At 36.1% G+C, this 72,089-nt stretch overlaps 2 protein-coding genes and 1 non-coding gene across 5 annotated transcripts; all 3 read right to left on the reverse strand.

Moving 5' to 3' along the window:
* Nucleotides 1-1,494: 1,494 nt before the first annotated feature.
* On the reverse strand, nt 1,495-3,653 carry LOC105051137 (tRNA (guanine-N(7)-)-methyltransferase). Its single transcript, XM_010931439.4, has 3 exons — nt 3,462-3,653; nt 2,340-2,802; nt 1,495-2,259 (listed from the first exon to the last, which is right to left on the reverse strand). The coding sequence occupies exons 2-3, from the start codon at nt 2,658-2,660 to the stop codon at nt 1,798-1,800; spliced, it is 783 nt and encodes a 260-aa protein (XP_010929741.1). The 5' UTR covers nt 2,661-2,802; nt 3,462-3,653; the 3' UTR covers nt 1,495-1,797.
* Nucleotides 3,654-18,444: 14,791 nt separating this feature from the next.
* Nucleotides 18,445-55,866, reverse strand: LOC105051139 (O-fucosyltransferase 1). 3 transcript variants are annotated; one of them, XM_019853017.3, is made up of 10 exons: nt 55,677-55,866; nt 55,401-55,569; nt 53,839-53,920; nt 53,637-53,707; nt 27,244-27,332; nt 25,729-25,852; nt 25,344-25,627; nt 22,193-22,322; nt 18,802-19,443; nt 18,507-18,722 (listed from the first exon to the last, which is right to left on the reverse strand). In XM_019853017.3, exons 1-9 carry the CDS (start codon nt 55,682-55,684, stop codon nt 18,817-18,819), a joined length of 1,584 nt encoding a protein of 527 aa, XP_019708576.1. In that variant the 5' UTR covers nt 55,685-55,866; the 3' UTR covers nt 18,507-18,722; nt 18,802-18,816. The 3 variants fall into 3 exon arrangements, with proteins under 3 accessions (XP_010929743.1, XP_019708576.1, XP_010929742.1); XM_010931441.4 differs by having other exon boundaries at nt 18,445-19,443; nt 55,407-55,569; XM_010931440.4 differs by having other exon boundaries at nt 18,507-19,443.
* Nucleotides 55,867-55,950: 84 nt separating this feature from the next.
* On the reverse strand, nt 55,951-56,023 carry TRNAA-AGC (transfer RNA alanine (anticodon AGC)). The gene has a single exon. It is a non-coding gene; the product is annotated as a tRNA-Ala (tRNA).
* Between the last annotated feature and the right edge of the window lie 16,066 nt (nt 56,024-72,089).

Genomic DNA, 72,089 nt, shown 5'->3' on the forward strand with positions numbered 1-72,089 from the left:
CTGGGGAATAGGTTTCTATGAAAATTATAGTGATTAAGCATGTCAATTGAACAATTGGTAGAGGAAGTGAAGGAAATGCAGAAGGGTTTTCACTTTGCCACCTGCTTGCCTGCTTTGTGCAAGTCATTTTGAAGGAAAGTTGCTTGTACGACTGGTTAAGTTTAGCTGCAAGACCAGAAGATCCAAATGGTAAATGAAGAATAAGATCAATTCAACCATTGCAATGTTGTTATGCACTCATAGAAAGTGGAAGAGCTTTTTGCCTCTCTACCAAAAGCATGCAAGTCTTACCTGCTGAATATACTAAAATCCTCTCAATTGTTGTGAATTATTATTTTGTTCTTCTGATTACTCTGACCATTAATTTGAAGAATAAGGTGTCATGTTTTTTGTAGGTTGACATAAAGAGTATTGGTTGCAGAATGAAATCATCCATGCGAAATCATAGCATTCAATTGTTGTGGAAAACATAGTTATGTGTACTAAATGATGTGGCCTCTATCTGAGTTAATGCCATGTTAGTGAAAATTTTAGAAAATTCTTATGGGCAAGCAACCATATGACATTTGATGAGATTTGTATGAAAATTTTCTTTGAGATCAAGGGTGTACATCTTCTAAATGTATATTATAAAGAAGAGCAATAAGAATAATACAGAAAAATAGGCATCAGTTATCCTTACCAAATGTCTGCTTCGACATCAATTGTGGTATCTGTGCTGTGTCCATTGTACATATTCCAGAAAACCCATGGATAAACCTCCCGGCCATTTGCAAAGTCCAAATGATCAAGAAGATGCACACTTCCTTTTCTGGTTCCTAGTGTAACCCATGCCCAAGGAAAATGTCATTACGACCATAAATGAGACAGTTGGGGTGGATGCTCCCTTGCACTGCTCTTTTTAATGTTTAAGCAGAACAAGATTGGATGAACATGCAAGACGGTTTAGTTAGTAGTTTCACCATGTTAGCTTGAGGACAGTAGTTTGTCTGATGACAGGTCGCATGTCATGAATGTATGTTTTATATGCACATAATAATTCCTCTTTAAACAAATTTCAGTTGCTCAATTAAATTATTTTTTTCCTTTTCTGAAACTTTTGTGATGATACTGCATTTACATTTCTGTAGACATAAAATGAAATAAGTTCTTTTATCTTCTAGACAGAGGACAACCATCCTTATTTCCCGTTCCAGATTCTTCACATAGATCTGAAAGGTAGGATATAACAACATATAAGAAATATTTCATTACGTTATCAAATTATTTCAGATAAAATCTTATTAGCAACCTCAATATCTTTCCTTGATTTAGTGTAATCCAATTTACCATGTTTGTATTCATTTACCAGATAGCTACTAATGAAATCTACTACAAATTATAGCCACACTCACCAACATCACTATAATTGATCCATCTCACAGTTTGAGACATACATGGCATGAGAAGTTCTCTAGTTCATTACATTTCTGGGAGAACCCGGAGACTGAATCATTTGGATATCTTCAACTAGCAGCTCAAAATATTCATGCAATATAAACTCAAGGATCCAACAACATTTGATAGACAAAATAATGAAGATCACCTCACAAAAAAAAAAAGCACCTGTCTATGTTTATTAGAAAGCAAGCTTCAGCACATAGCAGTACAGCTGAACTACAGGCTACAAAACCAATCATACCATCAACAATCTAGCACATCTGATTCAGCTCAAGAAGACAGCAAGTCCAGTGGCTCGAATATCATTAGATATGCTTCACTGGCTTCAGTGTCTTGCTCTTTTATAGCAGAAGTAGATCAGCCATCTTCTAACATGATGCGCCTGTACACAGCCCGGAAAGTCTGGCCTCCATTTCTAGCGACCTTCTGACCTTCTTCAGTGGCAGAAGATAACAGCTTGACAACTGGGTCTGCTTCAAGTTCTTCCTCTGGAACAGCTTTAAACATAGGGTGATCCTCCAAGCAAGACCTCATCCAATCTCCAAGCTCCTCCACATCTGTAATTGTATATATGATACCTCCAACCTCCAATGCATATGCGTACTCATCAAGCAGCTGAAGGCTGATCACCCGACGCCGGTGGTTCTTCTCCTTGAAGTGGGGATCCGGGAACAGGAAGAACATCTTCGACAGCTGCCCCTTTTCAAAGTAGTTGGGTATATATTTCATAGAATTGGTGCGGACAACTGAAATATTCTCATACTTGCCTGGATTTGTGGCTCTTAAGGCCAGGATCCGCTCTTTCACATATTCAGTTACCTGTACAAATAATTAAATTTTAACAACGTATCAACCCATTAAACTGATTGTATATACAAAAAGGATGCAACTTTTCTCACCTTATCTCTGAGCTCCATTCCAATCATTAGAATGTCTGGGAAGAGGGGGGAGAGGCCAACAAGCAATCCACCAAACCCACAACCAATGTCGGCAAATCGAACTTTGGTAGGTGGCACGCTACCATTGTCATCATCAGATCTCTCCGAGGGGAAGAAGTGGGGGTAGTGCTGTGAATAGTCCACATCGGCAGGACTGATGGGGATGGGGAAGTGAGAGTCACTGAGAGGATTGCTGTGGGCTCGAGCTCTGTAGAAGCGTTTCCTGGGAAGGCGGGCCGATTGGCCGTTCTGCCGCATGTTACTGTTATTGTTCTTCGACATAGCAATTGTGATCCAATTCTATGTCCTGACGGCGTTACTTGAGCTAAATTCAAGTCAAGGTTCCTATTAGGGTTCACATGAACTTTTAAGCAAACACTTCATATGATTGAATCCAACAATTGGTCGTCAAAGAATGAATGGCCTGCAAAATAAGAGAAATTAGTTCTACAATCCCCAATCAAATTTGCTGTTCCCTGATGATCCTCTTGAACAAGATAAACATCAACCATTTATCATCAAACGAGAACAAGATTTGGGCATTATTCAGAGGTCTAACGGATTAGCTGGAGATGTTAGAGAACATAAATAAGAAGCATTACAGACTCATAATCCAAAAAATTTTCTTAACATTCTATGAACTTCCCCAGAGAAAAAGAGAGAAGAACCATGAGCCAATGAAATTAAGGAAATAGATAAACTACAAAAGTTAAGAAAGAAATAAACTTGAAACAGACATGGGACACATATTATTGACCTCAATGCAAACACAGAACCAGGACATAAAAAATAACTAAATACAGGGAAAAAGGAAGAGAGAAAAGGTGGTAGAACCGAAATGCCTTGAAAAATTGGAATAAGGCGCAGAAAAAGAAATAAGAGGTGATAAAATCAAAATAAGTCAATTCACAAAGTCAAATCCACAAAATATGCAATATAAGCTCTAAAACTTTATAAACAAATAGAATCTAAAGAAACCCTACTCGTGAAAAAGGGGGAGAAAAGATATGATTGACAGACCCGGCATACGATTACAGAGAGGATGATAATCTGAGACCATAAAAAAAAAAAAAAAAAACTGACTTTATTCGATTCAAAGTACTATGATTCGCTTCTTTTTATCTCTCTCCCTGGGTTTAAGCTGCCGCAGATCTTCTAGCTCAAATACCTTCCAATTCCCAACTGCTAGAACCCTAAACCCTCCAATAGATTTGTTAACGCTGCGTCATCTCAGCCCTTGATTCGAAAAGTAAATTTGGACTCGCAAATCCAAGACGCAATACGAGTCCAAACCATCTTTCTGGGGGCTCGGCCCGAGGTGTTAAATTACATGCTCGGGATTGGGCGGCCATAAACACACAATCCAGTCCAACGACATAACATAAGCCTGTCAAGACCAAAGCCTCCGTTTAGTACCCGTTTTTAAAACAGATTCAATAAGATTGGACTGGATTTCCTATAGAAATCGGGTCTATCCGTCTGTCCAACCCTTCTTCTTCTTCTTCTTCTTCTTCTTCTTTGCTGAATGCTCATCCTAGTTTTGCCCTAAACCCCATCATTTTTCCAGATTTCCCTCTCACAGGATTTGGGCTAGAGAAAGGTTGGGTTGATACGATCCTTACTTAAATGAGCTGAGAAATTCTTTGTGCACTGCAGGCAGTACAGAATCATGCACACCATCTGCGGTGATTGATTCACACACGAGATCGAGATACGACATGTGAAAAAAATAAATTCATCGGCCCCACGCGAGAACCAATCATCGTGCGGTACACGCAGTTCTGCACTGTCCATGATGCACAAAGAATTTCACTAAATAGGCTATGCCATCTATGGTCATATTAGAAGATCTAGTCGAATCTAGCCAGATTTTCTAAAAAGCCCCATACTAGGGTAACCAAATACTAATTCTATAAGTTGGAAACTAATTTGTCCATCAAAGTTCAATCAATTATTAGAGCAAAATTATAGAACTAACTGAATTAAATAGCTAGGTCGTTCATATGCCAACCTGGTAATTTGGTCCCTTAAATCACCAATCATCCTAATATCTATTGCGATCAGGGGTTGGATGGCTCGAATAGCTGGATCGATTTTCTCTCCCTTAAAAGGTACCTTGGCGGTGGAGGATGGCGAGCTCGACCTAGCTTAGTCGAAGGTATTATCTACTTTAGCCCGCATCAAATGCCTCATGAATTTATCTCATATTATAGTGGGCGCTTTAAGGGGGGAGAGAAGGTTCCATTCTTTACATAAGCTAAAGTTTTCATTGACTCACAATTAGGGATGGTAATCGGATCAAGTCGAGCCGTAAATGAGTCCGATCAGTTGTGGGTCAGATCAGAAAACATCAAATCTGAACCCAACATATTTATTAAACAGATCAGATTTTCAAATCTGAATCTGACCTATTTAACAAACAAATCATCCGATCCGATCCATTTAATATGTTTATTAAACAGATAACTTGTTTAACCGATCCACCGAATCCATTTAACCTGCTTACTAAATAAATAACATGTTTACCAGATTCAGCCCGATCCGACCTATTTAACCTATTTGTTTAAGAAAATTGATTGTTTTTGACCTAATATCAGATAGCATTCAAATCTAAAACTTGGCACTCTAGAGCCAATGAGTATGAAATGGTTAAGATGCAGAATCCGGTGGAACTAATTTGGGTTGGGCTTAATCCATGGAGATTGTAGGGTTATATCTATGATAGGCCCAAGAGGGGTCCCTTTCATATCCAGCTTTTAAACCTCAATGATCACAAGGGAGGAGGGAGGGAGGAAATCATACTCTTGTTGGAATTAAATCTATCCTACTTTGTAGAGATGTGAAAACAGCTGACTTAAAAAGGTAGCTGGAGAGGAGTAAAGCATTGAATACTATATTCATTCGCAGCAACACAATTTCACAAAACAACCATCATAATAATATCTTTCATAAATAAGTTCATTAGGAAATATGAAAATACTAATGGCAGGACCGTACGATTCTTAAAAAACAAAAAAGGTTCTTTAAAAGATATCTCCAGCCAAATAATGGCTTTTTTTTAAAAAAGTATGATCGTACGGGGAAAAATAAAAAAAAAATAAAATAGATAGATTGACAGAGAGGATCGATAGCAAAGCATATTAAATGAGAGATCGACAGCAAAGCACGTTGAATCTCTCTACAGAAAGCACTGATCTGCATCAAGAAAAATAATTTAAAAATCTTAGATTAAGGATTAAAAAAATAAACTTCAGAAAAGATTAAAGAAACACGGAAGGAAGAATGTAGGAGCTCCAGCCGCCGTTGGAAGGAAGCACCGACCGAAGGAGTGGAGTTGTGAAGGAACAAATGAGGAAACTCTAGATCTAGAAGTTGGGGAGGGAAGACGAAAGACCAAAAGAGATCGAATGGGTTTCACAGAATCACGGCCATGGGTTTTAAGTTTTAAGTTCCCACTTTCCAGCATCCTGCGGGTTTACGGATTATAACCTGACCTGACTCGATCCATCCCAATCCATTTATTAAATGAGTTAAATAGGTTAGACGGGTTAGCTATCTGAAATTTGAACCCAATCCAATTATTAAACAGGTTAAATGGATTGATCTATTTCTAATTCGAATCTGTTTAATCCAAATCCAAAACTATTTATGATGGGTCGAACACAGATCAAATTGGCAGGTCAAGTCATATTTTACCACCCCTGCTAACAACCAATAAAGATGAGAAATGGGCATTGTCTGGCACGGCACGACCCAAGCCCACTGGGCCGAAAGTTTAACGGATCGTGCCAAGCATGGCCCATGTAGTAAACGGGCTGTGCCTGGCATGGCCCTAAGCTCAAGGGTGGCGAGCTGTGCCAGGCATGACCCATTGGCCTCTGCAAGCCTGATAGGCCCGTTAGATACGATCCATAATGACTACTTTTTTTTTTAAATTTTCAATGATCATTTTTTAAATTTTTACAATTTTAACCCTCCTAACAGCTATAAAATGGTTAGTTTTAGAGGTAATTTGAAAAAGTGATATAAATGGATATAAATGGACTGTGCCAAGGTGTGGCCCATCTTAAGAGGGCCGAGCTGGCACGCAGGCTGGGCCGTGCCTGGCCCGTGGGTCGTGCCAGCCCAGGCCCTTATGGGCCGTGTTGGGCTTAGGCCACAGGCCACAAAACCCCTAGCCCAACCCGACCCTTTTATATATGCCATGCTTGGCATGGCCTGTTATTGTAGCAAGTGGGCCGTGCTTTGGCACGGCCCAATTCATATCAGGCCGGGCCATGTAATGTGTGGCCCAGTCTGGTGCCCATGTCTAACAATCAATGTAGGATTAAAAATACTCTCCTTCCATAACAGTGGTCCCCTAGTCAAGAGAACTCTATGTGCGTGGGGCAGATCCTTCCTCTAATGCGATTTTATTACGATCAGAGATCAAATGGCTCGGATGGCTGAGTCGGTCTCCTCTCCCTTAAAAGGCACCTCGATGGTGGAGGATGGTGTGCCCGTCCTAGCTTAGTCGAAGATATTGTCGGTTTTGGCCCGTATTAGATGCCTTACGAATTTGTCCCACATCATGATGGGCACCTTAAGGGGGAGAGAATGTCTCATTTTATATAAACCAGAGTCTCCATTGACTCATAACTGATGTAAGATTAAAGGTACCTTCCTTCGACAACAATATCGATATTACTTTGCGGTTGCAAGTTTGGTATTACTGAACCAAAAAATCAAGCACAAAAATTTAAACTAGCTTTCATTACATTCTGGAATCAAATGCAGACTTCTTATAATAGCTTCACAGCATAGACATGAAAAGTTCAAATTTTGATTTAAAATGGCTAAGAATTTAGAAATCTTAAATTGATAAAAAAATAATTATTCTAAAATATCGAGTGTAATATAAATAAAATTATTTTTTTATAGATCTAGGACAAACAAAGTTGCATATGAATTGGAGCTAACCTTGAATCAGAAGCAAAAAAAACCCTAGCTTTTGGAAAACAATGGAGGGTTGATTGCATCTAGATAGGCCCTTCAGAGGAGATTGAGAATTATGTGCCCATTTGAAAGGTGGCTACTTAGGTCTAGTTGATCCCTCCGCTCCCTAGGCGCCCAACCACCTATGTGGCCGTTCTATGTATACCTACTTGCTGCTTAACATGTGCCCAAACAAAACTCTTAGGCCTCATTCAGTTAGATATGCACCATCTTTTAGATTAGAAATGCTCTTGCTTTCAAATGTCAATTAGTTTTTACTATATTTTGAACCTTTCATCATCCATAGAGTTACTTGTTTGATTGACATACTTGAATCAGCTAGAATTTTTGAATGGTCATGTTACTGTATGAATTGTATGAGGAGTGTTGCAGTGAAGAAAAGAAGACATTATTAGTCCCATATTGATTGTGAGTCAAGCAGGACTCTAACTTATATAGGAAGAGACCATCCTTCCTATGTAAAATACATTTTAAAAGGCAAAATTAGGAGGCCTAAAATGGCCCATACAACCCTTAGGTTATAAGCCGTAAATCGGAGCAGATAATACCTCACGTATCGAACCATGAGCCCTTGACCACAACAATGACACACCAAATAAGGGACCACTCCTGCAACTATAGGACTCATCCCATCCGTACACTAGTCTGTGATAAGCATAGACACCTCCGGTCCATACATAGACTCCCCCTTAATTGGAGGGCTATATATGTTATAGTGTATAAGGAAGCGTATCATTAGTCCTATATTGGTTGTGAGCCAAAGGAGATCGTGGCTTATATAAAAAGGGACCATCCCTCCCACATGAGGTACCTTTTAAAAGAAAAGACCGTGAGGCCCAAAACGACACACACAACCCTCAGACTATAGACTATAAGCCAAAACAGATGATACCACATAATTTTTTTTTATAGTGAGCAGCTCCTTTTGAGATTTTTACCACATAATTGCATGCTATGGGCATGTGAATTGGATAAGAAATGGTCTTAGTACAATGCTTTCAAAGATGAGCATCTGCTGAATCATGTAAGTTCTCTAGAGGTTTTCATACCACTGGTTATACTTTCTTGTAGCATTTTGAAATGTAGTCATCAATGTGAACTATGTATTCAAGCTAATATTACATCTATTTACACCATAAGTGAAGGATATCCAACCATAGAAGAACATGTAGCACTTATACATTTAGTATGATTATTTAGTAACCCAAAGTTACCTAGAAGAGACTGTTGCGGAGAAATTTCAGGTAGTCCTGATCTGCCATATCTTACTGTTGGATCTGACATACAAACAATGATATAGAACATCAACTTATTGCTTGTACAACTTATACAGAAATAGAGTTTTCATTGGATATTCTTGGTTCAATATCCTAATTGACAAATCCTGTGCGGCCTTATGCTTCATTAAAACCTATTTTCGAGATGAGTGTAAATTCTTTTTCCCAGTATTGGAAAGATGTTGGTGATTGTTGTTTGCTAAATAACAACTTGCTGTCACAATGCCAGCATACCGATATTGGTGCAGTTTAATGGCAGTTAACTTTTATTAGTGTAGCTTACTGACATCTTAGACACAGTTTTATGCGACTATCCTTGAGAATATAGGTTTTAATATCAATTATGAAGACGTGTTACACAACATAATTTAGCTAGCAAGACAAGGGCGCCAAAGTTTGTTATCCAGCTGGCACTGTTAGGAGTCTTTTCTTAGTTTGTACAGCTCAGCTAGTATTCTAGATCATTCTTTTGAATTCTAGATCTCATCTGTATATAAGAACCTCTTTATCAATTTTCAATCAAGAAAATGAAAAGATATTTTTTTCTTCAATTTTAGCTTTCTTTGTTTGCCCTATTTTCATGGTATCAGAGCCACGATCACTATAGCCTAGAATACTCTAAGTTTTGTGATGATTAAGAACTCATAGTAGAGATAACTCAGTCCGATGTTCAGATCGATTGAGTTCCTACTGGTGATTCTTATAACCTTCAGAATTTTGATCATCCAGGCATGCTCCTGGTAAGCGCTCCCTTAATTGGATTGAATTACTTGTCATGGAGTCCATCGATGAAGATCGCACTCAAGGCTAAGGATAAACTTGGCTTTATAAACGAAAAATATGTTATGCCTGATGCTGAATCTCTATTGTTTGAGAAATGACAACGAATCGATAGCATGGTGCTGTCATGGATTTTGAACTCTATCTCTAAAGATCTAGTAGAGGCGTTTCTCTATATAACTACTACATGTGAACTCTAGAATGAACTTGAACAGAGATTTGGTGAAAGCAATGGCCAATTGATTTATCAAATTAGACAAGAAATTAGCTCGTTCTCTTAAGAAAATATGTCGGTGATGGTATATTTTACAAAGTTGAAAAAGCTTTGGATGAGTTATCTTGCTTGAAAATTTTTTCGACCTGTATATGTGGGGCTACAAAAACTATTGCAAGTATTAAGAATGAAGATAGGTTGATACAATTTCTTATGGGTTTGAATGATAGCTACGATCATGTCTGCAATCAGATCTTGCTACTCGATCTATTACTTGCTGTGAATAAGGCATATTCTATGGTGCTTCCTATTGAAAAGCAGCGTGAGGTTCTCTCTATTTCAGATTCGATGGATCACACTGGGACAATGATGGTTAAAGAATTGAATTATAAGGCTGAACGTACAAAAAAGATAAATGTTCAAAAAAGTCAGAATTCTAGCAGCAACAAGAAGCATGACTTTGCTAGAAAGGAGGATTGATTTTGTACTCATTGCAAGGCACAAGGTCACATGCGTGACACATGCTTTAAACTACACGGCTATCCAGATTGGTACAAGGAGCTAAAGCAAAAACATACTAATCAACAAAATCAGGCATACACAGGTCAAGTTCATGAAACCCCTATAGATGATGATCCACTCAATCCTCCATCTCAGCCAAGTGATTGAAGCACTAATCCGTCCATTATAATTCAGTAAGAAATAACAAAATATATGAAGGGGAAGGTGACCATGAAACCAAACACTGTCAATAATTCAGATTTTGTAGGTAATAAACCTCATTGGTGTCTTCTTAGCAAAAGTGATGAGAATATTGGTACCTTGATAGTTGATACAAGTGCAACTAGCTACATATGCTCTTTCTCAAACATATAGACTACCTAACCCCTCACCCGTACACTTACCTGATGGGACTAAACAGAATGTCACATGTGTAGGCACTATTTCTTTACACCCGAAAGTAACTCTCATAGATGTATTATATGTGCCCTCTTTTAAGTACAATCTTCTTTCAATCAGTAAACTTCTACGATCTACTAACACTATGGTTTATTTTTTCCCTTCTCATTATACTTCTTTCAGTCAGTAAACTTTTACGATCTACTAACACTATGGTTTATTTTTTCTCTTCTCATTATACTTTGCAGGATCATTGGACTCAGGAGATAATTGCTATTGGAAAAGAACATGCTGGTTTATGCAAGCTTGATTAATCATCATTCACACACATTCCTTCATAGTTTGTTTTTCATAAAAGTTGTAATAATGTTCAGTCTGTCACAACCTCTAGTACTCTGTGGCATGAACGTTTAGGTCATGTATCCAAGTCTATATTGTTCAAAGTTCCAAATATCAATTTCTATTAAAGATTCTTTACCTTGTAAAGTTTGTCCTTTGTCAAAATAACAGCGTTTACCTTTTCCAATCAGAAAAATTTTTAGTAAAACTGTGTTTGAATTGATACATGTAGGCTTATGAGGCCCATATCATATTCATATAATCACTGGAGTAAACTTTATTCTAACCATTGTAGATGACTTTAGTGGAACAACTTGGGCTTACCTAATGAGAGATAAAACCCAAACTCTATCTTACCTCCCTATGTTTTTGAATTTAATAGAAACACAATTCCAGCAACGAGTGCAATTCATTTGCATGGATAATGGCTCAGAATTCATCAATGCCTCTTGTCAATCTATGTTCCAAGATTGAAGGATCCTTTACCAAAAATCTTATCCTCACACACCTTAACAAAATGGGGTGGTTGAGAGAAAGCACAAGCATATGTTACAGATAGCTCGAACACTCTTATTTCACTCCGATCTACCTAAATAATTTTGGGATGAGACCATACTTACAGCTGTCTACTTAATAAATAGATTACCTTCCTCAGTTTTAAATTGAAAAACACCTTTTGAAATTTTGTATCACAAATTACTAGATTATAGACACCTTAAAGTCTTTGGTTGTTTATGTTTTGCCACCAATACCAAGCCACACAAAACAAAATTTGAACCACGAGCTACAAAATATCTGTTTCTTGGATATGCATCTAGGCACAAAGCATATAAAGTCTATGATATCAATTCACACACAATATTTGTGTCAAGAGATATAGTCTTCCACGAGTCTATTTTTTCTTATAAACATGAGACTTCCATTTCGTCATCTAGTCAATATCCTTCATCCATAATTACTGTACCCATCGTACCTATCACTACACAAAATAATATTTCCACCCCTATTTCCAATGTTTCAATTGAGTGTCCAACCCCATCACCTCATCAAGAGTCATGTCCTACACCATCTATTGTATCTCCTATTGCACCTCTTCATAGAAGTATTAGGATTGTCTCAAAACCAGCTTGGCTACAAGATTTTGTAACACAAATTACACATGACAATTCTTTATCAATAGCTTTACCTCCTAATCAAGATGGTTCTACAGATATATATTTTTCCTATAACCATTTCATTTCTGCTCCTACCTTTAATCATGATTATCTTGCTTTTATTGCTAATATATTAAGTGTCAAGGAACCATCTTCTTATCATCAAGATAAAAATGATATCCAGTGGGTTCAAGCCATGAATCAAGAATTGGATGCTCTCGAGTGCAATAATACATGGTAGTTGACTGAACTTTCAGCAGGAAAAAGATCCATAGCCTTGAAGTGGGTATATCATATAAAGTACAAGCCAGCTGGTAGCCAAGGGCTATAACCAGATTGAAGGAATTGATTATGTGGACAGTTTTTCACTGGTTGCTAAAATAGTTACGGTGCGCATCTTTTTTGTCATTGCTTTAGCCAAACAATAGCCCAGTCACTAGATTGATATCAATAACATATACCTTCATGGTTTCATTAACGAAGATCTTTACATGATACCACCAGAGGATTATACAAAGGCATGCAATGGCTAGATGTGTAAGCTTATTAAATCCCTTTATGGGTTGAAACAAGTGGGGCGTTAATGGAACAAATAGTTTATAAGCAAACTCAAGGAGTTCGGTTTCATTCAGTCATCTTCTGATCATTGTCTATTCATCAGATCCTCTGGAGATAATTTTCAAGCTCTTCTTTTTTATGTCGATGACATCCTTATCATTGGTACAAATGAGCATTCCATTCTCTCCACTAAGAAGTTTCTTGATGCTGAGTTCACCATTAAAGACATGGGATATGTTAAATACTCCTTGGTTATTGAGCTTGCTCGATCATCAGAATGTTTGTTTATCAGCCAACGCAAGTATATACTTGACATGCTGCAAGATGTTGGGCTTTCTAATGCTAAAACTGTCCCTTTTCCCATGGCAAAAGCTCCTCGTTTATCACCAGATATGGGAGATTTAATGCCAGACCCAGAAAAGTACTGAAAAATTGTTAGAAAATTGTTATACTTAAGTCTGACTAGACCAGACATTACGTACTCTATTCAACAACTCAGTCAATTTTTTCAATCACCAAGGATTCCTTACTAGCAAGCTGTTGTTCAAGTTCTCAAATACTTACGAGGATGTCCTTCCAAGGGGTGTTTTTTTCTAACAGCATCATCCTTCAAACTTTAAGTTTATTGCGATGCTGACTGGGCAGCATGTCCAACAAGCCGCAGATCAATCACGGGATTTTATATTTTTTTGGGCTCTACTCTTATCTCATGAAAATCAAAGAAACAAACAACCGTGAGTCATTCTTCAGCTGAGGCTGAATACAGAAGTATGGCCAGCACAGCTTGTGAGCTCAAGTTGATTTCTTTTCTTCTTCAAGATTTTCAAATTTCCCTCCACACTCTCATTCCATTGCATTGCAACAATCAAACCACCATTCACATCAGCAACAACCCAATGTTTCATGAACGTAAAGATTGTCATATTATTTGGGATCATATAAATAGTGAATTTCTTCAAACTATTTACACTCCATCTCGTCTTCAATTGACAAATATATTCACTAAGTCTTTGTCTGCTGTTGTCTTTATATTCATTTTGTCCAAGCTGAGTCTGGTTGATCTTCACCAACCTCCAGCTTGAGGGGGATGAAGACGTGTTATACAACTTAATTTAGCTAGCAAGAAAAGGGCGCCAAAGTTTGTTATCCAGCTAGCATTCTGCTGGCATTCTGTTAGAAGTCTTTTCTTAGTTTGTACAGCTCAGCTAGTATTCTGGATCATTCTTTTGAATTCTAGATCGTTTTTTTTATCTATATATAAGAACCTTTTTATCAGTTTTCAATCAAGAAAATGAGAAGATAATTTTTTTCTTCAATTTTAACTCTCTTATCAGATCTCTATTCTTATCATTAGTTATAATCATCCTATATTTCCTTTATTGAAGATCTGTTATTTCCACATTGCAGGTCAACCCATAGTTCTATGCATTTATATGGATCACACTACTATTGACTCAAGAGTCACAATCTTAAAAACTGCCTTCCCATTTAGGACCCTCTTAGGTAAGGTTCACTATCTATATATGGGATCCTGTAGTGATACCATTCTATTATAGCATTAGTACATATCATACGATACACGATTTGGCATATTGAGTATCAGTACGCCATCCACATCATATACCAATTTAGTACCAGTATAGTATGGTTTGGTTAGTATGCACCGTTACTGACCAGTACAGCAAATCTTACTCTTAGGCAATCTAATAGCCCTCCCAATTCTATTGCTTTGAGTACTGGGTATTGTCTCCTATCAAAAAAAAAAAAATTTCGCTTTTTACAAGACCTCTAAATGAGGATGAAAAATAAGAGTATCACATTCTTGTGCAGGAAACGTTATTATGGATATGCTGTGCCATAATGATACTTGTACAAAGACATCTCTTGGCAGGTGATTTTACTGCCAATCTCAAGCTAATGCAAAATTATCCAGCCACAAACATCGGTCACCTCCTACATGTTGCTAACAAGTTGCGAGGTCCATTGGCTGGGTAACTTTCCAGTTTTCTTTCTGGCTTTTGTGTGTACTAATTCATGATTCTTGGAGTTTGCTGGCCATGCAAATGTTTGCTAAGGTAATTATATAACAACCAGAAAGCAACAGCTTGGTTTTACAGGTTTTTAAATGCTCCTAGGAGGATGGTTATACTTCATGGTTCCCATTTCTAGTGTTTTGAAGCTTTCAGGATGAGTGGAGATGTGATCATGCTGGTCTTGCCATATTATTTGCATCGTATAAATTGCATTTGCATCAGCTTTAGTTCATTTTGTTGGTCTGGAACATTTACAACAGTTGCACAGAAATATACATACATCCAAGTGATTGATCACTTTTTATGGTCGGTTCTTAAAAAATGGAGGAAGTGCTCTATGAGAGGATGACAAAAATTATGGCTCCCAAAACTCCTCAAAATGTCTCTGGAATGCTTCATCATGCTGATTTAGACACTTGGAGATACATTGTAACCAGCTACAGATCACTGACAATTCTGGATCATTTACGATACTGAATATTTATATCTGCCTTCACATGCCTACACATTTAGTACCAAACTACCATTATGACCTTTTTACTGTCGTTCCCTATCAATTGAGTGTTAGATAAGATACATGGACAGCATCGGGGCACTAGAAATTTCGATCTTCTTTAAGTTCCTCGAGGATTTCTTCTGATGTAAAGGAGCTTCTTGGTTGGGTTGTTTGGCATGTGCCATGTGGGCTGTCTTATGATTCTAGTAGTCCATGATGGCCATCAAAGCACTTTGCCAAGGAGCAATCCACATGAGCCTTACATAGAGGGTTTCACTGAGCTCAGATCCAATTCATGGTGCCTGCTGCTACCTGACCTCTAGAAATGAAATATGAGTTGAAAGGCTGAAGCGCTGCAGGAAAATTTTAGACGCTTCTAAAGCCTGGCTGGTGTTTTCCGTTATTCCATCAAAAGTTTTGTGAGAGATTACCTTTGTAAATGATACATATTACTTGATGATGCGAACACAAATGGAAGCAGAACGCAGCATGATGCACGTATACCACCTGAGAACCTCTCAAGTGCAGCATCTGTTCTGTTGAGCCTGGTTATATTAGGTTATTCTATCCAGCTTGGCCTTGGTTGTTTGCTGGTTCAACCAATTCAAGTTTGATCAATCAAGTCCAATTTGTTTCACTTTGGGCATACTGTAGTAACTGTTGGGAATAGTATCCCAAAGCCAATCGTCAGCCTGTTGACGGTTGTGCTCCTTTTGTATTAGTACATGAATTATAAATAAATAAAAATTATTTTGGTATTTTTTCATCACAAATGTTTCATCTTCTAATAAACTCCTGTGTTGTGGTGAAGTCCTTAGGACTATTTAGACTCGACAAAGGAGGATTTGTCGCTTAGTCCTTAAACCTGTTCGTGACCAAATGATACGTTGTTACCAAAGACGAGAACGTTTATCGAGCATAGGTCGTTGTGTGCCATATGGGTTGGTTGTCCTCATAACCAAGGAGTGTGGAGACACTGGTATGGCATACAGGTGAGATGTAATGGTACATCTGCACTGAACGTGACCGACTCCGGAGCTATTTCTGCTGTCAAGATTTGCTCCGATGGGATATGGGTATAAATGTCCTCCGACCTGAGACCGCCATGGTGACTTGCAAGCAACTCACTGCACTTAGGCACTGGACTACCTGAATTTCTAATTCAGTGACGGAAGGCTGCTGGGTGTAGTCAAGTACTTGACTTGTCGGTGCGTGTGTCAAGATGGGATTGACCACTCCAGTTTAGGAGCTGTGTACAGTCGTGTTTCAAATTAGCAAAACCTTGACCAGGGTAGTCCTAAAGAGGAGTCACAGGACTGTTTGAGTTGAACACGACTCGGATGATCTAATCAGGGTTGACAGTTTAACCCTGAGTCATCCTAAACACAGGGGTCAAAAGGGATGAATTATACAGTAACCATATTCACGTAGGTTCTGAGTGTTGCGATTGCAACTATTCACTTATTCGGACATCGGGGTACCATTGCTAGATGGTCAGTTCGATTAGTACAGAATTGGTTCCTGTGCTACCGGCTTAGGTTCGAACCTGCGGGGTCACACACATTAGAGGTCCTTTCTGATCTGATGGCTGATTATGAGTCTTATGTGTTTGGGACTCTATGATGAGAATTAGGATTCTCTGATCATGAGTTCACACATTTGGGACCGGGGGTCAAAATTTTGAATTTTAAATTTTGAATTTGAAATTTGAACTCTTCGATCAAGGTTTCATATTGATGGACTTTGATACCCGATTGCCCATCGGATTTGGACTCAATAATTATGAGAGATTTTATTAGTGATTTGATCGCTAATCAACTCAATTTGATTGAGTAATTATTTTTGGATCAAGTCCAATTGAATTGGATTCAGTTAGGTTTGACCCGATTAGGTTAAGAGTTGACCTAATCGTCGAGATGGTTTGATCCCAGATTTGATCAGGGGTTGGGCTTAGTCAATTTCTGATTTGATTAAGATTTTATTGAGCCTAATTAAGCCTACTTAAGTTGGATTTAATTTAGTCTAATTGTGCTTAACCTATTTTGATTAGGTTGGTTTAATTAAGATCAAACCACCATTTGAATTTGAATCCCTGCACCACCTTAAATCTCTGCGCCCATTTGAATTCACGAGAAGAAACTTCTCGTGAATTTTTTCTCACGCAAAGCCCTTCTCACGCCACTCTTGTGCGCCAATATTTGGATAAAGATGATAGTTAGCCATTCAAATTCAAAGCGTGTTTGAATTTGAATGGATAACTTATCTCTTGCGCATACATGACATTATCCACTTTAGCAACCCACATCTCACACGAGAAAGAGTTTCTCGTGAAACCTTTCCACGCACAAAGCATACTCGCACCTTCTCTTCTCACGCCCAAGTGGATAGGGATGAGTTGGTTTTAGTTTGAATTCAAATTTGATTTGAATTCAAATATGTAACCACTTGTCTTTATCCTCTCACGCGGATAAGACACGTTTTGAACTGTTTAAAAGAGATAGGGAGCTGGGACGTACGTAGAAAAATTTGAGAAAGAAAGTGGGGCGTGAGGAACCTTGTGCGTGAGGTGAAGGTCCAAAACCTTCCGAGAGAAAAAGAAAGAAAATTGGGTGCAGGGTTTTTGGTGTGTACCTAGGTTTCTACCTAGGGTTCGGAAGTGAGATTGGTGTGCCACGAGTGTCGTGAGTCCACCAAATTTCAAGAGAGATCCATCAGCCTCTCAACCATCGTGCAGACGATCCAGAGCATCCGAGGATCGGCACATATCGATCGAAGGAGTTCGATCAACATCATCCATCAAAAAGGGAAATCACGAACTAGCATTCGTGAGGAACCGATCAGACGGGAGCTTCATGTGGACGATCTGCAGAGGTCAGACACTAGTGTGGCTACGATGTGATGATCAGAGCCCTCCGACGGTGATCAGATTGCGGTGATCGACTACCCGCAAAAGGTGATGTGTTCTGAACACAGTACAGTAAAAAATTTACTGTTTCAAATTTGAATTTCAAATTTAAATGCATGCTGTTGTATCATATTTAGATCATAGTGTAGGATTAATTAGTATAATTAATGAGATTAATTAATAATTTCACTGTAAAATAGTAATTTTGAAAAAATTTAAAATCACTATTTTGTCTCTGCACTGAATTTTCGCTTCAGTAACATATCCTGCAACAACCCAAATTATTAAAAGCCAGATTGTTTGATCAACCATTACTTTCAAATAACAAAATAAAAAACCTTGTGCCCCAAGCTTCTACAGCAAAGCAGAACTACTTTAAATGAAAATCAATCTAAATGTAGTTTCTCATGGAGGATCATCCAGGATAGTGGTGGCATTTATGTATAATTCAATTTTAAAGTTCAGAGCCACGATCCCTGACGGCAAATGTGCCAAAACTACATTACTTTCGAGAAATATTATGGGAGGCATACAAATACGTATGATCAAATGGCAGGGGGAAAAAAAGTGGGTACAAAGTTCACTCTATGTTACAGATTGCTATAATACTAAATTTACAGCCGCTCTTCAATTACTCCTAAGCCTGATTCCAACTTTTTGCTATTGCAGGGGAAAGCAGTCCCCAGCTGCAACCTGAGAATCCATCATCTCTCTCAGTTTGAGCTGGCAAACAAGAAAAATTACCTTTGCAGATGAGATCAAATGAAATAACCTGAAGCCTTGAATGTCAAGCCTCTCCTGTCGAGCCTGGTGGATACATCCTGTTGGATGCTTCTGCAAGTTCAGAAACATCAGTTTCATCACTTTGCAACTGGCTATCAAGGACTTCCAAGATATTATCAGGGGGGCATTTGTCAGCAGGATTTTTTGGAGACATTTGGCAGAAGCATTCAGGCCATGAATTTGTATAGAAAGACTCAGGTGGGACCCGTTTATGAGGTCCACCAAATTTGGTTCTGAACATAATTTGCCTGGTCCGCTCTTTGAAGCCAGCTGTGCGCCCTTCCTCTATATCCAAGAATATTGGAGCCAGGGCTTTTCGGTTAGGCTGGATAATGGTCCGGAAGCCATAGTACAGACGATGGCCCATGAGATTATTCGCAAAGTTACTTGGGCCGTCATATGTTGGCATGAAAATATCTGAGAGGAGGCAGACCATGTAATCCACAGCAGCACCAGCCAGCCCTCGTGCATTCTCTTCAAGCTTTTCAGGTCCCACAGTGCTGTGGTTTTCAAGGCGAGGGAACATTGTCCTGAATGGCTTCATGAAGCGATCTCCACCAAAAAGTTCACCAGCAGCAAGATAGATGTGTGTGTTGTTGTCAAATCCCATGGATTGCAAGATAAGGCCCACCTGCATGGTGACATGAACTAAGTTATCCTATTTGTCCCCCATGATTCAGGAAAAGCTTCAGCATGCCTCACAGCAAAGACCTTAAAGCTTCAAGTTGGAATATATGTAATTTCGGGCCAACTCATTCTCATAAGGAGGAGATAAACAAAGGAGAACCCTTCATTGTACTTTTAAGGAAAGCCATACATCAGAATTTAATCAGCTATACTGGCCCAGATATTAATTTACTACTTTACAAGAAGCATCAGTTTTAGCTTGAAAAAATGCAATGGCACTATAGCCACACTTAACTCTTGCGTAATAATAATACATTCAAAGCATTCACGTATGGCTTGTGCTATCAAGCAATGACATAATGCCAAAGAAAGTATGCATGGTTTTCCCAAAATCCGACTTGTGGATCTTGAAGCTGAAAAATGTGCGGAGAAAACTTCATCCTTGGGTTCACAACTCCTACCCAGTGTTTGGTTGGGGTCATGAGACGGAGCATAAATGGGATTAGAAGAATGGATGGCCTCCATCTATCATTTGACTCAAAAAATCTTAGGAATGATGGATGAAAAGGAGGAATTGCCCATCCATCCTGTCCCACCACTTTGCATCCTCGCAAATTAGGAGGATGCAAGGAAGGACGGATGGAGCATGTAAAAAGTGAATTTTTACATTGATAATATTATCCCTCATTATTTTTTTGACAAAACCCTAACACTTATTCACTTTTTCATTCATGCTATTCATATCTATTTTAATTTTACCTATGCTAATTGCCCTATACTATTAAATTTCAATAATAATTATTTTAATTTTAGTACATAATTTTCATAATTATAAGTAAATCATTAGAATTATCTTTTTTTTATTTATATGCACTTTTTTTAGTTAACTATTTGTATAAAATTAATTAACTATTTAAATTAAATTATAAATTAATTGGTTACTTATATAATCAATATATATAAATAAAGTTATCCATATATAACTAATTTATAAAATTATTATTAAATTAAATTAAATTAAATTAAAATTAAATATTTATATAATGTTTATATAATTATAAATTATCAAATTTATAAGTTTATATATTGCCCTACTTTTTTTAGTATAAATAATTGCTATAAATTGATAATAATAATAATACTCTATTATCAAAAGGTAAGTTAGCAAAGTTGCCATACAAATATCATCCATCCTCTCTCTCATTCTTCCTATATCAAACAAAGGAGGAAATCATTTATGTCCATCCTTCCATATTTCACCAAACACAGGATAGATCCATCCTTCCTCCCCTATCTATCCTTCCTCTAATCCAATCCTTCGTACCAAACAGAGGGCCAAAGCAACAAACTACCTTATGTGTTTTAACTTGATAGCATTTCTGTGCTATTCTTTCAAGGATGTGCATGCTTCTTTTAAGTTGATGGAGAATTCAGCAGTTAAAAATCCTGAGCATAGCTACTGCATGATGGAACAAAAGCTTATCATAAGTTTGTCATGTGCTCCATCATTTGTGCACCTTTATTACATGTTATTTGGTTGTCTATTAAGTTCACAGTCGGCAGAGATTCTTGAATCTGGGATATAGATTGCTAAAGTTGCTTAAATCAGAAGTTAGAAATGAGTTTGGGTTCCCTTTCATATGAGTCACATGAGAAGAGAGGAATTCAGATTCAAAAGAAGGGTCAAAACAGAACACTGGGAGAAGAAAGATGATTTTGGTAGTTACAGAATTTAAAGACAGTTGAAAATTGGAACATTGAATAGGAAAACAATGATGAAGGATGATACATGACCGGATCGCTAAGCTTGAGGTAAGCTTGTTCTTGTAATGTTATTTATTTACCAAAAGAACATTGATTCTATAGAGGATTGGATACTATTGATTCTCATTGCATCAATTTGGTATTAAATTGTTAAAAGCCTTTCAGCATTATAAGGACCACATGTGAAATCACCACAGCAATAAACAAACGCAACCTTTTCCAAGGTTTAAAAACTCGTTTGCTGTCTCAGTTTCAGTCAGGCCTGCTAACTTTTGTTTTCAGCATTAATAATTTTGATTTGAGTTTTCTAACCTTGAAGAAGGAAAATATGAAAAATCAGAATAAATAGAGACAAATTAAGAGTAGCCAGAAAAGCACAAATCAGCATACTGTAGTGTATGCAGTATTTGAACTTGTTCTTTTCCTTTCTGGTGTTTTCAGGTTGAAAGCTAAAAGGTTGTGAAAAATCATAAAAACATTACAAAGCAATGAAGATGTAAACAACTGCACTACAATTCAGCTGCTTTTTAATGACATTTTATAGACACCTACATGAAATTTTCCTTTTGGTGCTGAAGAAGATCCATGCAGGTTTGTTGCAACAATGAACTTGCAAACTATCTAAAGAATTTTGGCAGCGTAGCTGGATATAGATATACCAGATTTGCACAGATGAGAGAACCTATGGCTAATGCTGAGGTTATCTCCACTGGGAAGGACTAAAGTTGAATAAACTGGAAATTTCATAGGTACATTGCAAAGCCTGAATATGGTACAACTGTACAAAACAGAACACCTGAAACAATCATGAGACAAAAGACAGGCCTCTATGCACTGAGAGGACCATGCTGCTTGTGTTATAATACCACAACAATAGCTGCCCTTATCCTAGATATTCGAGTGATGTTCTAGAAATCTGAATGGGAATACTGGCAAGTCTAACCTACTTGCTAGGCAACTGCAGGATGAAAAGATGGGAAAAAGTTTACCTGTTCTGGAGTTAACGGGCACTTCCCAATAAGCATCCTGTCCCTATAAATCAGTACCTTCTCTGCAAAATTCTTTTCTCGGTATTCTTTCAAAATTTTCTGTTCTTTTGGTGTAAATATATCCAAACACCTGAAAAATTGACATTCAAATCTGAAACCAATTAATTCAGCTGGACTGCAATTTGATGGTATGCCAAATAGTTTAATAGAATATAGAAATCTGCTCGCATGTTGAGTTGGATATGAACTTTTGAAGAGACAAAGATGATAATGAATTGCAATATGATGAAGGCATAAAATGCAGCAAAGGCAATACTATCTAATTGGGCTAATAAAAGCGGCATCGTAGTTTCCATCTGTGAGAATGCTTTTTGCATTTAACAGTGTGTATTGAGTTCCAAGCTTGAGAATTTGAAAAGAAGGTTGAATTACTGTTTGTCACTTGTCCATCTTTTACCCAACCTTGTGATCAGATTGGCTACAAGTCCCTAATACAAAATTCTAATGGAAATTTGACTATAAAAAAATAAAAATAAAAATAAAAAACTTTTGCTTCACATTTGTGAAATTGAAAACCTTATCACATTGAACCAAGGATTAAAATATCATGCACCGAGCCCTTGACCGACAAGGGCCTGAATGGCATGAGAACCATGCAACCACTTGGCTTGCACTGGCATGCAAAGATAATGCAAGTTTGTAAATACTTTTGAAATTGATATACGAGGATATGCCAATCAAAACCTTTTTTTAGCATATTAATTTTAATTGTTTTATTTAAATGTAAAAACAAGGTCTACACAAATAAAGATAGCTCTTCACTAATTCAGGTTAATAACTTTCAAAACATTTGGTTATGGGTTCCTGTGCATTTTTAGATATGCAAATCATGATTAGTGTTGCTATGCAATTCAGCTGACCAATCATTAATTTTGAATTATCAAATCTTTTCCCAAAGATTAACCACTTAATGGGGACTCAAATCTCTCGCTCTCCCCCCCCCCCCCTCCTCTCACACACACAATACTCTCAAAATGTATGAATTTTGGTTTCCCTACATGTCATTAGGTCCTTACCCATTTTTACATCCACTTGATAGTCAATGCATAATGAGAATGGCTTCCTTGTTTTCAGATGTATAGTAACATATTTTTACCCTTCTTAATCTCAATTTATGGATTCTTTTTGGTCATTTATGCTTGTCTAATTAGATTTTCCAATTTCTTATGAGATTTAATAATAGAAAGAGCAAATTTGACCAATAACCCATGCTCCAGCCTGAACTATCTTCTCCATTCTTCACTCTTCTTCCTCTGATCCATTACTCTGCCTCTTTCCAGCTGCTATTATCCACATCTTCCTTACACCCTCCCTTTTTCCATCCAACTAACAATAACCTGTACGTGTCGAATTAACAATGACACTCAGAAGCAACCCTAGCTAGAGCTCCATCATCTAGCTTGAAGTTGCAACTGACTATATTGAGACCATTCACATTCTCAAGGATGGTGCCTGAACAGTGGCTCCATCATATGCATATCCAAAACGAGGCCAACGTCAATTATCATCATCATCTAAAGCCTTCGCCTCTCCTTCAGTGGCAGTAATCTAGAGCAAGCCAATATCCACAGGCAAATGCAGCTCCATTGGACCACCTCCAATGGGTTCTTGAAAGTCCCAAGTTCTTAATCAACTGGTTTGTAGATGTAATTCTATATACGGAGTAAGAACATTTTAGTGACCTTGTCTGACTTGGCCATGGACCTGATTGCAAGGCCCTTGGCCAAGGCCAACCCCCCTCCATCCCTGTGTGCACCCCCACCCTTGCCCCCTTCCATTTCCAAATATGCTCCACCACTTCGAGGACTGTGTTGATTAACTCGGCCTTCCCTAACGAGACTATAACCAAGAAGACCAAATCCTACTTGCAGACCATTGAAATAATATCCACCTTTTGTGTAAATCTCATCCACCTTTGCACAAGGATGCGATCACAGTGAGGCACTTGGTGACTTGGCCAGTGCCATAGCTCCACCCCTCCATTTCCAAATATGCCCCACTGCTCGAGGGAGTATGTCGAAATTAATAAGCCTTCCCTAATGAGGCTACAAGAAGGGAGACAAAATCCTACCTTGTAGACCAGTGGAACAATTTATACCATTGCTAGTAGCAGCAGTGGCAAAGGATGCCCATAGCGAAATCTCATCATCTTGATGATGTCCCTTCTCAATGAGCATTGTTCAAGGTTGCCATGTGAGGGTAGATGGTGTCATGGTGCAATATCTCTCCTTACTGAAAGAAGAAGTGTCGATGGAAGTAAGAAGACAGTCACAATAAGGAAGAATTAAAGAGAGCTAGTGCCATGAGAGGAAAGAAGAAGAGCTTTGGTGGACAATGAGCAACAAGAAAGGTTGCGAACGGATGGTAAAAGGAGGGGAGAGAGGGAGAGAGAGAGAAGGAGACAAGGAAGGTCGGTCAGAGGGGGAGAGTTAGGGCATGACTTTACTACAATCTCAAGCTAACTTGATGGTATCATACAATAGCGCCTTTACATGAAATGACAAAAATCACTTAACATATTTAATTTTCTATGACAAATATGGACATTTTCACCTACACAACTAGGCTATTTGTTCCCTGGGATATTATACTATCCCATATGCACATGCACAAAAGCACACAATGCTCACACCCACCCATGCCCACAAGTGTGCAGGTGCGACGCACGGACACAACATGAGAACCAACAAATAAACATACAGCAAACAAAGGTCAAAAAGGTGTTAAGATGACAAGTCCAAGACCTAATCATGTCAAGAGAGCTTTAATTGAACAAAATGCATTCTACTAACTAAAATAACTACACTGCTGATCTATCATAAAAATGATGATATTATAAGCTTAGGTTTAGATTGTGGTATGACTTTATATCATCAAAAGTTAAACCACAAAACAAAATATAAACAAACTGAGATTGGCAAAGAAACTTTTTCCTATTGCTTAATAATAGAAGAATAAGAGACCTCACGATGCGCTACTATTAATTGGTTCTAATATCAGCAGTGGCACAATTGTTATATCAGCACTATAGATGCATATGCATGTATGTATGTACAATATACATATATTGCAGCTCAGATATATATCATACCCAGCAAAGGCAAGCATATCCATCTCAAACCGAAGGTGTATTGACATGAAATGGCCACTTGCACGGAGCTTATTAACTATCTCACTGCTTGTCTTCATTATGTGTGGCTTGAATCGAAGTGCATGATAATTCACTCGACACCTCAACCTCTGAAGTTCGGGGTCATCAATCTCGTCTGCCAAACGATGTGAAAAGGGGGTGAGGTAAATAACACCATGCTTCCTCATTTTTTCCAAAGCAGTTGTGGTATACCAGCTCAGAGGAGCATCCCTTGGTGGACGAATCTGAAATAGAACAGGAGATATAACATTTTTTCTGAGCTTCATATATATGTATAACTTCAGAATTATTCAGAATAATAGGATGCTAAGCTTTAGCATTCTACCAGAAGAGATTTCATCTTCTTGGCCTTTCCATTTGAAAAGATTTCAGGAAGCTTTTCCACTATACGGATATCATACCTCAAAACCTTGATGAAATGCTCAACATCATAGATACCTGGAAAACCACTGTGTGCAGGTATGAATGTCCAAATTAGTACCATAAAAAACGCAAATTTTCATACAATTAAGAAGAGAAACATATTTTAACATTAAAATAACAAAGCATAAATGCAGAGGCTTCTGCACTTTATATTGTAACAACTAGCAACCGTTTGACCATGAAATAAACAACTTTGTCTTATATACCAGTCATAGCAGAGTTGTCTAACACAAACATGAGATCTCAGACCAACTGAACAAATGAAATTGCAAATCTACTGACAATAGATTTGATTTAAAATGTGGATAAATCTTTTATGTGCATGACTGCAAGAACATGATTAACATAAGTAGTTTATGTAAAATTATAGATACACAAAATAAAGGAGCTTATTGCCCAATGATGGCATGGAATTTAATGGAATTACTAAAATCTAACAACTGGACATATAAACCCAGATTAGAAAGGAACTTCCAGTTGATATATACAGCTGTGGTCAGAGAAAATTCAAGAAAACAGTTTGATTTCTTTTTTAATGGCTATGCTGATGCGGCAGGATAATCATCATATGAAAATACTTAAGGCAGGAACAGTTTCAGCATCAACACATAACTTCTTGCCATCAAGGTCTGAAAACTAACTAGACATGATTCAACAAAATATGTATCTGAATCAGATGCCTGACTCAGATTGACCAAATCCTAGCCTTCAACAAGCAACGGTCACCATTAAGGATCTCTTCTTCCATTCAATTTACCCAAAGATTTGAATTTTATTATTTTTTTTTTTTTCAAAGATTGATCCCTTTTCATCCCTTGGTTAGTAGCAATTAGTGAACAATGACTTGCAGTTGGAGGATGGCATTAATAGGACAGAGACAGATAGTAAAACCTAATTCTTATTTGCATGCCCTTTTCCATTCCTCCTTCCCTCATGATTTTTCCTCCCACATGCTTCTTCCCAAATAATTATATACCCATACTTTCTATGTTAAAAGGAGTAGAAGAAGGTGTCGTATTTATAATGCTAAACAATTCGTAACAGGCAAAGTTCACATTGACTTCATGGTTCCAAGAGATGGACACATATAGATATTATAAAATAACATTAAGTTGCAAAGGGATTCTAGCCAGTTATTATGCTCATACAATTAAAGCTACTCCAGAGGTTCAATCAGGGCAAAAGCAAGGTCATTAAAGCAGCAGCCTAGGTGCTTAGCCTGCCCCACCAAGCCCCCTCGTCACGCCTGGATTTCAGGCAGGGTTGTTGCTCAAGCTTAGGCCAACAATTGGTGCTAAGGGCCATTTTCTTTTTAGTAAATTTGATAATGTCTAGAATCTAGATATGCACACCAAATTAGGAACATGGTTTCCTGTATATAAAAGGAGCATGACTGCAGATACACACAAGCAGATACCTCTCATCATGCCAGAAAGAATTTGCATCCAACTCTGGTAGCACAAGTGTCGCATTCATGATTCTTGCAGCAACAACTGCATTACATATCTAAAAGTTTCCATGTAGAGAAATCAGTATTTCATAACAGTGCCTTCAGAATAAAACAAGAACTGGGCACTGATGCAATTAATGTGTATCAAAATAATATCAAAAAACATTAAGAAAATAATGTATTGCACCAATTCAGAAAGGAGATTCTTGAAACAGCTGAAAAATTTTACAACCAGATTTCAAATTGGCAACAACTTGCATGAGTTCCTTTTTTAGTTTCATATTATTCACATTTCCCAAATAAATGACAATAAGCATCTAAACATATTTATTAACCTTTTTATAGGAGTCCCACTACATGATTTCTAGAATAAGTTTGAACAGCATATGGTGTTTCCATACAGTTATAGTTATCCTGTACTCTGCAAAGATGATAACATGTTCTATGTATCTTCAGGGTCAAGATCATAAAGTGAAAGGATTCAAGGGCTTCATGTCAATGCTGCGGGGGAGTTAGCCAATGCATATCTAACCTTACAAATATTGCCTCAGAAGTGTTTTCTCCAAAACTAGTTAAATAAGAAAAATCAACGAGTGAGGTGGGCTGTTACTTTGCCCGGGGCCAGTAATGTGGTTTGCTTCCATAATCCATATTCTTAATGGGTTGTTCTAAAACAAGTTGGAACTAGCTGTTCTATGATTTTGTTTCAGGTATTCTCTCATTATCAATGGGTCTGTGTGTCTCTTTTTGAGATGAAGGGATCTGAAGGTCTAGCTGCATGGATTAAAGTAATGGTGCATGGCAGTGCTTGCTGTGCACCATGTACTATGCCAGCAAAACATCAGCAACATAAAGTGGTGTTAACTGTTGTACTGATTGTGTGAGTTTATATCACGTCACACAGGCTGCTGCAATGCCATGCCTGTTCAATATACACAGAATAAACCAACAGAAACTGATATGAACCAAATCGGGTCGTTGAAGGCTTGAAAGCCTTTAGGGTGCTTTCTATTATGTTATGTTGGGTTTTGAAGGATTGGGATAGCTGCTATACCAGTGAACACCACCACTGAGCCTAACAAGGTCATCAATGACAAATCTAGCTCAAATCATCATAAACATTTAAGCTACTCCATCAGGGAAACAACATTTGTTAACTTTCCTCTTTGAAATTTCCCTATAAATGACCAAATTCTTAACCTTCTTTTCAATTTAAATGGTTTAAATATGACACGAACTGGTTGCAGTATGTTACTTGTCTAAAAATTTTGTGGCTATGTGATATTTTAAGTATATTAGATCTTTCTTTAGAATAATGCAATGTTCACTATACAAGTATCGGAGCTGGACCAGTCAGCCGACGGTACAGTTCAATATGCTCTCATGCTGGGCCCGAACTGGAGAATGGGAGAGGAAGAGAGAGCGAGAGAGAGGAGGGATGGAGGGGGAGGGAGAGAGAGGGAGGGCCTCTAGAGGCTGCCGAAGGTTAGCCGAGCTCACTGCACCACTGCTGAGCTCGGCAAAACTCGGAGAAGGATGGAGAGAGGGAAGGAGAGGGAGAGGAGGGAGAGGGAGAGGATGCCACCAGAGGCCTCCAGAGTGCCAGCAAGGCCGTTGCGGCCACCATCACGCTGATGAAGGCTAAAGGAAGGGCTCCACCCTCCCCCTGATCGAAATAGAGGCTTCGGCCCCTATTTTGATTTTTTTTTTTTGATTTATCACATGAAGTCCACAAAAACAAAAAAAAAAATGAAATAGGAGTCGTTCGATCAGGAGGGCGGAGCCCCTCCTTTGACCATCACCAGCACGACGGCCTCACCGACACTCCAGAGGCCTCCAGCTGCCTCCTCTCCCTCTCCTTCCCTCTCTCCGCCCTCCTTCGGGTTCCACCAAGCTTACCAACGATGCAATGACCTTGACTGCCCTCCAGCAGCCCCCGAAGGCCCTCTCTCCTTCTCCTCTCCCCCTCTCTTTCTTTCTCCCTCTCCCCCTCCTAGTCAATTTCGTGTTTTGAACACTGGAATCATCTCGATCGGCCGCTAGTACAGTTTGGTACATCCAAAACCAAACAGTTCGAGGTGGTTTAGTGAACCATGGAATAATGCAATAAGCAATAGTTTTGTATATGTTTTAGTTGAAATTATTTGTTGCACAGTGATCACCACATGTACATGTTACGATTATTGACAATATGGTAGTATATATTGCTTTGTTAGGGTAACAGCAGTTAAAACACTAAGATATTCAATTGGATCAAACCAAAAAAAGAAAAAAACACTAACATATATCTGGGCATAGCAGTAAACAGAGCACTATGCCATTGCATGCCGATCCATGCCATGCACTAGAACAGTATATGTATCATGTAAGCGAACGGCCAGCATTGGTGATAAGTGCATAAATTTATCCAAAGAAATATTAATTTATGGATTAAATTATCTTTATTCTTTTAAAATTAATTCTTCTTTGTATATTTTGCAGGAAAGAGGTGCACCAACATGAAGAGCTCCATCTGCAGGCTTAAAAGGATTAAACGGGACCAAAAACAGAGTTAAAATGGATTTAAATTCAAAGCCAAAAGTCAATCCGGTTCACTCCGTAAGATGATGGTCCACCATGGACCAGTTGGTCCATAGGAAGGTTGGTGAGCCGTCAAATGCTTTAGGATTTGATCAGTTAAAGAAGAGAGAGAGGCCCATAATGCATTTAATGCACAAGGGTGAGAAACGATTGTTTAAAGTTTTGATGCATGAGAACAAAACCAGCAAAATGGATGTGGGATCTGGTTCATACATGGCTTTTGGCGCTAGCTGGGTAAGCATTTCCGTTCAAGTGCAGCCTTTGGTGCATGGGCTCTTGCAAACAGCAAACAGGGTGCGGTTCGGCATGTGGGTCCAAGGACACGAGGCCTTTTGTGGACATGGGAAGAAAGCTGAGGTGCAGATGCGGAATGGATGCGAGCGGTGTACAGCGAGCGAACACGGAAATGGGTCTGGGACGTGCAACAGAAATAAAGATGTTTTTAGAATTTTAAAAGAAAACAACCATCCCTCTCTTTCCTATTGAATCAGCTATCCATCCATTCATCCATACTTTACAAATAAAATCCTAACCATTCATCTACTCATTCTTTTTAGTCCCACATCTGAAAACCATGAAAATCTCCTCCTTCCTAATATCTATAAAAAAGCTTCAATGCCTCTACTCTGAGATATCTCTCTCCACTCCATAATTCTTGTACGGGTCTGTGTAACAGGCAGGCATACCCACCTTTTAAACTTTTTAGCCACCTTGTTTCCACTTTCTTCCACCCTTCCAACACACGAGAAGGAGAGTTAGCCAGGAGGAGGTTGGCCACAAGCCAAGAGAGGAGAGAAGCTAGGTTCTGTAAGAAATTTTATTTTTTGTTCCAACTCCAAGCCTTGTTAATGGCTTAGGAGTTAAAAAATTTTTGTATCAGAATTTTTATTCAGCAATAAATTAGTTATTCACTTTCTATTTAATTTCTGCAATTTTAATTTCTGCAATAGGGTAGTTTAAATTTCTGCATCTTTTAATTTTATAATTTTTAATTTTCGCAAGTTAAATTCCAGCAAGTAAAATTAGATTTTATTTTAAATTTTTCTTCGGACTTCAAATCAACTATGTCTGGCTAAGCAATCCCTCTAGGATTTACGATGACCCTCTAGGATTTACGATGAAGCTAGACCATGAATAAAAGCCTTCTCCTTTGAATTTCTCTTTTCGAGTTTATAATTTTAGAGTCTTTCTTCCTTCATCTCTCTTGCCAAGAGACTTAATGGGCTATCGTTAAGTCAGAATTCCTTCATAGTCCATACTTGATTCGATGCAAGAGTGGATGATTGGTAGAAGGCTCACAATTTTCTAAACCATTTCTTCTCTTTTCTTATGAAAATCTTAGTGGATTATAGTTGGATCAAAATTCTTTCATAGCCCATACTTGGACAACACAAAAGAAGTGAAGAAAGGAAGAGTCTTAATTAGGATGAAAACAAAATACTTGATGGATCATAGTTGAGTTAAATCTCTTCATGATCCATGCTTGTTCATGTTTTACACCTTAATCAAAGGACATTATAAGAGAAACTATATGAAGGCTCTCTAATTCATTGGTCTAGTGGATTCAAAAGCCCTAGATCTTTTAGATAATTTACTTTTTATATTTGATTAGTTTACTGCTTCAGTCGTTTGTAATTCAACAAACAATCTCTCCTCTTTTTCTTTAAAGCTCGCCTGAGCAAGTATTTGAATACAGTTTAAAACTCAATATCTCGTGGGATCAATCCGTACTCGTCGGACGTGCTACATTGCACACATGTGCTTGCGGTAAATTTAAGACACATCAAGTTTTTGGCACCGTTTTCGGAGAGTTGGAGTGTTTAAATTGTGTTTCAAATTCTTGTTCTTCGTACTTTTAACTTTAGTATTTTAATTCTTTTCTGCCTTCTTTTAGTTATTTTTAGTCAAATCAAAAATCTACCCCGACAAAAGGTTGTCCTGACGTAATAGGAAGTTACGTTGTATGGTTGTTCTAGAATAGATTTTGATTTGCATTAAAAAAAAATTATTATCTTTAATTCTTAGATTTCTCTTTTAATTGTTACTTTATTTACTTAGTTAATTTTATACCTTTAATATAGATAGAATTCTCACATTATATTTAAATTGCATAAGTTTTCTTTTCTTATTAGCTGATTTAATTTCTTTTTAGTTGAATCTTTTTATTTCTTTCATAACTCACTAATCCAAAATATAACATTTACTTTAGTTTCTGTAATTAGATTAACATAAAAAGAAAGAAAACACTAATTGGATAAAATTTAACTAATATAAAGAAACATCTAAACTTTAAAAACTTTCCACTTTATTTGGTCACCTTGCTTTCTTTGCATTGTATTTTCATAATATATCTTAAGGGCATCACCCATTAATCAGATAAGATGGGGATTTGATCACCCTTCCTTAGCCCACAAATCATTTCCTTGCATCTACATAACCTAACCCTTAAATAAAATTAATTAGACACCAATCCTAGGGACATCCGAGCTCATTAGGACAAGAAAACCCAAGAGTTGGACCGGATTCAAGTGGGTTAGTCTGTCGGTGTCTAGAAAAGTAGTTCAGAAACTACGTTCCGAAGAAAGATGGTTATCTAATTAGATCGAGTTGCGAAAGCACGAGGAACCTCCCACCAATCTTACACTAACATGACTGATTCGGTTAGCCAATTTCGAATTTGAAATGCTCGAAGACAAACCTTGATAGTTAGGAGCTGTCTAGAGTTAGAAAAACCTTAGTTAGAATTTCTCTTCTTTTGATTGAAAACTTGATTAAAAAAAATCAAAAAAAATAGAAAAAAAAGTGCTTTCTTCACTTCCTTCATGGAGAAGAGTATCGGGTCAACTAGTAAGAATTAATTGGATTCATGTTTCAAACTCAAAAACTTCTACAATAGGAGAACCCAATCGATCCCAACCCTTAAGGATTTATGTTATCCATTCGGTTCCATCCAACCTTCTTGCATCAGGTTGCTCCAACTCACTGCAAATAACTTTGAGATTAAACCTCAAATTATCAACATGCTTCCAAAATTCATGAGAATAGAGGATGCATACATATTCATTAAAGAATTTGAAGAGGTTTGTGCATCCATGAGGCTACAACAACTGTCAGAGGACGAGGTTAAGCTAAGACTAATTAATTTTGCCCTAAAGAACAATGCTAAAAAGTGGCTTTATAGTCTTCCAAACTAATCTGTCACAATCTGGGAGGGCTTTGTAAGAGTGTTCCTAAAAAAGTTCTTTTCCCATCACAAAACAGATAGAATTAGGAATAAGATAAACCAATTTTACTAACTAGCTGGGAAATCATTCTAGAATTACTTTGATCGCTTTAAGAACCTCTTGACCCAATGCCCACACCACGAAATAGAAACCTGAAGACTATGCCAGATAATTTATAAAGGGCTAGATTCAAATTCTAGAACCATGCTAGAGTCCATATGCCAGGATCAATTCATGTACAAGGAACCCACTAAAGCCTGACAATTTTTGAAGATCTAGCTGAAAAAAATTTACAATAGAAAACAACTAGAGAATCTAAGAGACCAACACCTTCAAGAGGATGAATGCACCAAATTCAAACTTCCCTAGCTGCAAAGGATAAAATTGCAACTTTAGCACGTAGGTTAGAGGTCTTAGAGCTACAGAGACCAGCCAGTGTAAACCAAATTTCTGCACCCATGTGCAATACATGTAGTGCACCTGATCATGTCCTTGAGGAATATCCCTTCCTGATAAATCCAATATAGAATGGATGTGCACAGGTAAATGCTACATACCAGAGATCAGTGAACAATCCCTATGCACCCACATATAACCCAGGATGAAGGAATTATCCAAACTTTTCATGGTCACAAAACCCAAATGTATGTGATTCTAGCTTCAACCAGCAAAATCCAAACCTAACCCTGTGACAAACAACCCAACAGGCTTCAATAATAATGAGAAGAAACTTAGTTCTCTAGAGAAAAACCTAAAAGTCCTGGCCAAATTCAGTGCTGACACCAATGCCATACTGAGCAACTTCATGCAAATCACGGACCAACTCATAAACACTAACACCCAAGCTATTACCTGTTTGGAAATGCAAATGGGTCAACTAGCCTCTGCTATGAGTGAGCGATAACGAGGTAAGTTACCTAGCCAACCTGAACCTAACCCAAGAAATCAAAATGTTCCACGATCCCAATAAGGAAACCAAATCAATCATGTGAATGCTATTCACACCTTAAGATCTAGGAAATAAATGGACAATAAAGTAGTACATCTGATGATAGAGAGAACTCATTTGTTGAGTCACCTTATGAACAACTTACCTTATAAACTCAAGCTCCTGAAACTGATAGTACACCAAGCCCAGAACCTACAATCCCTAAAGCTCTTTTTCCAAATCGTTTAAGGTCCAATAAAAAATCAAAATATTTAGATAAAATTTTAAAGATGTTTAAGCAAGTCCAGATGAATATCCCTCTTTTAGACATGATTAAATAAGTTCTGACCTGTGTTAAATTTTTAAAAGTCCTTTGTACTAAGAAAAGAACCACCAATGTACTCAAGAGAGCATTTTTAACAGCAAATGTGAGCTCATACTTATCTAGTCATGTGCCAATAAAATATAAGGATCTAGAATCTCCGATAATTTTATGTGATATTGGAGAGACCCACATTGAGAAGACCTTAACAGATTTAGGAGCTAGTGTAAATATTCTTTCATTTTCAGTTTATAAGCAATTAGAATTAGGAGAACTTCTACCAACAAAGATCACGTTACAATTAGCAGATAGATCTCTTAGGATCCCTAAAGGAATGGTAGAGGATGTTTTAATCAAGATTGATAATTTTATTTTTCCTGTTGATTTCATCATCTTAAAGATCGAACCAGTTGCGAATCCCAAGGATCATATCCCAATTATTTTAGGAAGACCATTCTTAGCTACTGCAAATGCTGAAATCAACTGTCGGAATGGACTTATGAAGCTATCTTTCGGAAACATGACCATAGAATTGAATATATTCAATCTAAAACAGAAATCCACCCAGCATGTTGATGTAAATATAATTCAAGAGAATTTATGAACCCATTGACATTAGCGATGAGGAAGTCGACTTCGAGTCTAGTTTCTGGCCAACCAATGAACCTAAGAAAATCAATAAAATTTCTATAGACAATAAGAATAGCCAGAGATAAGAGCCTCCCATTGAACCAATCATAGAAATGGTTAAACCATCACCCAAGCCATCAATAGAGAAGGCACCCAACTTAGAATTGAAACTCCTTTCCGAGCACCTTAAGTATGCATATTTAGGTCCAGCGAAAACCTTATCTGTAATTATCGCATCTGACCTAAATCCTAAACAAGAGGAAGAGTTGCAGGGGCGGCTGAAGGGCAAGGCCACCGAAGCCCTTGCCTTAGGCCCCCGCCCCCAGGAGGCCCCCCGCTCGCTCGCATCCAACATCGCGGTCCAGCCTCCGACGTCCCGGTCCCGCCTCCAGGCCCTCCACGCTCCATCAGTGACCGCATCCCGGCGTCCCGATCCCGTCTCCGGCGTCCCGATCCCGCCTCCAAGTCCAGTCGTGGTCCAACCTCTGCCTCAACGCCTCCACCTCCGACCGTCCGGCGTCCCGCCGTCCCAGTCCCGCCTCCATGCTCCATCAGTGACCGCATCGACCGATCGGCGCATCCCAGCGTTTTGATCCTGCCTCCGCCTCCGCCTCCATGTCTCCGCCTCCGACGTCCCAGTCCCGCCCCGCCTCCAAGTCCACGCTCCACAGCTCCACCAGTCCCAGTCTCTCCGGCCCGGCAAGGCCTCTCCGACCGGCAAGACGGCAAGGCAAGACCACCAGGAGCCAAGAGGTGAGGAGGTCCAGCCGTCCAGGACCACCACGGCTCGTCGGCTCCACTCCACAGTCCACACGGACCACACCATCGCTGAGCAGAGCGATCCACCCCCCCGATCCTCCACCGGTAAGTTTCTTCATTTTTTTTTGTTTTTCAGCACTCCCCCTCCGCCCCGCTTGGTGCGCCGGGCCGGCGGGCCGCCGGTCTGCCTTCGTTTCTCGAAAGCCGGAGCCCGGAAGAAGGCCCCTCCCTGGCCCCTGCCGGACCCTGCGGCCTGCGCAGCCCCCAAGTCCCCCCTTCCCGCTCGGTCCGAGGGTGAAAAGTCGCCTGTCGCAGCTCGCCGACGGTAGATCGACCGGTGACCGATCACAGCCACAGAGCAGTGGAATGGAAGACGAAAGGGTTGTGCCGCAGTGGCATCAATTTTTTTTTTCAAAAATCAAAACACGTGACTGATGGGCAGGTAGCGTGGGATGGTGGGAGAGCATGGGAGAAAGAAAAAAAAAAGGGCGGCGGGCAGCTTGCAGATTAACAGCGGTAATTAATCTGATTCAACCACTTCAACGGAAAAATTTCAACGGTCATTTTTTTTCTTTTATAAAACTAACCCGAATTGCTTCTTTTTTTTTATATTGTTATATTTAGACAATTGATAAAAATATTATGGAATAGTGTTGCAGTGGATGCTCCATATTTTACACAGCATTCAACAATGGGTGCTATTATTCTCATTTGCAATCAGCATTGAACAATCGGGTACTATTATTCTAATCTTTATTTATTTTTTATTTAATTTAAAATTTATATTATATTATTATATATTGTCTTTATTTTATTTAATATTTGATTCATTGAATTAAAAATTTTGATTGTTGATCTTGTATTGGCTATTTAAGAAATATAAAATAATTATAATAGTTATATCTTTTTGATAATTCATAATAAGAATTTAAATATGTCAACTCGAAAATATGAATCTGGTTATTCAAAGCTTCAAAAAAAAAGAAAAATTAAAAGTTTAATACAATCTCAAAAAGGAGCTCTCGATAAATTCTTTACAAGTAATAAAAATAATAAATTAGAAAATATTATGAATGTTCTTTAAATGAACAAGTTAATAATCCTTTAGAATTAAATGATAATGAAATATTAGAACAAGAAAAAATCAACGAAGAGATTCAAGATAATCTTCAAAGTTATAGTGAAGAAAATCAATCGGTTAATTTAAATGATTGCATTCCTAAAAATATTTATGATCTAAGTCAATGGACAAATATTGATACAAATTTGAGAGATTTATTAGTAGAAAAAGGTCCAATTAGAATTGATGATATAGATTTTCCTAAAGATGAATTTTCAAGATATTTTTCCACTACATACTATATTCAAAAGTTGACAAACAGAGAGAAGCATGAAAGAAGATGGCTAGTTTATTCAAAAGACTTAGAGTATTTTGTTTTTGTTGCAAATTATTTAATTCTGCTTCTAGTATAAGTAAACTAGCTAATGCTGGTAATAAAGATTGGAGAAATCTTAGTGCTAAACTTAAGAGTCATGAGATGAGTAATGAGCATGTTATTAATATGTGTTCATGGATTGATTTAGAAATGAGACTATTGAAAAATAAAACAATTGATAAAAGTATTCAAGAACAAATAAATAAAGATGAAGAACATTGGAAAAAAGTCTTATTAAGAATTTTTGCTGTAGTAAAAACTCTTGGTAAAAATAATTTAGCTTTTCGTGGATAAAATGAAAAGATCTATCAAACAAATAATGAAAATTTTTTAAGTCTAATTGAAATGATTGCAGAATTCGATCCGGTAATGCAAGAACATATTCGACGTATTAAAGATGATAAAATTCATACCCATTATCTCGGACATAATGTACAAAATGAATTGATAAATTTGTTAGCAAATGAAATTAAAAATAAAATTATTAAAAAAATTTTAGAAGCAAGATATTTTTCAATAATACTTGATTGCACTCCAGATACAAATCATCAAGAGCAAATATCTTTTATATTGCGATGTGTAGATATTTCATCAAGTCCAATCAAAATTATGGAATATTTTTTTGAATTCTTAGAAGTAGATGATACAACTGGAAAAGATCTTTTTGATGTCATTATGGATGAAATAAAATATATTGGACTTGATATTAATAATTTAAAAGGACAAGGATATGATAATGGATCTAATATGAAGGGCAAACAGCAAGGAGTGCAAAAAAGACTTTTAGATATAAATCCTAGATCCTTTTATACACCATGTGGTTGTCATAGTTTAAATTTAGTACTTTGTGATATGGCTAGTTCTTGTACTAAAGCTATATCATTTTTTGGAGTGGTACAACGTATCTATTCACTATTTTTTTCTTCTACTAAACGATGGAAAATTTTGCAAGATAATATTTCTGATCTAACTCTTAAATCATTATCACAAACACGTTGGGAAAGTCGTATTGAAAGTATTAAAGCAATAAGATTTCAAGCTCCACAAATAAGAAATACTTTATTGGAATTAGCAGAAGTTAGTGAAGATCCTAAAACTAAAAGCGAAGCTAATTGCTTAGCAACATATGAGCTTGAAAATTTTGAGTTTTTATTGGGTATGACTATTTGGTATGATATATTATTTGCTGTTAATTCAGTTAGCAAAAGTTTACAATCAACAGATATGCATATTGATGTTGCTATAGAACAATTAAAAGATCTTCTTTCTTTTTTTGAAAAATATAGAGAAGATGGATTTGCATCCGCTATGATTTCTTCTAAAGAAATTGCATCTGAAATGAAAATAGAACCTAAATTTCATGATAAGCATATCATTCGTAGAAAGAAACAATTTGATGAGAATGTTGACAATGAAATAACAAAATCTCTTGAAGAATCATTTAGAATTGATTATTTCTTATATATAGTAGATCAAGCAATTTTTTCACTCCAAAATAGATTTGAACAATTTAAGATATATGAAAATATTTTTGATTTTCTATTTAGTGGTAAAAAATTAAAGTCATTAGATAATGATAGTTTGAAAGAATATTGTCTTAATCTTGAGTGTTCTTTAAAATATAATTACTCTGATATTGATGGTTTAGATTTATTTTTAGAACTAAAATTTTAAAAGAAATTATACAAGTGGAAGATAACAGTCCAATGGATATACTCAATCATATAAGACGACTCGACTCTTTTCCAAATGCATATATTGCTTTTAGAATAATGTTAACAATTCCAGTAAGTGTTGCTTCGGCAGAAAGAAATTTTTCAAAATTAAAATTAATAAAATCTTACTTAAGATCAACAATGTCTCAAGAAAGATTAAATGGATTGGCTATATTATCAATTGAAAAAGAAATATTAGGAGAACTTGATTATAAAAATTTAATTAAAAATTTTGCATCTCAAAAAGTTAGAAAAATAAAATTTTAATAAAAAATTTATATAAATTTTAATTAAATAATTATATTTTAGTTTTTAGCTTTAGGCCTCTAAATATGTTGAGCCGCCTCTGAAGAGTTGTTAGCAATTTTGAGAGAGAATCGTGAAGCGATAGACTGGACCATGACTGACATTAAAGGAATAAGCCCTTTCATAGTTCAACACAGGATACACCTAGAGGAAGAAGCCAAACCAATTAGAGATGCTCAGAGAAGACTTAACCCAATCACGAAAGATGTAGTCAAAAAAGAAATCTTAAAGCTACTTGATAATGAAATCATCCACCCCATCTCTGATAGCTCGTGGATAAACCCTATACAAGTGGTATCCAAAAAATCTGAGGTAACAGTGGTCCAGAATGAAGCAAACGAACTTATCCCAACTAAGACCCAAACAGGATGAGGGTCTGTATAGACTTTAGAAAATTGAATGCTGCAACAAAAAAAGATCACTTTCCATTATCATTTATTGATCAAATGTTAGAGAAATTAGTCGGACAAGAGTTCTATTGTTTTTCGATGGATACTCCGGCTATAATCAGATCTCCATAGCCCCCGAAAATCAGGAAAAGACTATATTCACTTGTCCATTTGGAACCTTCGCTTATAGGCATATGCCCTTTGGATTATGTAATGCACCAGCAACCTTCCAGAGATACATGATCAACATTTTTTCAGATATGGTTGAATGATTTCTGAAAATTTTCATAGATGACTTTTCTGTCTTTGGCCTTACCTTCTCCAAATGCTTAGATCATTTGAAATTAGTCCTAGAAAGATGTAAGGAGAAGCACTTAGTTCTCAACTGAAAAGAATACCAATTCATGGTTAGAGAAAGAATAGTTCTTGATCATGTAGTTTCGAAAAAAAATCAAAGTGGACAAAGCCAAAATAGACCTAATTGCAAGTCTTTCACCACCAAAGTCTGTCAAAGAAATTCGTTCATTTTTGGGACATGCTGGATTCTATAGAAGATTCATTGCCAATTTCAGCAAAATGGCTCGCCCATTAACAAATCTCTTAGCAAAAGAAATCAAGTTTGAGTTCACTCCTGAGTACCTAGAGTCTTTTGAATTTCTTAAAAAGACACTCATTTCAGCTCTCATCATTCATCCTCCTGTCTGGTCTGAACCTTTTGAACTTATGTGTGATGTGTCCGATCATACTGTGGACGCAGTTTTAGGCCAAAGAATTAATAAGCTGCCTAGAGTTATTTACTATGCAAGAAAAATCTTAAATGATGCGCAACTTAATTACACTACCACTGAAAAGGAATTCTTGACCGTTGTCTTTATCCTAGAAAAATTTAGGTCCTATTTGGTTGGATCACACACCATTGTCTATACTGACCACTCAGCCATTAGACACCTCTTAGCAAAGAAAGACGCCAAGGCATGCTTGATACAATGGATCTTACTCCTTCAAGAATTTAACTAAGAAATCAGAGACAAAAAAAAAAAAAAAATGTAGTAGCTGATCACTTGTCCCGAATTATAGTCGCACCATCTAGTGAACCACTCGTCAATGAAGTTTTTCCTAATGAACAACTCATGTCCATGTTCACTAAACCACGGTATGCTGATATTGTCAACTATTTAGCTATTGATAAAGTCCCTTCTCATTGGACCACTCAGGATAGACACAAATTCTTTGTCCAAGTGAAATATTTCATTTGGGATGATCCATACTTTTTTAAGCAGTGTCCTGACCAAATCATTAGAAGATGTATTCCGAATAATGAGATTAAAAGCATTTTATCTTTTTGTCATGACCAAGCATGTAGTGATCACTTTGCATCCAAAAAAACAGCTGCTAAAATCCTCCAATGTGGATTTTATTGGCCCAATTTATTTAAGGATGCACACGAGTACTATAGAAGTTATGCGCGATGTCAACAAATGGGACGAATCACTAAGAGAAACATGATGCCTCTCAACCCAATCTTGGTGGTTGAAATTTTTGATGTGTGGAGGATCGATTTCATGGGTCCATTTTCAAATTCATTTGAAAATGAATATATTTTAGTAGCTGTTGACTATGTCTCAAAGTGGGTAGAAGCTATTCCCTATAGATCTACTGATAGCAAAGTGGTCATAAAATTTCTGAAAGAAAATATTCTCTCCCACTTCGACACTCCTGGAGCAATCATTAGTGATCGAGGGACACACTTTTACAACCGACTCTTTGCCACATTAATGAAAAAATATAATATCACCCACAAGTTGGCCACACCTTATCACCCTCAGACTAGTAGACAAGTAGAAGTATCCAACAGACAGATCAAACAAATCTTGAAAAAAACTGTTAATGCTAATAGAAAGGATTGGTCTTTGAAATTAGTTGATGCACTATGGGCATATCAAACCGCCTTCAAGACCAACCTAAGAATGTCTCTCTATAGGATTGTGTTTGGAAAACCTTGTCACTTGCCTATTGAGCTAGAGCACAAAGCCATGTGGGCCATTAAAAATTTAAATATGGACTTGGACGTAGTCGAAACCCATAGGAAGCTTCAAATTAACGAATTAGAAGAACTTAAAAATGAAGCTTAGGAGAATGCTAGGATGTACAAAGAACGAACCAAAATTTTTCATGATCAAACAATTATAAGAAAATATTTTACTCTTGGACAAAAAGTTCTCTTGTACAATTCTAAATTAAACATTTTTCCTGAAAAGCTTAGGTCTAGATGGACAAGACCATTTTTAATTAAAAAAGTCTTCCCATATGGAGCTATAGAAATTGAAAATCCAAGTAATAGTATTGTGTTTAAAGTTAATGATCAAAGATTAAAACCATTCTTGAAATTACCCAAAGAATCTATTGACGAAACCATGGTTCTCTATGAACCAACTTATCACGATTAAATTGCTTAAAATATTTTGTCTGACTGAAGATGTTAAACTTAGCGCTTTTGAGAGGCAACCCAATTTTTTTAAACTAATGTCTTTTCTATTGAATAAATAGAGATACCAATCTTCGAGCTTCGAACTTTCAGGCCAACATCGTATTCACCTTCAACAAAAAAAACACGTATTCACCAGGTGACATCTTTCTTTTTCTTGCAATACATTTTCTTTCCTCCATTAGAAATAATGATGTTTAAGTTGGGAGGATAAAAAAAATCTTCTAAAAATATTTTTGAAAAAAAATAATAAAAAAATTTTTAAAAAAAAATCTAAAAAATTAAATAAAAATTAAATAAAACATGTGCCAAAAAAGAGACCCTTGAGCAAAATAGACTAGAAAAAAATAATAAGAGTTAGAAAGTATTTGCTAATGACTATAGCGAATTAAGGAGTAGATTAGTTGGGCAGATTTTTAACTGCTTACTTAGATCATCTAAAGATTATTAGCACTTCTAATTGCATATACACACTGACAAGGCAAAATAGATGCTGATTGAGAGGTCAACTGAGGACTCAATTATCACTTAAAATTGGTGATTGACATACACTCCAATCAAAAATTTGAATTTGAAGAAAGAACTACCTACCTAAAATAAAAATGCAAAATACAGAGTATATGTGGATTGCCCTGAGCTTAGTAACCGAATTTCTGCACCTAAGTCAAGTGTGGAAATTTACATTAAAAGGTAAAAGGAAGGTCAGGATGCTCAACACTAAAAAAAAAAAGAAAGAGAGAGAAAAAAGAAGGCAATGTGAAAGCTACCTTAAGTTCATGAACTTTATTTGGAGGTATATAAAAATTAACTAAAATAAGATGATAAGAGAAGATACATTTGTCCTTTACAAGCCAGCACTCAAATGCTAAGTTGATCATCACAAACACAAGTGCTGTAGATCTTTAGATGTATTCTAAGAAAATTTCTAATTGTACTGACTACGAAATTTACTTCTAAAATTCAATATTTAGTTGGTAATACTTCTAAACTTTTTGACTTTCAATCCTACATCTACTTTTGTAAATAAGGATCTTAATAAAATATTGAAAATATATATAATTATATATATTGTATTGCTAAGGGACTAGCAATAGATAAGTTGGGGGTGGTGATAAGTGCATAAATTTGTCCAAAAAAATATTAATTTATGGATTAAATTATCTTTATTTTTTTAAATTGATTCTTCTTTGTATATTTTGCAGGAAAGAGGTGCACCAACATGAAAAGCTCGATCTGCAGGCTTAAAAGGATCAAACGGAATCAAAAACAGAGTTAAAATGGATTTAAATTCAAAGCCGAAAGTCAATCCGGTTCACTCCGTAAGATGATGGTCCACCATGGACCATTTGGTCCATAGGAAGGTTGGTGAGCCGTCAAATGCTTTAGGATTTGATCAGTTAAAGAAGAGAGAGAGAGGCCCATAATGCATTTAATGCACAAGGGTGAGAAACGATTGTTTAAAGTTTTGATGCATGAGAACAAAACCAGCAAAATGGATGTGGGGTCTGGTTCATACATGGCTTTTGGCGCTAGCTGGGTAAGCATTTCGGTTCCAGTGCAGCCTTTGGTGCATGGACTCTTGCAAACAGCAAACAGGGGCGCAATTCGGCATGTGGGTCCAAGGCACGAGGCCTTTTGTGGACATGGGAAGAAAGCTGAGGTGCAGATGCGGAATGGATGAGAGCGGTGTACAACGAGCGAACACGAAAAATGGGTTTGGGACCGCGACAGAAATAAAGATATTTTTAGAATTTTAAAAGAAAACAACCACCCCTCTCTTTCCTATTGAATCAGTTATCCATCCATTCATCCATACTTTACAAATAAAATCCTAACCATTCATCCACTCATTCTTTTTAGTCCCACATCTGAAAACCATGAAAATCTCCTCCTTCCTAATATCTATAAAAAAGCTTCAATGCTTCTAATCTAAGATATCTCTCTCCACTCCATAATTCTTGTAGGAGATCTATGTGACAGGCAGGCATACCCACCTTTTAAATTTTTTAGCCATCTTGTTCCCACTTTCTTCTACCCTTCCAACACACGATAAAAAGAGTCAGCCAGGAGGAGGTTGGCCACAAGCCAAGAGAGGGAGAGAAGCTAGGTTCTATAAAAATTTTATTTTTGTTCCAACTCCAAGCCTTGTTAATGGCTTAGGAGTTAAAAATTTTTGTATTAGAATTTTTGTTCAGCAATAAATTAGTTGTTCTCTTTCTATTTAATTTTTATAATTTTAATTTCTACAATAGGGTAGTTTAAATTTCTGTATCTTTTAATTCTGTAATTTTTAATTTTTACAAGTTAAATTCCAGCAAGTAGAATTAGATTTTGTTTTCAATTTTTTTCGGACTTCAAATCAACTATGTATGGCTAAGCAATCCCTCTGGGGTTTGCGATAAAGCTAGACCGTGAATAGAAGCTTTCTCCTTTGAATTTTTCTTTTCGAGTTTGTAATTTTAGAGTCCTTCTCCCTTCATCTCTCTTACCAAGAAACTTGATGGACTATCGTTGGATCAGAATCCCTTCATAGTCCATTCTTGATTCGGTGCAAGAATGGATGATTGATAGAAGGCTCACAATTTTCTAAATTATTTCTTCTTTTTTCATATGAAAATCGTGATGGATTATAGTTGGATCAGAATTCCTTCATAGCCTGTACTTGGACAACACAAGAAAAGTGAAGAAAAGAAGAGTCTCTTAATTAGGATGAAAACAAAATACTTGATGGATCATAGTTGAATTAAATCTCTTCATGATCCATGCTTGTTCATGTTTTACACCTTAATCAAGAAACGTTATAAGAGAAACCGTATGAAGCAAGGTTCGCTGTACTGATACCGGACGGCGTGCCGGTGCCGGATCGGTACGGTACAGTACCGATACCATACCGTACCGACACTCGATACGCCCAAGCGTACCGATCCGGTACCAGTACACAATATTTTTTTCGATTTTTAATTTTTTTTTGGATTTTTGAAGTTAATAATTCATAAATACAACCTCAATATGGCATTATATTGCATATTATTGACATATTTGGGTTCAATTTGAAGTTAGGTTGTGGTATAAATACTTTTGATCCAAAATTTCAAACATATATTTATTTACATTATATTTCAACTGTGTCATCTTAAAACTAAAGAAAAAATATATAAAATATGCATTAAAGTGTATCTAAATATTTAAATACAAAGCGCAATAACTGATATACGAACCTTAAGATGTACTCTGCATTTAATTTCTTGTCGAATGTCTGTGACGCTCGTAGATGTCTGGATCATCAGCATAGTCTGAAGGGACATCAGTCCAACCCTCTAGCCAAGCTGCACCGTACTCTCGAATATTCATTATCCCATAAGGCATCCTCTCTGGATTGTAAGACATCTCAGACCTCTCACTAAAATTCTGACTCTGAGAAGTATCCTCGAGATGATGGTACGGTTGTGGAAGAGCCCATCCAAATATGCCAGTAGCAAAATCTGATCCGTAAGATGTTCCAGACTGCATAGGGTAGTAACCACTAAAAGATGATACTTCGGATGTACCATATGCATATGGATCATAAAGTGGCTGTGGATAATAGGATCCATAATGCGGGATGATCCAGATACATCCATGGATCCTACTCCACGTGCAAGATCATCCGCAGTATATATATAATTAAAATATATGCAAGTATAACAAAACACAATAGTTTAATGATAATTAAAATAATTATATATAATTTTAAAATAATTTTAATAATTATTTTAAAACTTATAAATTCAAAATAAATATGTTATATGCTTCAAATAATATTTTTAAATTAACTAAAATATAATACTATTTATATATATTTTTTATTTTATAATTAAATATTTTAATTTAAATAATTAAAAAAATATTTTTTTAATTTCAAATATTTGAAAAAAAATAAAATTAGATTTAAGTAGCTTGAATCATTCTAAACATGATTCCCAAACTCTAATTTTTTTCTTAAAATTTATTTTTTTTAATTTTTAAATAAATAAATATTTAAAAATATTTAAAAAATATATAATTAACAAAATTATCAATTTTGGTGTCATCGTGTAGATCTTCCAAAGATCTATCACATATAATTAAATCATATCAAAATCATAAGATTTTGACATAATTTTCTCCTATTTTTATTTTATCTCATTTTTATCCTATTTCTAACAACAAAAACAAAAAAAAAATATTTACTAACAAAATAACAGATTATCTTACCTCCGACCAAAGATCAACCTCTTCTCAAATCACTCCTCCAATTTCACGAAATTTTACCTTCTTTTCTAATTTTTTGGAGGTCTCAACGATTCAGTTGCCCACGGCCATGGGTGTTCTCTGAGAACTCTCAAAGAACACCAAAGGCCTGGTGCTTTAATAGGCCATGGGTGTTCTCTGAGAACTCTCAAAGAACACCGAAGGCCTGGTGCTTATTAAAGCACCAGGCCCTCTCCCATGTGAAGTGGGCCACGCCCATTTCTCTCCCCCCTCTCTCCCCCCAACCACGTAAAAAGACCCCCACCTTCCCTCCTCCCCCCTTCCCATGGGTGGTACGGTTCGGTTCACTCCGAATCGGTCCAGAACCGAGCCGTACCGCCCGATTCCGGACGGTATGGGCCCGAACCGCATCGAACCAGGCGGTTCGGTGCGGTTCCGGTTGTGTTCCGAAAAAAAGGCCCGAACCGAACCAGTAAGGGACCGGTCCAACTCGGTACGCCTCGTACCGGACGGTTCGGCCCGGTACGACGAACCATGGTATGAAGGCTCTCTAATTCATTAGTCTAGTGGATTCAAAAGTCCTAGATCTTTTAGATAATTTATCTTTTATATTTGATTAGTTTACTGCTTTAATAGTTTGTAATTCAACAAACAATCTCTCCTCTTTTTCTTGAAAGCTCGTCTGAGCAAGTATTTGAATACAGTTTAAAACTCAATTTCTCGTAGGATCAACCCGTACTTGTCGAACGTGCTACATTGCACACTGTGCGCTTACGATAAATTTAAGACACAAGGTCATCAATGACAAATCTAACTCAAATCATCATAAAAATTTAAGCTACCCCATCAGGGAAACAACATTTGTTAACTTTCCTCTTTGAAATTTCCCTATAAATGACCAAATTCTTAACCTTCTTTTCAATTTAAATGGTTTAAATATGACACAAACTGGTTGCAATATGTTACTTGTCTAAAAATTTTGTGGCTATGTGATATTTTAAGTATATTAGATCTTTCTTTAGAATAATGCAAGGTTCACCATACAAGTATTGGAGCTGGACTAGTCAGCCGACGATGCAGTTCAATATTCTCTCATGCTGGGCCCGAACTGGAGAATGGGAGAGGAAGAGAAAGCGAGAGAGAGGAGGGATGGAGGGGGAGGGGGAAGGAGAGGGAGGGAGGGCCTCTAGAGGCTGCCAAGGGTTAGACGAGCTCACTGCACCACTGCTGAGCTCGGCAAAACTCGAAGAAGGACGGAGAGAGGGAAGGAGAGGGAGAGGGAGAGGATGCCACCAGAGGCCTCCAAAGTGCCAGCAAGGTCATTGCGCCCGCCATCACATTGATGAAGGCTAAAGGAAGGGCTCCACCCTCCCCCTGATTGAAATAGAGGCTTCGGCCCCTATTTTGATTTTTTTTTTTGATTTATCACATGAAGTCCAAAAAAAAAAAAAATGAAATAGGAGTTGTTCGATCAGGAGGAGGCCCCTCCTTTGGCCGTCACCAGCACGGCAGCCTCACCGACACTCCAGAGGCCTCCAGCTGCCTCCTCTCCTTCTCCTTCCCTCTCTCCACCCTCCTTCGGGTTCCACCAAGCTTACCAACGATGCAATGACCTTGACTGCCCTCCAACAGCCCCCGAAGACCCTCTCTCCTTCTCCTCTCCCCCTCTCTTTCCTTCTCCCTCTCCCCCTCCTAGTCAATTTCGTGTTTTGAACACTGGAATCGTCTCGATCGACGGCTAGTACAGTTTGGTACACCCAAAATCAGACAGTTCAAAGTGGTTTAGTGAACCATGGAATAATGCATTAAGCAATAGTTTTGTATATGTTTTAGTTGAAATTATTTGTTGCACAGTGATCACCACATGTACATGTTACAATTATTGACAATATGGTAGTATATATTGCTTTGTTAGGATAACAACAGTTAAAACACTGAGACGTTCAATTGGATCAAACCAAAAAAAGAAAAAAACACTAACATATATCTGGGCATAGCAGTAAACAGAGCACTATGCCATTGCATGCCAATCCATGCCATGCACTAGAACAGTATATGTATCATGTAAGCGAACGGCCAGCATTGGCATGGCAAGCAGCACCTAAAACGTGGGCTTTTAAATAGAAATAAATGGAAAAAAAACAAACAAATGAACCCAGATATTTAAGTATTATGGATTGTGTTTTATAATGTGGTGTAGAGAGATAGAATAGTACCGGTACTGCAGTATTAAGGTGCTGAAATAGATTGATGTGGTTGTGATTTTGATTGTTACACTTGTGCTTGGCCTTTACAATTTTGTAGTTCATTTCATCTCGAGTAAGGCTTATTTATTTATTTTTTTTTGAGTACACATATCTTCCTAACCACCATTATTTGTGAAAGGTGTGCATCTAGGAGGTTGTTGGCTTCAGATTGATATTTGGATCTGATGTGACTTAATATCCACAACCCTTTATTTTTGCTTCACAACCCATAATCAGATTTTTTTTTGTGGAAAAAAATTCAGTTGCTACAGCCATATGACCGATCCACCCATACAGTGACTGTTTCTTCAGATCTTGATAATACAAAGCAATAAGCCGGTTATTAATTTATATGGTTGCTAAGTTCATAGTTGGGGTTAGTCCTTTTTTTTTTTTATTTGAATCTCATGTTCAATCTTTTTGTGAAGATGATCAGAATAGATCCTGTCAATTAAATCTCAAGGGTTAGATATGATATCTAAGGTCAGATCTAGGTAGAGGTGTAAGTGGCACCTGGAAACCTGTTATCTTGATCCGGTTGTTTTATAATAGTTGGGAAGAGATTCAATTTAATTTCTGATAACCTCAACATCTAGAAGTCAAACTCCATATATAGGATCATATTTTTTTTATCAGGTTAGACTCAGATAAAGCTATATTCAAATCCCAAGGACCAATAACCAGAACATATAGACACATACTCCATACATAATGAATTGATAAAGGAATATGAGGAGGATTGGCTATATAAATTGCATTTATTCCTTTTCTGCATGTCTAGATTTGCACTTTGTTCCCATGTTCTCTCCTTACTCTTGGTCGCTACCCTTTGAATTCCCAAATCCCAGCTGACACTAAGATTTCCATTCCGTTTCAAATCAAGCACAAATAGAAACTTAAACATGTTCCAACCTATTTATAGCCCTAGATCTGGGGAGTTCAAATTTATGATCTTTCATATGAAAATCATTAGGCGTAGGAAGTTAACTGAACATGAAATGCATCATGCATGAGAGAGAAAGGGAGAAACAATTAAAGTAAACAAAATTTACATTAAGCTTCCTCAACATGTTGGAATGGCCTTACTCCCATCATATCAACCACAGGGACTTAAAACCCAAAAAATCTAGGCATTATATGAACCAGTGATACATTTTAAATACGCTTCACCCTTGAATAGGAGATAGGAATAAGACTGAAATTAAGTTTCTAAACTAAAGACTCATCTAAGCCTTTAGTTGTTAGCATCCATTTTGCGATTAAGTTTTAAAATAAAGAAAGATACTACTTTCTTAAAAATCATGGAATTAAATACTAATAGCACACATATCCAAATGAAGATAGAGAATTTTTGCACTAGACCATGAAAGCATGCCCATGCTGCTAATTTAAATGCATGACTTCAAAGAAATGTTACGTACATCCATCGCAAAGACAACAGAATTAAGATTCTCTGCTCCAGATGTTTCTAATTGAGAGTCCCGATAGAGGTGTAATAAAGTGGTGAGTCAATAGAGACAACTCTATGGTATACTTATTGCTCAAGAAGAGGGTGCTATCTACTGCAATTCATAAAGTCTCCAAGGTTGGTACCAAGGACCTACATTTCAAGTCCCACACTCACTTAGATTGTGGAAATTCGGCTGGCATTCCTACCATCCTAGTTCTCCCAAAAAAAAGGCCCTAAGTAACATGGGTGTTTAATCATTGGGGTCGGAATCTCAAAGATCATTACTACAAGTTCTCCTTTATTACCACATTGGCAAGAAGGTAGATAAATGTAACAAAAATTTTACAACAAAGGTTGGAGACAGAACAAAAGGGGAAAAGTATTTCAAATAACAATTATTAACAACAATCCCAAATATATCCTCCATTCTTTGCCAGTATAATAACAACAATTATTAACCATCATGGTTTACCCTAATTTTCCGCTGAAGTATCCATTTCTGCAAAACTAATTAAACAAGTTACCGATCATGGTTGTCACAGGATACTTAAGTAATTGGAAGTGTTTGGCTTGGGGTATAATTAGGCACCCTCATGAATATGCTTTCTGAGCATAACTACAGATTTTTGGGTTCTAGCTGTGGCATAGTTACATATTACTAAATCATTCTTGCAATGTCCCGTTTAGACTGACTACTCACTCAAGCCACCTAATGAGTTTTCAGTAGTCATGTCAGTAATTCTTTATCATATACTGGGAGATTGACATCTTCTAGCACTTCTCTTTTAATGTTATATCAAAGGACATCTTGCACGGGAGGACAGAAGTGCCATTATAGCTACATATTTTGGAAATAACAAGGGCCTAGCTAAGGCTAGAATTGGGCTCCGACCGGTCCGATGGGCTTCAAGCCGGCCCGACTTCGGGTTGGGCTTCGAGCTAAGCCCGAAATACTTCAAGCCGGATTTGGACCTAATTATAGAGTCCGTTTGTCTTTCAGGCCAAGCTCGAGTATATCTTTGGCCCGAGCCCCAAGTCCAACACGATCAAGAGCCCAAATTAGCTTAATCGATGTGAGTCACATGTGAGTCATTGGCTGAATCCAACAGTGATGTATGGGCAAACAAGAGCCACCCCACATGGTTGGGAATTAGCTTGCACATAAAGGATAAGCTATGGTACCAAAGGTTTTCCCATGTGACTCACACTAACGAGCCTGAACTCTAGCCCGTCCTGGCCAATAATCGATGAGCTTCCCGAATCCTCCGAGCTTTCACGCCCCTCCTCCGAGTCCCTAATCTCTCTCCCTCTCGAACTCCAATCTCATCTCCCATGGCAGTGGCCACAACGACGGTCCCTCGGGGCCGGCAGCTAGGGTGTCAACAACGAGAACCTAGTCTTCAAGATGAGCCCTAGGGTGGAGGCCATCACGAGCTTCAACCAGATGGGGATCCACGACGACCTCCTCCGAGGGATCTACGCCTACAACCTCGAGAAACCCTCCGCAGGGGAGGAGCCACAGGCACGAGGGGAGGGGGGTGTGGCTTGGAGAAGCTACAGGCATGGCAGGCCCGGGAGGAGGGAGGTGTAGCATAGAGAAGCTGCGGGCCAAAGGGTGGGCGTGGAGAAGCCGCGAACAGAGGGAGATGGAGCCGCGGGAGGATTTGCCGATTCACCAGAGATCTGGAGGTTAGGGAACCTTTTTGTTTTAAGAGAGGAAAACGACTGATTGGGCTGGTTGAATTGGGTTTGGGCCCGGGCTCGGGCCTAAGCCCAGCCCAAAGCCCCAAAAAAATTTGTGCTGGGCTCAGGCTGAGATGTGGCCCGACCCGGCCCACTGCTAGCCCTAGGCCTAGCCCAAAAGGATGAAAGCATATCTCCAATCTCCACTACACAAAAATGGTGCAGAAGGATAAGTTCATCTTGACTTAAGCCACTGTACAACACATATATAAATTGTCAAATGACAATTAAGGGAGCATCCTCTATTATCTCAAAATTCACTATGTATGCTTACAAATACAATATGCAATTGTCAAGGCTTATGTGTACTTTCCGACCCAAAGTTGAAAAGCATAAACTATCTTTTTATAATCTAATAACTTTGGCAATTCTTTTTCTTCAACTCTCTAATCATATTATATTCCAAACTAAAACATTGATTACTTTCATGGAAGAAATAACCCATCAAATGTACTAAATGTTTCCAACAAACTAACTAGTTTTGAAGCAAGATTTCCATTAGATTGCATATAAATTATGACATCTCTAAGGAGCAGGCACCAGAATCTAAAGTCACATTGCATGTCAGCAAACTTCACAGATTGTCATAGCATTTGGAAACACAAGGTCACATCATGCAACTCAAACAAAGTATCAAACTTTCCATTAGTTTCACCAACGTATTCTACATAATTGTTAAATACTGTTGTTTTTAATTAATTATTCACTGCAAATGAATATCTAGACTTGTCCAAAATCAGCCCGTTAAGCTTGATTTTTGATGAGATCGGTCTAAGGTTTTCAGCTTGACAGGTAATGCCTCAATTTGTAGCCCCAATTTGAAACCAGGCTAGGCTCAAGCTCTTCATTTTGTGTCCTGGTCTAGCTCGATATACATTATACAACCATAAAATTATATATAATGAGCAATATTTAATATTACATTATATATTTATTATATGCGAATTTAAATTGAAAAATAAATTGGAAGAAAAAAAAGATGGAAACTTGAGGACATGGAACCCTAAAAGGTTCATGCCACTGTGCTCCCTCTATCTCTCAGTGACCCCTCCCTTCGCCACCCAGCAAGGTCCAAGCATTGAGAGAGTCAAAACTGCCTTCTATCACCTATGACTAAGCCTTTCTAGTTGTGCAATATGGCTTCTCCAAAGTCTTTGAAATATCCTAAAAGACTAAGGTTTTAAATACTAGCATTGAACTCCATATTGTTTTTCCTTTAGAATGGTATAGTAACGGAAAGCGAACCGGTACTGACAGTACATACCAAAATTAATATATTTTTTAAAAAGATAAAAAAACCATTGGTACTGACTAGTATAGATGGCACTTCATCGCCGGTACATATTGGTATGGACAAGTACGGTATGTACATACTGGTACAGCTGTTTCAGAATCCCAACACCTATAACGATACCAATTTCACACCGGAAAGGTACAACATTGGTTGTACGGTCTTGTTTCTATGGTTTTTGAAACTATGGCAAAGACAAAGAACTGATTATAGCAATGAGGTGGTCATATGAACATTGAAGAAGAATGGGTTTATCACTTTCCACTTTTCTAGGTTTTACCTAAAGCAAGTACTTTCAAGCTACAAAACCCCCCAAATTTTGGAAGTATTTACAATAATTGTGCTTAACTATATGATTGATTGGCAGCTTGAGTATTTTATTGTAGTTAGAAATGAGAGAACTTTTTTTCTTCTCCTTGCCACCTTTTAAACTACCAAATATGATACCTCTTCATCAATTAGCAAAAATAACGAGACAACCAAACTGGTATCAGTTATAAAGATTGCCAATAAAATAATTTTTTATTTTAACATTTAGCCATTGTAATCTGTATCAAGACTTGATAGCATCACAAACCAAGCATAGCATAAAAATAGACAATTCACAACTAAAGTATTCTTCATACCGCACTTCGTTGTTGATTCAAGCCACCATTGCAACGCACTCGTAGATAGCCATTACTCTCATTTGGAGGAGCTAGAAAATTTTCACCATAAAAGAAACTCGAGATTCATCATCATAAGATCAAAGAACTTCAGTACATAACTACATAAAATCACAAATCTAGTTACAAGCATTATTTAGGAATATGGCAGAAAATTACATACGAGGCCAATATGATCGTGGAGCAGATGATGGTCTCCAACCACCAGAATCAGCAGTTCTCCAAAGCTTATTGACATCAACATACTTCAAGGATGTCAATGAAAGATAGACATTAGAACATGAACAATAATACCGCTAAAAAATAAACTGTACAAGTACGTTGCCATAGCAAGGTCATTAATGTATAATAGTTACAAGTTATAGTGATGATCATATACATAAAACAGATATCAGTAAAGCATCAGGCCAATAACATTCATATCAAACACATCCAAATTCATTTACTACTTATGTATAATTAGTATTAATGGTGTAGACAGTCAATAAAAAAACCCCTTTTCCAAGGAAGAAAAAAAGAAAAGATCAACTTTTTACCATTTCACTAAGATCCAATAAAATCAAGGGTTTAAAAAGCAGCAGCAGGATGCAGGTGGCTGAGGTGCTGCATAGTGCATATGCAATACGTGCTTGTGTGGCCAATATTCTGAAATTGTTTAGAAATAAAAAGATTTACTAAAGGTGGATGACACAATAGAGTTGGATAAAAATAAGTCAAAAATCAGGAGTAAATGAATAAAATCTCATAAAATGAGGAAAAAAAATACGTATCCACTTCCACTCTTATTTAAGTGCCTGTTTTGGTACAGTATCATATAATAGCATAAGAAGATAACAGTATCTGCCCATGAAATATGCTAAAATTTCAGATGTCGCAATGGACAAAATTATGAATTATCAAATGATGAATGAAAGAAGCAACAAGGATGTGTGACATATAAATAAGTCTAAAGTACATGGCTGATAACAAATTTAGTATTTAAGCTACTAGTTCCCAGAAATGACACTTGGAAGTCAGGCTTCTTCCAAAGTGACCAATCCTGCATCGTCCTCAGAAACCACATGTCTATAGGCGATTGTCCGGTTTGTTCTATGCATGAATTTGACAGCACAGTGTGCAGCCTAACCCCAAGTAGGTAAAGTCACCAATCCACATGCACATATGCGAAGGCATATGTGGGTGCATGAAACATATTTTAAAAGACTCAATAAAAAATGAAGCTTTCCCCCACTTTCTGCAAACTTACGAACTCCATTGGTTACTTTGTTAGTTATGGTACATGATTGCCTGGCTTAAGGAAATCCACGTTAAAGAACAGGGTCATTTGAAAGGTGAGAATTGCCCAACTCCCATGGCATACCTACCTTTGGTAAAAGATTGAGCATCATCCACCAAAATCACAATACCAGTACAGTTGTTCCCTGGATTTCCAATTTCTTGGTACCAAATGCGATCCCATTGGAAGTAAATAATCATTCCTTGATGATCATTCCTTTTTCTTACCAGTGAATTCGAAAACAAATGGTACCATTACATATATCTGGAAGCACGCAACTGTTCCATACTCTTACCAGCAAGCAAGAAAACAGATAAAGTAATGAAATCAAAACCCTAGACTTCATCAAAATCCTAGTCCAATCTTTTCACCAATCACATATACAATGTCCAATTCAAAACCACAACATTTAAAAACTTGGAAACAATCATGAATCGAAGAAATCTAACCTCCACCTGATTGTAAGGATGGGTGACCCCGATCATCGAGAACAGAGACAGACTACAGATTACTAGAGCGATCACGGCGATCGACAGCCGTCCCGCGAACCCCTTCAGCCCCCCGCCGACCTGCTTCAGCTGCCTCGGCCCCCCTCTCCGCCCCCAAAACTCTCCACCCCTAAAAAAATAAAAATAAAAAGATGGAACGCAGTCAGTAGAAGTGCTTGGATTCACAAAAAAGGGAAACGAAGAAGGATTGGTGGAGGAAATGGAGATCGAGAGTACCTCCTCATCCCAATCAGAGATGGGTTCTTCGAAGATTTGGGGGTCGAGGATTAAGGTTTTAAGGACTCTCAGTCTTGGCAGCTTAGATCTGGACTTGGACTCTCTCCCTCTTCTGAAATTTTGTGAGACAGACTGAGAAGAACGGGAGGTGGAGGTCGGTGGCGAACATGGGGGCAAATCTTAGTCGGGTAATTTTTAAGAAAAGGATAGACAAATTTTATTAAAAAAAAAAAAGTTCAGAAATAGGTGGGCGGTGAAATAAAAACGTTTAGAATGGAGATGCGGGGTATCGATCCCCGTACCTCTCGCATGCTAAGCGAGCGCTCTACCATCTGAGCTACATCCCCACGGTGACAACCTTTGCCTTTTCCATTTATATTTACTTTTATTATGCTTCGTCACTTTTTGAAATTTTGTGCAAGTTGGAGTTTTGTTTCTATATTTGATTATTAATTGGTATGTTGCAATTTTTTAATCTACAAAAGTTGTGTGTACATTTTGGAAACGACCATAATGATATGAATGATATGGCAGGAGGAGTACCTCATGTATGATTTTGTAAATATTACAACTTGTTCCTTCTTATTAAATTTAATTTTTAGTTTATAATAAGATATTTACAGAGAGAGTCACACCAACATGTTAGTAGTATGTCAATATCATAATTTTAAAATATCACTATAATCATTTACCCAAAAAAAAATATCACTATAAATTATAATGTTCTTAGCCTGAAATCATTATGTACATTATTTATAAGAAAACTAAAGAACCAAGATAATCTCTCGACCACAGGAGGAGGAGCAATGCGGTTGTTGTGTAAAAAATGAGAGAAATAATTTTCTATTGATGTAAAATCAATCATTTTTCTTCTAGTGCTAATTAATGTTATCATCTTCCTAGTTTGGTTGTAGATGACTTTTAAAATTTGACAAAGTAAGATCATGATCTTTTAGTGATGAAAGGCTTGTATGATTTGTTGGCATTATTAAGGTCTATTTATCTTTGCATGCCTTTTTTGATTTATTTAGATTTATCATATTTTATATTACACCTCTTCAAACTCAGTGGTCCATATAGAGGTTAGTCCTAGAGCTAGCCTCCTGAGCTCGTTGAACAAGCTAAAGATAAACCCTTGATAAATATGTCAAACACATTAAATTGTTATAATAAATCAAATTACAAGATCAAATTAAACTAGTTTGCATAAATAAAATTGTAGCTTATCTAAATATACTTAGTATGCACAAAAAGAGTTAGTTATAAGATACAAGGAATTGATATTGTCACCTCATATTACAGGTGGTTTGTAAAAGAAGAATACCTAGATTTTATTGAAAATGGTAGATCCAAAACAAATCAATTGATAGGCGAGCCAAGGATCAATATTTCATTTCAATGCTTAAGTCAGTGATAGTGGATTATTTTTAGAACCCTAAGAAATGAGTTTTTGGCTGCCAACTAGTTGAAGTTGAGTTGGTCAACACCTCTCTCATAAGTTCCCCAAGAATTGGGGTTCAAAGCTTTAATAAGTAAACTAACTTTTTTTCTATCAAAAAAAAAAAGTTTCAGCTATGAAATAAATGTAACAACAAGTATTTGTCCAAAGTATTGTTTGGCATCACTTTTATTTTTTTATTTTAGAAAAAAAAATAAAATATTTGTTCTTTTTTTTAATCTATAAAATAATAAACATGTTTGGGTGATGGACGTGGAGCTAATTGCATTAGAGGCAGTGAAGATAATAATGATATTGGTGGCAGGTATGATAGTGATAAAGCAAATATAGTGATGGTATGGCAGACGCAAGGCAGTGGTGGCAACATCGATGATAATAACAGTGGTGGTGAGAGCATAAATAATACTACGGAGGTGATAGCTATGCTAACAATAATGTTATAAAGCCAATATGATAGCAGCGATAGTGATAATGACAATAGTAGTGGTAGAAATACTATCGATGTGGTGGAGGTGATGATAGTAATTCAACAATGATATAATGGTGGCAATGAGGATGATAGCAATGGTGAAAATGGTGGTGATGGTGATGGCGGTAGTAGTGAATAGAATAGTAGTGGTGGTGTTGGGTTGGTATTGATGATAGTGGTAAAAACATAAGTTTTTTATTTTTAAAAATATTGAAAGAAGGATTTACTACTTTTATTTTTCTAGAAATAATAAAAATAACTTTAAAAATAAAAAAATAGCATAATAGTACCAGATATATTTTTTTCTTAATTTTTATAATTTTGATTTAAAAAATATATAAAAAAAATAATGGCAAATAGGCCCTAAATTGTCAAATAAATAGGCCTTAATTGGTAATAAATTTGTGATCATACATATAAATAAATAACACAATATAGTTTAACTTCTCGATGAGCCATGGTGGGTGTATGACATGGGCAACATTAGGAAGCAAATTCACTTATTATGCTTCCATTAGTATTCATATCTTAGAATGATTCGCTAGAGAATTTGGATAATTTGGCTTTAAAACTCACAGTAGACCCATTAGAGGTAACATCATTCTTCCTCAAATCTAGATGTCATGGATTTAAATGCAGTATATTTTTTCAATTAAAATAATAAGAGCAAGATTTGAGGTCAGATTAGAAAGACTTGGGAAGATGAAAATACACATTCTAGACAACTTAAAAATTTGTCAAGCTCAACAAAAATTACCTTGTTTAGTTATAGAATTAGCTTTTCTCTCTCAAATTATTTCACATGATTTTTCAAGCACTGCATGGCACATGGATTAAATTCAATTCTCTTGAAAATCATTAAAATCATCCATATCCCTCAAGCAGACAACTCTTTTGCTTCTTTTGAAAATCAAAAACTTTTTGAAATAGTCCAAATAACTATATTCATGGTCAAGGTTCCAATCAGTTTTAGTTTCTCATATGAAAAAAAAATAATGTAATAGAAAGCATTCCCTTTTAACTAAAGACAACATTCAGGTACAACCTCCATTGATCCAATCAATTAACTTCCGGAAGAAAATTTTGCCTCTCCCAACTATTTTGTTGATAAAAAGTTGCGCATTTGTTAGGGTGGCTTTTTGGCTAAACTTTTGGCCCCATGATATATGATTAAATAAGTTTAAATATCATTTTTTTCTAAGATTTTGAAATTATGCTCTCCTCTGGGCTGAATTTGCCGGTTTGGTCGCTTTTGGCCTATTATATAATGATTTTGTTTGAAAGCGTAAGCTTGATGTCGCTTTGGCCGAGTGTTAAGGCGTTGCCTGCTAGTACATGGGGTTTCCCCGCGAAAGTTCGAATATCTCCGGCGACAATCACTTTTTTTCTTCAGCATTTTTCAAATGTTGAAATTTTTAATATTTTCTTTCGTTAACTGAAAGGTAACTTTTTTTCCTCTGATGGATTTTTTTTCCCCCAAATTTGCTTTCCTTTTCTTTCTGTTTTTTTAAACTCAAAGTGATTGATTTCTCAGTCAGTTGTTTGTCATATTTTTTGCACTTCGGAATTAAGGAGGGGATGAGACGAAAAATTCAATGGGCATGGGCATGTAGGCGAGGAAATCATTCCGTTTCTTTTAATAAAAAACAAGTTCATTGACTATAAATTTTTGGATTAAATTATGAGCACCCCAACATGAGTAACATTATAACTTGTTTGATTCATGGGAAAATATTTTTTTCAAGAGTAACTTTTTAGGAAATAACTTCCAAGAAGTTATTTTTAGGAATAAAATTTGGATATGCTTGGTTGATCATGAAAAAATATTTATTATAAATAGTTTATATTTGAATGAGCACTTATTTTTCTGAAAAAATTATATAAAATACTATTATACTATGAGAGATAAAAACTATACATTTTTACTCATTAATTTTATATAAATATAATATTATATTTATATTAATATAAATATAATATTTATATATTATAATATAAATTAGATCATAACAATTTATTGTATTAATATAATACTAATATATTAATATTATATTAATATAATATGAATATTTTAATATAATAAATATATTAATATAGATATAAATATTATATAATATTAATAAAAATATTATATTAATATAAATATTAAAATATAATAAATATTAATGTTATATTTATATAAATTTTAAGATAATATTAATATAATATTATATTACTATTCCGTATTTCATTCTAACTATCCATTGATATTTTACTAAATTTTAGTTATGGATCTTAAAAAAGATATTTTAGGAAAGAAAACAGTATCACGACTTTTCATGACACGAGAAGTGCAAAAACTCACCGTCTCTATGGATTTTTACTTTCTGTGAAATGTAAAAAATGACTTTTCATGGAAGTACTTTTTCTACTATCTCTTCTCTTAAAATTCAACCAAATAAGAAGCTCTTTTTTATTTTTCAGGAAGTGTCTCTTCCTCCCTCTACTTTCCGTCAATCAAACGAGTCCTATAATTATAAATTTTATTAATTGAATCTTAAAACAAAGAGTTCGTCACAACCATTAGGACTTTCAGTTTAGGATAGCTTGCTGGTGTTGGTTCCAAAACATCATTAATAGCAATACTAGAGTCAAACATGCTATCTCAGTGGTATTCTACCACCGTAGAACTTAGAACTTCTGGTTCTTAATGGAGGGATATGACCATTTGGGCAAGTCTTTGATCAAAATAACCAACTGTTATAGAATGCTTAGATATCTCATGAGTACTTACTAGATACATGAGATTAAGATACTTTTATTAGGGGCATGGGGTGCATGGAGATTGATATGGATAGCAATAGATCATATGTATAAATCGGATTGGTTAATATTCACATCGGTCCTATAATTAAAAATCTAATACCTATATCCATCCCATATCCACTTTGGGTTGGGCTAAATAGAGGCATGGGTTGGGTTAAATAGATAAGAAAAGCTGGATCGAGTCGGATCGAATTGGATAAGTAATTTATTATATAAATATTATAAAATAATTATAATTTTGAAATAGATATTTAAATTAGGATTATATCATATTAGATTCGGAGCAGTAGACATCATTGTTCGTAGTTGATCCGAATCTAATTTGGATATTTTTTTTAGAATTTATATCCATCTTGAATTTTAATTAGGTTGGATAAATCTGTCCCATTTAGATGGAGTCGGGTTGGATATCCAGGGGTTAGCTAAACTTGCATTCTTAAAAATAAAGAACAAGAGTTTACACTCTGTAGGTGGAGAGGCCTGAAAATTATGGGGAAAAAAATAAAGATCTAAAGAGGTTTTTATTTTCTAAGCAAAAATAGATTGAGAACATGTAGTGGATACGGGCAAGGCAGGATTTATATTGAAAAATCTCAATGTCATTGGAATTATCCAAACATAAAACATTAACCAAAACTCAAACAAAGTTCGATTGCCTTCGAAATAGAAAAGACACCCAATTTATTATTTTTCATTTCCCAAGAGTGAAACGTAGCATTTCTTTTTAATGGAGGCTTTTTGCAAGAAAATTTCTTTTCTTTTTTTTTTTTTTTCTGACGGGACATGATCGGCTTCACATGTTGTTTGCCAGATTTGTTTTTACGTTGAAATTTTTATTATTTTTTTGTAATGAATTGGAACCTTTTCTTTGATGGAGATGAGTAATGCTAACATGGTAAACTTTATGAAATACAATGTTTAAAAAGAAAATCATCACAACCACCAATGAGACGACCACTTGAGAAGAGCTTCAAGGCCTTGGTTTCCAAAAGTTTATTCACAACATTGCTACAGTGAAATATGCTATCTCGATAGCCTTCCAGGTAATATAGAACTTAGAGGTCCTAAATAGAGGGACATAACCATTTGAACAAATTCCAATGCAAAATAATTAATTGTCAAACCATGTTTGTATAATGAGTTTTTTTAATTAATTTAAATAAGGAGCGTTAGCTATCCACCTAACTAGATAGGCTTTATCGGAATAACAAGAATATAATTAATAACTTTCTTAGGACAAAACTATCTCTTTTATCTTTTGGGCGCTCAAAGTCATTTTAGGCTAAATAATAGAGAAAAAAATTGGAAACTGATAGTTGATATTAATGGAACTTTCCTTTATGGTTCTTTGGTTACCATGAGGTATAATTCTAATTATATACATACATACATATATGTATATATATTTAAATTATTAAAATTTAATTGTACATTCTAGGCATTTATCATATTTTTTTGAATATATTTTTGATAAAAATAAATCATCATATTTATCCTAATACAAATCTTGATTAAAAAAGAATATTTTTTTGAATTTTTAAATGTGTTATGTAGGACATGAAATGTTAAAGCATTACATATCTCTACTCTAAAATTTCAAGGAAAAAATATGATTCAAATTCTATAATCTGAATACTTTTTTTACTTATTAGCACCACTTGTGGTAGCATGATTCTAATTAATATTTTCCTTCTTTGGATACATAACAATATTGTGACCACCATCCTTGCAAAGTCTACAAAATTTCACTTGTTTTTCAAAATTTTTCCCATCTTCAATCATTTTTGCTTGGATCATCCCTTTGATGCTGGAGGGTAGCGAATAAAACTAGCTACATCAATCATATATTATCATCAGATGATGCTTCAATATCTACTAACTTTTATCATTAGGCACTAAAAATTTATGTACATTTTGAAATTCTTCATGACACTAATGTAATAGTAAGTATCTGGAAGGGACTTCAAAATATATACAATATATTAAAGTTGATACCACCAATTCTCAATGTGACAAGTGTCGCTTATCTACGATTCTATATATCGCATAACCAGGGGGAAGATGGTGTGCATCCAATATGCAAGAAAAAAAGAAAAAGATGTTCTATTTGAAAGAAAAGGTAGCGATTTGGATGGAACGGATCTAAGAAACTACAGACGGTAGGCTCTACTCTCCCATCTCTTTTTCTTATCACAAGAGAGATGTGTATGGGAAAGATCTGGATTGGATGGCTCAACGTGTAGGAGCTCTCTTCTCCCATGCCATTTTCTGTTAGAAGAGAGGTGCACGCAAAAAAAAAAGAGAGAGAAATAGGGCAGATGACTATGTTTCTGACCTATTTAGCATAGGGTTAAAAGAGTGTGGTGTTGGTTTAGGGGATAGTGATGTGTCAGTGTGTGGATGGTATGGATATATGGGATTAGACTATAAAAAAAAATGATGATCCGAAAGGATTTTAGCGACGGTTGAAGAGAGCTTTGCTTGTCCAGTGGTGGGTGGCATGAATCGATAGTGATCTATCGATTTTAGGGTGCATGGTGTGGTCATATCGATATGGCCATAAATGGGAGAGAGGATTGGCTGGTTTTCTTTTTTAGAGAGCTTGGCAGTCGATCTGATCCTACATTATTTTCTGATTGCCTTTGCCTTGGTGGAATTCTGATATTTTCATCAAACATTGAGGGGTTACTGTTGCTTTTTCCGTAGCCTTCCAATTCCCATGGTGCATCATTTGAGAAAGATACATCCGTGTAGATATGTGATAGGTTTTTTTTTTTAGACTCATGAAATATTTGGAGGATTGTTGTAGGTTTGCCGCAACTTTTTCTCAATCAGGATGCATCATTTGAGGAGAGATCTCTGATAATTTGCGCCTCCAATGATTTATATCCCTATATCATAATTTTTTTATAATTTAGAGGTAATTTGTGCATATAAAGATCGGGAGTTTGGGTAGGGAAGCCAACGTTGGGCATGGAGGGTTGCTGCTCACCTTGGGCAGCTATCCACTCCATTAAAAAAACGATAGCCTCTCTGTGATATATGTTATTGATTTTTAGGTTTTCGATATTAGGTTAGGGGGTGAATCGGCATAGGGTTAGCATTAGGATTAGTGTCTGGGTCATGTTAGGGTCAGGTTAGGGTCGGGTCGGGTCAGGATCCACTGAGGGTCAAGGTCAGATGAGCGATCAGGATTGCAGATTGGGTTTGTATTAGCATTAGGGTTTAAGTTAGAGTTTGGATTAGGGATAAAATTAAGGTTAGCATTAGGATTAGTGACTGGGTCAGGTCAGGGTCAGATGAGGGTCAGGGTCAGGTGAGGGATCAGGATTGTAGATTGGGTTAGTATTAAGGTTAGGGTTTATATTAGAGTTTGGGTTATGGGTACGATTAGGATTAAGATTAGGATTAGTGATTAGGTCAGGTTAGGGTCCAGGTTAGGCCAGGGTCAAGTGAGGGATCATGATTGTAGATTGGGTTAATATTAGGGTTAGGATTAGTGACTGGGTTAGGTCAGGCTCAGGGTTAAAAAAGGTTAGGTGAGGGTCAGGGTAGGGTCAGGTGATGGATCAGAATTGTAGATTGGGTTAGTATTAAGATTAGGATTTATGTTAGAGTTTGGGTTAGGGATATAGCTAAGGATTGGGTTAGGAATAGTGTCAGGATTAAGTCAGGGTTAGGATCAGGGTCAGGGTCAGATTAGGGTTAGGTCAGGGTTAACGTCATGGTTGCAGGTTAAGGTTAGGGTTTCAGCTGTGGAGAGGCTTGGATTGGAGAAGACGATTGAAAATAGAGAAAAAAATGATCGAGATCGACCTCAGAGTTAAGGTTAGAGCTAAGACCTCACAGTAGGACTGTAGATCAAGGTTAGGGTGGACGGCATATAGGCTTGCAGTGGAGAAGACAAACGAAAAAAAGGGGGGTGGAGTAGAGAGAAGAAGGATGATGGAAGAGGAAATAAAAAAAAAAGAAGAGTAATTGTTAATGAGGGAGCTGAGAAAAATAAAATTGAGAGGACAGAAAATACCTGATTCTTGTCTCAGAACAGACCATCAGCATCTCTATATCGGAAGAGGAAAGAAAGGAGGAATCAACTATTGAGGTAGTTTGCTAGATGATGCTCATCTCCAAAACATTGGCTCCATCGATAGAGAGAGAAGAGAGGGGGTTGTGGAAGTGGCGATCGTAGGAGAGGTTGGGAAAAAGATGGTGATCAGGAGAAAATCGGAGATGAGAGAGGGTTGGGGAAGAGGTGGTGGTGGGATAAGCGAGAAAAAGGGTGGTGCTTGGGAGAGAGACAGAGAGGAGAGGGGATTAGGGAAGTGGTGTTGATTAGGTAAGTAAAGCAAAGGCCAATAGTCAGGAGAGAGTCGGAGACAAGAGGATGGTTGGGAACCAGTGGTGATGGGTAAATGAGTAAAGAGATTAGGTTTAGGGTTTTTAAGAAGGCAAATGCATAATAAAAGTATGTGTCTAGGATGCATAAAACTAGTAGAATATAACGAAATATACGGATGGCCGCATAAAAAATATACGAGGGATCAATTTTGAATTGATTTCTATGCAGGCGTCCTCATAATTTTGGTATAAGTGAACTATCATGTTTTTTGTTTTTTTACTTTTTTTTGTTTAGTTTTGTGTTGAAGATTTATATATAATAGTCTAGAAAATATACATAATATCAATAAATTTAAAAAAATAATTAAGATAGTAGATGATGGTTTGGGGTTTGTCTTAGGTATGTATTTGTACACATATACATACATGCATACATATACACATAGATATGTACAAATATACACATATGTATAAGGTTTGATTGAATTTAATTATGCATGCATTTTTTTAATTATTGTTTATGATTTTTTAATTTTATTTTTATAAAATTAGATGCAATGCACTATTATGATACTAATTCAATAATTTATTATAATTACATAAATTAATTTAATTAAATTTTCTCAATATGGACTTTTTCCAGAAAATTATCTAATTTTATTTCAAAAGAATAAACATAAATAATTTTTATTACCATATAAGGAGTCACCAACAATGCCGTCGATGAAAAAATTATGTTCAAGATATTTTATCATGACATTTTTTCTTGATAAAATCTTTATAATTTAATCATGTTTTCAATAATTTTCTTTGATATATATACAATTTGGACAAATATTCTGGAGGCATCGAAGATTGAGGATTTCTTTGACTTTGTCTTCTATTTGTTAAGAGGCCTAGAGCATAATGTGGGTCTCATGCTAGTAATCTTTATAAAGGAAAACATTTAATATGTGATGACAAAGAATATCCCAAAATGCTTGCAACTATAAATGGCCATCTCACTATCCCATAGAACTCTATGCTTTTGACTATGAATTTCTTTATAGTATTTCACTACAAACTCAATATTATTCTCTTCATGCACCATGTATGGAACTATTCTTCCAAATTCTTCATAAAATTTCTTAAAAGCAAATAGTGTCGAAGTATAATATGCTTGCTGTTCTAATGGTGAAATGGTTCTCAAAGATCTCCCATATTTCTCCAACATAGTGTTATGTAATTGTGCTTCGTCGATATCTTTAATGGCAATATCAACCTATAATTCACATGTCAAATTAGAAAGAAGTTTCAAAATGGCATAGAAAAAATTAAACAAACAATATGCAAAAAAAAATTATTCTTAACTATGATTGAGATTTTTATCATGTTAAATGAAGCAAATTTACCTATTTAATAAATTAGGTTGAGCTTGTGTGGGAAGGGATAAATTTATTTATAAGTACATTCATGCTTTCTAATCTTCTTATAGTTATCATACCATGAAAGTAGTCATGAAGGTATCTAGAAGCATTTAATTTGGTACAAACTATTTATGTGCTTATTTGTGAACGAGTTGTATTGTATAATCACTAAATCCCATTGATGCTCAAATTTTTTAAGGGTGTCTAACTTGTACAACTTATAAAAATTAAGATACCAATTTGAATACTTATTTTGAAGAATTGAAATAAACCAACCATTAAATTTAGCTGTTATATGCCATATACAAAAACTATATTTCCTGGATGGCATTTCTTTTGCAGTTGCCTCTATTATCTATGGATCTTCACCGATCAATATTATCCTAAATGGCTTTTTCATCAATAATATAAAATTTTGCCAATTAAATTCAAATAAATAAAACATGTATAATAGAATACTAGAGTATATACTTAAAAATAAAAGAGAAAAAAAAATTTTGTTCTGTTACCTTTATTAACCATTGAAATGCACTAATAGTTTCGTTGCATAGAAATGCACAATCAAACAATATCGTCCTCTCATAATTATCAACACCAACAAAGATACCAAAAGGCATGTCATAAGAGTTCACTCTATACATGGTATCAAAAATAACAATATTCCCTGGCCTTTTATACCAATTAAAATAATAGGTTAGGGACCAAAAAATATATTCTAACTTTCTTTCATCATCAAGTGTAAAAGCATGTTAAAATCTAGAGTCTTCATCTTTAGCATATTTGGAATGTTGCAGTAGATCCATAGCATCATTCTTTGCATTCTTTCTATAAATTTTGTCATAAAAGTTATAAATATCTTTGAGAAAAAAAAGAAGGAGTCCATGTTTCACATTCTTTTCAAGCTCCATAATTTGCATTATTTATCTAATCAAAAGATCTCCTTCTTTCAGCAAGAGAATGTATTTTTCATCTTCTTTAATAATATTAGGGTAAGATAAAAGAAAATATACCTTCTTAGAAGACAATAAATTATGATTATGATCGGTAATAAACTTAGTAATGTGCTACTCCTCAGAAAAAATATCAAATAATTTTCTTAATATAATTTGCATATGTGCTTTACATTCATATCTAAGTGACTCTTTATTTCATTGTTTCTTAGATGAATTAATAATTTTTAGCTCTCGCTTTCCTTCACGGTGATAAAAAGAATCATGTCTTTTCTTTTGTCCTTTCTTGTTGACAAACCAACCTCTTCAAATTGTAAAATCATTTTTTTGAGATAATTTCTATAAAAAATAAAAGCTTTCTTTTTTGCTGAGAAAGTATTGACCAATGAGTGGCTCATATGTATTTTTTAGTGAATCTTTATCTCTCAAATTAATTGCTACCTCCTCAAAATTTTTACAACTATCATCATTGGGAGGTTTATTCAAATCAAAATACTTCTCCCAATACTTTGATTGAAATCATCTTAAAGAAATTCTTCATCCATCTTGTACTGTTTACATTATGAGCATATTAAAATAAATAAATAAATTAATTAAAATATAAAAAATTAAAAAAAATTAATAAAAATATTTCTAGTATTAAGGTAATAAAAATAAAATATATGTAGTATAAATTATTCATGAATTTGAGTCTAAAAATTATGATTTTGCAATGGAGAAGAACTATGCAACCCTTTGTAATTGGTATTGATTCGACCTTCAGGGATGAAAGACTATAACCATTTTGAAATTTTTTCAAAATAATGGCCAAATCACAACAATCAAATAAATAAAAAAATGATAAAATAAGAAAAAGATTTAAGATGTGGGGAAGAACTGATAAGAAAGATGTCCAAATGAAATGTCAGGTTTTTTCTCTATTTTTTAGTCCAAAATGACTTTAGCACCAAGAGAGATAAAAAATAATAGTGTTATTGTAAAAAAGTTATTAATTATTTTTTTATTATTTGGATAAAGCCCACCTAGTTAAGTGGGTAGTTAGTGCTTCTTATCCTATGCCCTTTGGGCACAGGTTAGAAAAATCCTTAGATTTTCATGAAATTTGGATGAATTCGTGGGATTAGGAATACCTAATATGAGAGAGCAAGGGTGGGGACAAGAGAGAGATAGGGAGAGAGAGAGAGAGGTAGGGAGGGTAGGGATCCATGGCGGGATAGGCTCGAAAATTGTAGGAAAAATAAAAGATCCTTAAAAAAAAGGGTCAATTTTATAGGAATTATCGAAATAGATTCTTAAAAAAAAAATCTAATTTTCTTCAAATAGGAACGGACTAGGAACTCCGATAGATATAGGGCAGATATGGCCTCATATGCTCTATATTGAAAAAACATAATTTTATAAGAACCATCCAAGCAAACCCTCAAAAAAAATAGAAACTCAAACAAAGTTGCAATGCCTTGGAAATAGAAAAAGACACCTAATCTGAATTTTGAAAAAGGCATTTCAGAAATACATGAAGATATCATCAAGAAATGAATGGAAGCATAACATAGAAAATGACATCTTGTCTACCAATGAAAGCCTTTGCTTCAGCTACATCTGCCAAATCTGAGTAACTTAAATTGCACTTTGAGTTCAGTTCAAGTGTCCCTAAATCATCACTAGCACCAGTAGCTGTAATTTGACTTCTGGTTGCTTTGGCAGCAAGCTGGGTACAACATTTGGGCTGCCTACTAAAGCCAGAGTTAATAAAAAAAATGCCAACACGTTCAAGCATCTACGAGAACGAAAGGGAGAAATTCACAAAATAACCATAATCATGACCATTCACCTTTCCGACCTTTTTAAAGTTAGCTTAGAGATATTTATGAAATAAAAAGGGACAGGGGTTATACCCTTTGCGTGAAAGAAGGATTCGCCTTCTTTTGCACGAATTCCCTGTTGCTTCAAGCTCAATGCAGCTGGATGAATGAGAGAGTTTCGAGTATTTTGAAATCTGTGCAAAATACAATCTAATAGTCAATATCATAAAAGAAGAATAATTTTTTTTCATGCGAAAAATACGATCCGAACCCAATAAAAAAATGCTAAAGTTGAAAATAATAGCGATACATCCATGGGAATTGATAAAGGATTGCAAGCATGTGCAATGGCCTTAATTCATGCTGATTTCCATTTTTTTTTAATAGTGAAAATCTTGAAAAAGAAAAAAGAGAGCACGAGTGTGTGGTCATCTCTAAAATGTAACTTGAATGAGTCATAATACTTTCTCTTCTGGGCTACACCATCTAACAAGCCATAAATAGCTCTAGCAATTCTTAATTCATATGTTGCAAAGGCTCTACTGGGATTCTTTCCACAGACTGTTAATGCAAATATGGGCACCAAGTTAATAACAAATTTTTTTTGATATAATATAGTGGAGAGAGCTGATAACAATATTATTAAAGAGCTTGAGGATCGCAAGTCAGTACCAATAATTAGGGATGCAATCAAATTGGACTGCTCATAAATTATTTGAGCTCAATTCAAATCCAAACTTGACTCGATTTAGTTCTCATGAAACTCGAGTCGAGTTTGAATAGCAAGATACTTAAAACGAAAGCCCACAAATTACTTACATTTATATATATATATATATATATATATATATATATATATATATATATTATTAACAAATTTAGGCTTGATTCAAGCTCGAACTCGAGATCAGTATTGTCCGATTGATATTCCAGTTGAGTCAAATCGATCTTGAATTTTATCTATTTTTTATTAAATCAAATTCGATCTTGAGATATTAAGATTTGATTGATCTCAAAATAAATTTCAAATTTAAATATTTTAAATCAAATCATATTTGAATTTCCAACTATTCGGTTTGACTCAGTTCGATCGTACCTCTACGGACAACTTCTGGCTTCTCAATAAAAGTATATCCCAATGAAGTTCCTAGGGTCAGAGTAGATCTCTGCGAAGTGCACTTGAGAGAAGCCAAATCCTGGATTTTTTTTTGTTTCTTGAAATGAAAGAACAAAATTAATTAAAGAAAGAAGCATCAGAAAGAGAGTACGGACAACTCCAGGCTTCTCAATAAAAGTATATCCCAACGAAGGTCCTAGGGTCAGAGTAGATCTCTGCGAAGTGCACTTGAGAGAAGCCAAATCCTGGATTCTATTTTGTTTTTTTAAATGAAAGAACAAAATTAATTAAAGAAAGAAGCATCAGAAAGAGAGTATTATAATGGAGAGTATGTATTGGAACGAAGGCCGCTAGAACAAAAAGATCTTCCAAACCTAGCCTCAGCGCTGCGAGTTATTCTGGAATCCAGGTTGGAACATTCTTCTGCCCATTTTACCCTCAGAACGGACGGTGGGTTGTAGACATGATATATGTGGCTATCAGACACTTGCCATATATAATACTGCAAATAGATTAAATTGACCCATGATCTAATCTTATCAGACTCATTTAGATCTGATGCAATCCCTTTTAAAGGGCTCATGCGGCCGGATTGGCTTCTAAAATTAGACCCATTTCATTTATCGGGTTAGATTTAGATTTGTTGAATTCGGATCCGATCTGACCATATCCATTTGATTTTTGGATCAATTTTGAACCTCTTGCTCTATGATCCAATCCGAACCAAGTATACTATTAGGATCCGAATATCTTTGAGTATTTAAGGTGTGATCTAAGACTTGTATAAGCAATTTCTTTAACAAAAAAATAGATTTAAAATAATTTTTATATCTTAATTTATTTTGAGAGCAATATTATTTATTATTTATGGTTAATAGTAATTGGCTATGTTATACATGGACCTGATCCATCCAAATGATTTATTGAATTAAAAATTTTGATCGTAAACCTGACCCGACCCAATCTGTTTTTTCATTCAGTTGGATTTGGGTCCAACATTAGGACCCAATCAAAAAATCAGATCACGTCGGGATCATATATGACTGTGTCCGGCCCGTCTATTTGTACCCTTAGCCATACAAGAGAAGATGCAAGATGCATCAATGTGATTGTTTGAAAGGAAATCTTGATGGCTAGCAAATAGAACTATTCATTCGCAAATGGGCAAGTTCTTGAGTTATGAATATATGAATAATTTACATATTATATTATTTTAATTATTATTATTTAAATAAACACAATTAGATGGAATAAAATGTTATAACCACAAGATTATAATATAATCAAAATTATTATTTCAAATTCTATAAATGGAAGTCTCAAATAATTTTAAATTTTTTTGTGGATCTCTTGAATAAACTGTTCAAAAGCAGCTTGTGCTCGATCTACAATTAAATGAGCTAGCTTGAATTTGGCTTGGTTATAAAACATGTTGAGGTTGAACTACGTAAAAATGTATTGCCACTTAAGTTTTAATTGGACACCTCCTTTCTTGGTCAAGAATTGATTTGATCCACTATTTGGATGTTCTCTGTAATAAAGAGACATGCTGGGCAGTCAAAAAGGTGGTATTGCCCCATGATACTCCGGCTCAAAGACCATGAATAAACAGATCATATTACAATAATAAAAATTTCTCAGTATCAAGTCTAATGTATAGTGTTGTTGTAAAACTCTGAGGAGGGGTTGATGTGGCTAGAGCCGGATGTCAGTCAAGATCTATAATGCTAGAGGATATCTACAAAAAAAATTTACATTCATCGGGGGTATTTCAACGAGGGACCTTCTTATGCTTAAGTTAACCGAAGCTTTGGGAACAGTAGAGAGAAAAGATCATAAAAGTCGGAAGAGCAGAGTGAGATATTTGAGTGTCTTGCTTGCTTACCTCTGAGGATCTCCTTTTTTTTATTTGGTAGTTGAGCCCGTAGGCCTCTAGCTCAAATCTATAAGTTTGTTAGGCTTAGCTCTAGAGGCCGTTAGGCTACGTTCTGGCTTTTTATTATGAAAGAAATATTATTCATCTTTCTTGAATTGAGGTTGTTAGTCATGGATGTCAAGTGCAGGCTT

Source organism: Elaeis guineensis, chromosome 9 (assembly GCF_000442705.2).
Source record: "Elaeis guineensis isolate ETL-2024a chromosome 9, EG11, whole genome shotgun sequence".
Lineage (NCBI taxonomy): Eukaryota > Viridiplantae > Streptophyta > Magnoliopsida > Arecales > Arecaceae > Elaeis > Elaeis guineensis.

Coding starts and splice junctions, on each gene's coding strand:
- LOC105051137 (XM_010931439.4), bottom strand. CDS start 2,660: ATGTCGAAGAACAATAACAGTAACATGCGGCAGAACGGCCAATCGGCC. Junction 2,260..2,339: donor GAATGGAGCTCAGAGATAAG/GTGAGAAAAGTT, acceptor TTATTTGTACAG/GTAACTGAATATGTGAAAGA.
- LOC105051139 (XM_019853017.3), bottom strand. Junction 25,853..27,243: donor TCTTTCTGGCATGATGAGAG/GTATCTGCTTGT, acceptor ACCTGCACACAG/TGGTTTTCCAGGTATCTATG. Junction 22,323..25,343: donor GATATGCTTGCCTTTGCTGG/GTATGATATATA, acceptor TCAATTTTTCAG/GTGTTTGGATATATTTACAC.